Consider the following 60,415-nt stretch of genomic DNA (forward strand, 5'->3'; position numbering starts at 1 on the left):
TCGATAAATGGTACCAGCTCCCCCCCCCCCCCCCCCCCCCCCCCGCTTTGCAAGTGCCCTTTTGAACAATTTTTACCCCCCCTCCCCAATAAAAATGACCGTGCTACGCCACTGCACTTACGTTGGTCATGAACATTTCATGAACCGTTAACTTGGTCATTTACTTCATATTTGTCCATATTTTGTTTTAGAGTATTTATGTTGGAGGTTCAACACGAACAAATGATGTTGCAAATAATATAACGTCATTCGATGTAATTTACGGCTCTGTTTTGATATTCTCAACTGTGAAGGTTTTTCCCTAGGTAATCGGGGAGGCGAGCGCGGTAGACAGTAAATTATCAATAACACGCGTTTTCCATTAAGCGGACTCCCCAGAGAATTCGCTTCCAGTAATTTACCACTCACACTGCTCCGCCAGCCAATTTGACTGGATTTGTGTCAAATAATGAAGGCTTCTGATGTGGCTACAGGCTAGGAAGAATCTGTTGCATTATAAATGAAGCCTGTTTGGGCAAAAGTTGAGTCCATGCGCATTAATGTTCTCAGAGAAATAATATTTTCAAAGTTAGTTTTGCCTCTGAGAAAGTCCTTGCTAAGGACTAAATATATCGGGCCACTCTAATTTTTTGATTTGAATATTTCAGGTCAATCCAGTCAGGGGGCAGTTTGCAGCAGTTTTATTCATTTTCATATTTTAAAATTTGTTTCAGAATAGATTTGTTTAGTTACTTGAGATTTAACTCGAGATTTAATACATTAACGAAAACATTATATTATAACATTTTAAAGCCAAGTCTTATTTATTTATTTATTCGAGGTATAATTGTATCCCAAAATGTTTTTTTTTTAACCATGTTTTTAAAAATGAAACAAAGCGTAAAAATCAAAAGCAGAAGTCGGGTATATGGCGCCCTCTCTCGGGGTTGTGGACCGCGCTTCACTCGCCTTGATGTATCGGACCGTGTTGGTATTCTTCATTATAATCCGCACCATCGCCGCTACGTGACGTGTTTAATCACGCGTGCCTCGTTAAAAAAATAAAACCAAAATAGAACCATGAGTTTATCGTCCTTCTAAACGACATCATTAGCAGCAACCGTTCATGTGCCACTGGAGTTGTTGAAAGCGCCACTGTTTGCAAAATATGCGGGTTATAGATCCATAACAGTAAAACCTACGAAATAAATTTCTATAGCGAATACCCTGCTGAATCTTTTGTGAGGTGCCGAGCTGGAATACGAGTGGTCGTCAGCTGCAGGGAGTAGACTAGTTATATCAGCGAGCCAGTGGCAATTTGTTGGTTCTGGTATAACTTAATTGTTCCGTCGCGCTGCTCAGCACAACCAATATTGACTGTCTGTGGTGAGCTGCTTCCAGCCAGAATTAAGTGCTTTCCTCGCCGCTTTCAAACCAAGGTAAGCTCTCACAGTGATTAATGAGATATTGCAATAATTGTGTAGGATATCATACTTTTTGACAGGAACTGATACGTAATTCCAATATCAAGTATGTTTTAAGCACATGCTGTCCGTCTTACTGTACGTCCTGATGTGCCTGTACTACAGTACACCTTGCCCAAACCTGATGCCTGATATCTGATGCCCATTCAGTTGCGTATCACGGCGGGGACAGGACAGTCTCTACGATCAGAGTATAATTGTCACGTGGAAAAAAACACCCTTTTTTTAGTGTTGGCTGGATTTCAAGTATTTTGGTGACAAAAGAAAATGTTCCTGTACTAGAGCGGTGTAGACAGGGTTCTCACCATGAGGGGGGGGGGGGGGGGAGGGGGGATGAGTGGGCGGGGGGAGGTTACGGGGGCCCAATTTTTGAGTTTCTTTCAACCACGGTCACTTATTTAGGACTAACAACCTCCCAGGGGGAAGCGACTGCTGGGGCGTGCGCCCCCCCCCCCCCCCACGCCCCCCTCCGGCTACGTACGCAGCTGTCCGACACTGAAACTGATTTGTCCACAGTCCATCAGGCTGAGTGCTTCCCAACATCACTAAAGTTGGCCCCTAGGTATGACGCCACTGAATAGGGTCATGTAGAACAAAACTTACGTGTGAATACTGTGGACACCACATTTTGTGGATTATTTTGTGGATTATTTACATTATTTGTTGGTGTTATTTTTTGTTCCTCATTCAGTTCTCATTAATGTTAATATGGAAATAAATGTTTCAACAGTTTGTATGAATGAATGAAAGACCGAATTCATGTTAGCTTTTCCCCAGTTGTATGAGTGTCACGAGTATTGCATTAGCAGACACGTGCCTTGTAAAAGTACCCAAAATAGCATTGTTAAACTCATGTACTTTCTGCGAGTAGGTGATGACATGTTATTACTTTATCATGGTATTTTCCCGCCCTTTCGGCCATTACTCTCTCTACGAGCATAGATGTTATAGGAGCCATCTGAATTGTCGCTGTCGTGGCTCACCATTGGCAATTTGCTGTCCAAGTTGTCGCATACTTTCATTGGTATTGGCGCGCTGAATGACCCGGACGACTTTAATACATGGCCACTGTCGTGATTACTACATGAAGTATGGTCGTCCACCTTTCACGGTCATTGGCCGTCATGTGTCATCTGTCGTTATAAAACAAAGGCCATCGTGGAGTTTTCTATAAGCCACATCTGTTATTGTCAGTCATTGCCAACCTTTCATTATCGTCCAGGGTATTAGTTTGTCATGGCTTATTACTTGTCCATGGACCCAATTGCACCAATTAGTTTATGGCGACCAAGTCCTTGGCAATTTCATTTTAAATCCTCCTTAAAAAGTCACTCCAGTCACGGTAAAACTGTCTTTCGAGTTTGCAAAGCAAGCATTAATTAATGTATAATAACCCTGCAAACAAATCTGCATTCATACGAGCATCAAAAGAGTCCATTATGGCAAATGATTATACCAAGGATTAAAACGTCGTCATAAAGTAGTACTATCAATTAGTTCCGGAGGGATGGCTGGCTTGCAGCGTGCTCTGCAGTGGCGCAGTGGCGACTTATTAGGGCCGAGCTTAATGGTAATCGGGCACCTTGGCACAGTCATGATTGTCCATTTGTTTTCATTAAGAGTAAAGACGACAAGCCGAGATTACTCATACGGTATTCGCTCTAAAATTGTTTCACCCAGTAGCTTTCTGTGTTTTTTTTCCTGCAAACGCCATGTTTATCTTTTTGACACGTAGGGTATGTACAAACTTGGAATGGAGCAAATGGACTGGCGTTACATTAATGGTCTTTGTATCAAAACCACTGAACCAAATCCAACAAAAACTTCACTAACAAATGTTTGGGCTCATCAATTTTATAATTGAATTTGAAATTTTCTTCATAAATTACGATAATCTTGAACATCCTCCAGAGGGACATTTTTTGGAGCACCCGTGGCCATGTCGTCTTCAATACTCCGGTCTGTCATCCCAGACTTTTCCAAGTGTCCTTCGTCGGTTTACCCAGCATGAAAAGCGAGATACGCCCGTGTAGATTTATGGCCGTCTGACAATCATAACCAATTCGTTTTATCTATTGAAATGTATCCGTGTGCATCCACCCATTCGTCCATTCTGTCTCTTTCATTTCCTATTGAGAGCATGTGAGAAAAAAAAAGGATTCCTACCGTTGAAGGGGGGGGGGGGGTGTTTAGAATTGAAACCGAGTCGGCAATTGGACAGGTTTTGCCGCCGCGCACCCGCCGTGATATGGACAGATTATATACACCGTCTAACCATGCAACATAATAGCGTGCGGCGTAACACTTACATCCATGGGCGGTTTGTGCATCCTCGACCCCAGGGCATGTCGAACCCAGCACATGATTATAAACATGACACATGAACACAGCGCCGTGCTAGATGATATTGGGGAGTCGACAGACAAAACACGACTGCCCAGAGTGAATTGTCCTCAAGCCTAGGCGGGGGGGGGGGGGGGGGGGGGGGATTAGGTCGCTGTTCTTGCTAATTATGTGCTGTACATAGCTGTGCTATAGACCCTTCTACAGTGGTATCATATTGTGTTATTGACGATTAATTAAAATTATAATATTGGATTGGAGCCTCTCCTTTAAGTTACGGGGGTCAGGGAGAGATCAAGCCCCCCCCCCCCCCCCGGGCCGAGTGCACCACTGTCTGATGAGAGGCCAGTTCTCCGCCACCTCCTGTGATATTCAGTCCTACTTGTTTCAACAAAATAGACCAACTGATCTTACACTGCTCGGCAGCCTCAACGTGCCATTTTCCTCACCTGTTGTTCATCCAGTGGCTATAAAACAGATCGTCAATAACTTATTTGTGGCCTACAGTGTGCATAATAGAAAGAAGCCAGTTTGTTTTCAAATTAAAATTCAGCTAAAGCTCCAAAAATGTGACGCGTGTTGGCCAATTAACTCAACGCATTTGGCACACGAAACGGTTTAATGTTAAGGAGCATGTCGTGACATTGTGCACGAAAATGACCAGCAACTATGCGGATGTCTCGCCTTTAGCATTCTGTTAGCAGGTGATGCGTGAAGTGCTTGATGTATGCGCTTGAAGATGCAACACCCTTAGTGCGATGTTGTCATGGATAGAATATGTATAACGCTACATCAAAAGGAGCGCGAACATGCAGTGGTATGATGGCAAAGGTAATGCAGTTGATGCAGACAGAGCCATGATTTCAAAGTAAAAGTTGAAGATGAAAAGTCACACTTTTCGGTGTCGCACCCCAGAAAATTCTTTTAAATTGATTTTTCATCTTTGTTGATCATAGAAATTGCTTTTCGAGCTTCCCGGTGAGACGTCCTTGCACAAAGTGTTTTGTTAACGATTGCGAGATATTAGATAGTTTTCAATCTTCGTATAGATCAATCGTGAACTTATACCCGAAAATAGCGGGATATTGTTTGCACAATTTTGCGTTTTAAATGTTCAAAGCACATTGATTTTTGTGCAATCAAAATAGCTGTGGATATATGCTCATGCATTTATGGATGTGTCGTGTGTGAGTAAGTTTACACATGTTATGAAGTGATAGGCTATATCAGCATATCGGCAATAGTGATGCATTTTCCAGCGATTGTAGGTCAATATATTTCATCGGCCATATTCTTTGAAGTGTTTGGTATAATTTACTGCCTGTCAGTGCCTTTGCGCTCACCGTGTTAGGGATCACAGATGCCGGTAATCCATCTATCTGCTCAACAATTGCTCAAATTTCAATTCTTCTGGAACGTATATCTTTCTAAATGGTAACAATAACTGTTGAAATATCATGCATACTAGGCCGAGGTCAAAAGGGCGCCTTTTCAAAAAGTAACAACAGCAGGAATCCTGAAAAAAAGATTGTTAAATTGACTTTGACGGATAATAATTGTAAACTTTTTACTGCTCTTCAAAATATTGTGTTTAACATGTACTATGCTATACTAAATATTCATATATATATTTAAACAGTTGGAATTCGAAGCAAAAACGTTTAAAATCCCATGATTTTTTCATTTATACTTGCATATGTCGTTGGCATATCTTGTTTCTTTAGATGACTTTGTTTTGCATGTGTGACTCAAGATGTTAAACAGTTCAATTTTGAAATTGTAATATCTGGCAGACATTGTATGTTCTGAGGAGCAGAACTCATCCCACGGGAGCTAATGATTTTGAGGAAAACATTAAGATGAGGATGACGTGTTGACAAGGAGCTTGCCTCCGATAGTCATATGTTGCTGAACGCGCTGACAACACACTAAGAAACAGCATCCACCGCGGGTTGGAACTATTGAATTGCACGGCAAGGGGGTTCTCCGAAGTGGGGCACCACCAGATCACGTGGTGACCAGTTCGTATAACCCTTCGTGATAGGAATATCACCATCCTTTACACTGACCTGAATCTATTAGATGAAACTTCATCAGTCGAAAGTTTGTTGACCGAAGTTAATGTAAAGGGTCATTGAGTAAACCATCTCAATGAATAAATATCGACTCTTTCACGGCAAACGGTAACGGTAGATATGGGCACCGTGACGTTATGCCACGGTACAAACCTATTGAATAACGCTGCTTTCTAAGTAGACTTTGTCATAAAACATATGGTTGAGGAATACTCTTTCGCTTACTAGCACGATTTATGACGTTGAATTCTTCATAGAAAACGACTCAGGTGCTGATCGTAATTATTGCAGACTACAGCTGTTGACCGTTGGTATATTGTAGTATCATCGGTCAGTGGCCAGAGAATGGCATTTAGTTTGACCCCTTGACCTCTCGCGTTGGCATTCCAAAGACAATCTAAAACAAGGTTGCTCCGATTATCTTTAATCGATCATTTATTTACTTAGGCGTTTCTTCAATTTATTCCATTGTTAAACAAACAAATAAAAAAAATTAAAAAATAGGCTTCTCAACGCGCTGCATTTAGCAATTCATTCGAAGGCTTATCTTCATATCTTTTTATCCTTGAAAACATAATTAGAAAAAATGTATTTCTAATGGACTTATTATTTTTTTATCTATTTATATTATTTCTTTCTGATAATGAAACCAAGGATTCCTCAAAAGTGCCCTAGGCACTGTAGCCCGAAAGCCTGACGAAACCTGTAGAGAGGAGACAATGAGAAGAAATTACAGTTTTAGAGGTGGGAGGAAAAGTCCACTGAGAAGAGTATTCTGGGGAAAACCCACGGAATCAGGCAGGGATTGAAACCCAATCCACGTGTTGGCCCAGGCAGGATTCGAACCCGAGTCACAGTGGTAAAAGGCGGGGAAAGTACCGCTACGCCAACCTGACTCCCATTTCGCAATTTATGCGGTACATCTAAATGATTAGAACTAGTATTCAGAAAATAAACCCTTCAGCATCAGAAGAACAAAAAACAGGTGTTTTTACATGAAGATCAGATCATTCAGCTGTAGTGAGATATAGTGAAGGCTCAAAGATGCTCAACTAATCATCGAGCCGTTCTTGTCATCGTTTCTTCTTGTTCTTGACATTTTTGCTTGGCGTCGTTAGTCGTTTAATGCACTGATCGCTATATTCACTATAACTGAAGATGATGTGGCTTAGTTTTGTCGTAATTTATTTATGTGGTCATGTCGTTGTAGAAGAACGACAGAAAAGGAAACCTTAGTAGAGCAAGGATGATGTCTGAAAAATTAATAAAGTCCTGAAGTATCACATAGCCCTTGGAACATTACATGTCATGGTGAGTCAGTGGTAACCGCGACAGTGTACAAACACGCATGTCCATTAGGTAGGGGTTTACATCAATTCGTAAAGAGTGGCTCATTATCAGTCAGCCGAGAAAACCGCTCTATACTTCCGCCCAGGGTTGATTAATAAACACGGCCTAGACAGACAGAGTAATTTGCCCCACGCCTGGCTTAGCATCGTGAATGAGAAGAGACATCTGCATGCAACAAAATATATAAACCCCCCCAAAAAACCGAGAAGTGGATTTGAGTCATTTTCTTCTCATCAGAAGTTTGCTTGTGATATACCATCTTTGACGGGTCGCACGTGCTTTTATTAACGACTGAAAGAAAGTTATAGCGAGCAGTGTACCTTGACATTTGCCGACAGATTGTGCCGTACAACACAGCAAAATCATCTGAGACACGAACATAATAATTATGATCTTCGATTTATCATGCTGTTTGAAATAGGTATGTCTTGTGTTTAAAAGGACAATTTGACCATATCTGGGCATTGTTGGGATATTATTGAAGGGTCAATTGGTCTTTTTGTTTGTGTTGATAAACATAACCATTTAGGGGTCCATAGTTTAGATATTAATAATTGCATTCAACTCATTTCCAGATCAGTGATTCAGAATGACCAGGTTATGAGGTGTGACGCTTTTAAATTAAATGAGCAGAATTCTTCTGATTAGCGAATTTCCAATTAATATCCAAACCAAGGCTGTCAGTGCTAAGCTATCTTATGACATTCAGCACCATTTCTTATTTGATCCTAACTACAAAAAATAGCACTTAGACCTCGTTGTGTTTACTAATTTAAAATTCGTCTAGTGAGGTTGACTCGATATCTACCCAGTCCATCATTCCTTTAATACTAAGCTTAGTCTCTGCATTCTGTTAATTTGTTTCTCGCCTCACGGTAAGATACAACAATCTAGGGTAAATTTATCACACATCGACGCCCTAATGACGATGTAGTTTCACGCTGGACTTGTCACATCTAATATTACAGGTGTTTCGGAGGAGTCTGTGCAGCTCTGCTTTTTACGATGGCGCGACATCTCACCATCCGTTCCCCCGGATCGCCCTGCCTAGCGTCTGCGATACTTACTGTTATGATGTTGCTCACTGAAGCAGGTAAGGATCCCATCAATATTTGGTTGTATCAACTATTTGAAGTTATTATCTATTTGCATTGTGCTAACTTTCAATCCGTAGTTCGTCATTTACAGTGCTACCTTAATTTGTTGTTGTTTTTTTATATACAGGGTGACAACCCCAAAAAATGCAATCCTAAAACATTTACCTTAAAAAACGGGATCGGTGGATTTTTTATGTTGGGTATCAGATTAAACTGAGCTGAGGGCTTTTCTTTCAAAAACTGCAAAAATCATGAAAATAGCACTTAGGGTTGCTGAGAAAATGTCAGTTATGTAAAAGAAGTCATTTTTTTCATCCTGCACACAAACAATCACCACAGCAAGGGATTGTCACTGTACCTATTTGTGCATGTACTCATCCTTACAAACAACACGGCGCATAATATGACAAGAGTGCAAATAAATTTGACAGAAATACCTTTTATTTTCCACCTGAACAGGTATCTCATCCTTTTAAGTCTTATTTTAAACCTTTTCAGCACCATAAATATGTCAAATATTAAAGAAATTGCACAAATGAAAGACAATTGTACAGTGCGCTTACGGTAAAATGTTTCACTGTTTGAAGCACTTTTGTACAGGATGAAAAATCTCTTCTTTAACATAATTGGCATTTTCTCAGCAACCCAAAGTGCTATTTTCGTGATTTTTTTTTAATATTTGAAAGAAGAAGCTCTCAGCTTTAATCTGATAACCAAAACATAAAAATCTACCGATCACTTTTCTTTAAGGGCAAATGTTTTAGAGTTGCATTTTTTGGGTCACCCTGTATATAGGGCCTACAACAAACTCAAGGGTTCTGTTTCTCGAAAGTTGCTGTAAAATCTACACTTGCCGGTTGCCAGGTATCGTACGGCAAATAGAACAGTCTGAAGACAAAAACATACTATCACATGAATGCATTTCTACTTTTTTAATCAGCGGCATTTTATCCTGCGGAATTTGTAAGGTATCATTTGGCAGACTTAAGTTACATTCAAAGCTGGGTCGATGATAAATGCATGTTGTCATATAAATACCGTCAACTACATACCTTCACTGTGTGGCATGTATGTTATGCAAGCGAGACTAGTAGTGGACATTGTCGATTTTCAAATGCAAGGAATGAAGAAAAAGGGTTTTTACATATGTGTTATGTAAAATAATGGGAAACCTTTGCAGAGAGCGGCAATCTTGAATTTTTGGTTAAATGGGGGCTGTAGCCTAACTCAGTAACGGTGGAACAAAAACACATCCAACAGGACGACTGCCTCGTAAAGGGTGTAGAAACCATACTAAATTACTTCTAAGGATTTTAAAATATTATACCTGAAACCTTGGTCCTATGTAAAATGTAGGCTAATATATGTCGAACAGGATAAGAAAACCAAATTGACTGGCTCCAATGTAGGTGTAACTTTTTATTGGTGTTATATTAAGGTCGGTGGTGTATAGTCGTGTAGGGCTTGTGATGTAGCAAACTAGGAATTTATAGAGGCGCGAGAACAGACATTGGACAACTCAAATTCAAATACAGGAAACTTTAATAAACTTGGCTTTCTAATAGTTTAATACTGACTATACGGAACATCATGACGAAGCCAAGTGTAACGAACAATTAATACAGGCGTGCAATGGCTACACAGGTTTGAAAGGCATTACAAGAATTGTATTATAAGAGCGCCACATCTGAAATTACATCAGAGCGCCACGTCTGGTATTACATAAGAGCGCCACAACAATAGCATTTTCCACCACTGACTTCCAAACAATATTGCCATATGAAAAGTTGTGGCTCGATGGAGCGGATAATGTAAATAACAGGCAAGGAATGTGTGTGGCGGTCCCTTTGATGCCATTTGTACATTTATTCACGCAGGATTCGTTTGCTGTTGCATTGTTTTGAAAACTCGGTCTTATTTGGGAATTGGGGTTTGGAATTGAGAACCATCCACGTTTCAGTATGCTCAGGTGGTCTTTTGGAGACATCCTTTCTTGTTAACAATCGAAGCATACCTTACTCGGTGACCACAAGCAGAAGACATTACTGACAGATTGTTATATCGTGCTCGCACGCACGTAGCACGCGTTTTTAATTGAGGTGCGCGTGCGTTTTCGCAAGTTATAAACACATTTATTGGTCGAACCCAAGAAAGCAAGTGTGTGCGTAGAATGAATTTACACCTGAGGCTAGAACATGTCAGGGAAAACTTGAGTTAAAGTGGCATCTAGTATTCCTTGAGTAGGCTGTTAGTAACAGCAGGTAACACTTTTATAACAGATGTATCTTTGGATAAGATCAGCATAATTTGTGTGGTAGAAATGGAATAGGTAGAGGCTCTGCATACTGTGGTATAAATTTGAAGTTTCATAATAGGCCTAATTATGTGAGACCTGATCTTCAGAAATACAGATGATAACTGTTCCAAGCAGGATTCCCTGTTCCTATAAAGTATGAAGTACATAAAGAGCGATAATGTATACTATCAAGCAAACTAGAAAAAAGTGTAATATGTAGGCTAATATCAACAGATCGCAATGAGATTAAACGCGATGATGAATGGAAAGAACAAGTATCCTTTTAAGCTGAAATACGTCAGTGGGTTCCCTAGGGAACACAAACCCGTTACATTGATCGAATTCGAGGTAATATCCAGATCATATCAACTCCCTGAATCTCCATATAATATTCTTTCGACATTTGGAAGCAGCTTGGGCAGGTTTCTTCATAATTCCCTGAGGGTGCATTATGCTACCAGTCATAACAAACTGATGAACAAACCAGCCGGAAAATGTTGTAATAATAACGGTGTCATGTTGTAGTCGCGATTTGTAGACGTAAACGAGGTTTGATAATGACCAGATGGGATCATTTCTCAAAACACTAACAGCGTGAAATGTTCCTAAGTAGACATCTGACAAGCTGGATGCTCATTTGTGTCCAAGAAGGATAAAGGATAGTAGTAAAGCTGATCCCAGGTCAATTTGGTCTGAGGAGTCTGTAGGTAGTCATATATCAAATGTTTGCACCAAGGTGATGCTTACGCAAGTCTTCTTCACAAGAGAGTGAGTCGTTCGTTGAGTAACTGAGAGTCAAATTTGCCGTGATGGTCACAATTGGCTTCGCATACTCATGTACTCTATGTAAAACTTGTCCAACATGACCTTAGCAGTCAAAATATATTGTTATACCTGAAAATGTCCAACTTGTGTGAACAAGGCACGCAAACCTAAAACTTGGTGCGTTAAATACTTCATGACAGCAAACATCCAAGTAGTTTTGAGAAGGAAAAAACAGCCATAGGCCTACTTCAATGCATTTTTGTACCTCAAACCATCGCATTCATGACATGTGTTCCGATGTGACGAATTGCTGTATTCAGAGTGTTAAACCTATGTGTGAATATAAATGCCTCCACATTTTGACTTCCCGAGCTCCCTTGGCCGTTTAACACCTATAGGGTTTGTCAACGGCTCACTGCTTCCACTTTTTGGTGAATATTTATGGCAAGCAAAGAATCAAATTGTGAGACAGTAAATATTCCTGCTTTTGCTGAAGTGATGGAGGGATGGGGTTGATACTTATTAGGGGTGTACGCTTATTATGCTCCGATTTAAAGATGGAAAATGAATGATGTACCTTTCTTCGAAAGGTAGTGGTTTGGTCAGTAGTAAGGTGGGTTTGTATTATGTTGTGAGTTTACTGTATATCTTCTATTTTTCAATAGCCTATTGAACCAAATACGTCTAGCAGCTGTATGTCAAGACTGTTAGATCCATCAAAATTCTACGGGAAGAACAAAAATAGTTTGCTCACTTCCAAAATTCTAAAAATCAAACAAAGACTTCCCATCAGACAGTGAGAGGTTGAATTTGGATGTTCCATAACCTTATATGTTTATATTGTCCGTGACCACTAAAAATGGGACGTTGGCATGTCGTATCTTTTATAAAAATAATTTCAATTTTGAAAAAAAAAACAGCAGTAATTTATCTTCGTCTTTGATGCGTAACTCCGGTTTGATTAATAAATTAATAAGCCCGGTGTCTTGCGTAATGTTGAGTTTAGCGTCAAAATGGATGGACGACAAATGCACCCTATAATTAATCCGAAAAGACTCCAAAAAGCTGATGAATTTTACCAAGGTCACTCATCTTGTGACGTCCCCAGTAATTGACTCCAAAATAATTGATAGTGAAGAGCCACTCAGTCATTGCATGTCAATTATCCCAACGTTAAATCATGTAAAATTCAAAGGATTTTTTTTTTAACTTGCCCTTTTCGGCGAGCGTAGCCCTTACTTCCGATCCCCTTGAAACGGCGGAACTAACGGCATGAGTACAATGGCTTGTGATGAATGGGGTAGAAAGGGAAGGCTGTACATGAACAGAACATGATGTATGGAAGTAATTACAAGAACCGATGTGTATGGAGTTATATGCAAACAGATATAACTATGATGAAATATTGACTTTTGGACAAAACATGCGAAGATAACGGAAGACCAATCGAATTCTTAGGGTAAAGGTTTGAGGAATTGAGTTAAAACTGCACATCCAATTCATTTCATCTGCCACAGTTTCGTCAATTACATTTAGACTAATCTCAGCAAGATTTGCAGATTTCGGAGAACGTCAACTTAGGTTTTTGTTGAGGAAGTGGTACACCTCTTTGACTTGTGAGAGAAAACCCACACTAACTGTGAGACATTTTCTTGAATAGAACAAAGAAGTTTCACCAGGGGAAAAATGAAAAGAGATGAGCCTGATTTAAACGGCCGGGGCGCAGGGGCGCGTCCAGAACACAAGTTGTTGGGGGCCAAAACAAATTATGGTCCCCCAAAAAATTGGTCCCAAAAATTTCGGCGTGGGATTTTTAAGGGCCCCGAATTTTTTTTTGGATTTTAGATGCTCCGTGGTACGATCTGAAGTAATTTCTGACCACTTTACCAAATTTTTGTTGAGGGAAAGATGGTGGTGTACGCAGTGCCTGCCTATATTGCGACGTCACTTAAAACAAAAATATTCGTGTACACAAGATTGTGTACATCCGAGGCGTCCATAAATCCTGTCTCACTATAGTAATACCTTGCTCCTATTGCATCTTCACACCTTAAAGCCAACTGGCTCGGCTGGTGACACAGAATGGCTGCCAACTGTATCGGGTCGTGCATTGTATGGAACATTTACAAACGTACACTCTAAAAACACATTAGTCAGATTTGACTGGAAACCAGTCAAATTTGACTAGCCATTCAGGGTCAGCTGGGTGCAACTAAAAATCAGTCAATCTGACTAGATTTTTCCAGTCAGTATTAAAAAATAATTATGTAAATAACTAAAATTGGAGTCAAATCCAACTCCTTTTTTTAGTCATATTATGAATGTTTGCATGTTTAACTAAATTCCTAGTCAATTTTCAATAACTAGGGAAACCAGTCAATATTTTGACTAAGTTGTTTTTAGAGTGTATAAGATCATTTGCATTGATCCCCAAGTAACTCTGTGAATTGTTATCAATATGCTTACTAGATTAAAGATCGTACTGGTACTAAACACGATCATGAAATTATTCCGTCTGGCTTGCTGTCATTAATTTTTAGAAGAAATCAAGAAATGTAGGTGATTTCCAAAGATCAGATTGACTGATTGTTTTTAAAAAATAAAGAGTGCATATAATACATCAATCGTGTTTTGTGATCTAAGGTTGTTCATGGTGTTTCACTGTTTTCATGAAAATGTAATATCCACTGAGCTGAAACTTCAATAGGTGGGGTTTTTAAATAATTATTATTGGAGACGCACAAAATGCACGAAAAAGCAAATGATATGCCTGTATGGCTATGCAAGATCGGGACGGTTTGCATTACAAAGACAGAAAGCACGCGGAGAGTTAGAAGAATGTCTCTCTTTTTGAGTCGTGCGTTAAATTTGTGCTGATGAGAATTGCACTTCTCACAATCGGACAACTCAAACCATTTTCCAATCTCCTGTTCAAAACTCTTTATAAGTACCAATTGTCAGCAATGTTCTTTCACATTAATGTCTCAAGGGCCTTCAAAGTTAGCATTTTGATTGATGAGGCATGTCTCCTGATTGACAGCGGAGGCGAAACTGAGAGGCGATAATTATGAGTTGTGTGGGGTAAAGACGAATAGTGGTTTCAGCCAAGACTTTCCCTAAATATTGGCGGGCTGGTTTTTTTTTTTTTTTTTTTTTTTTTTTATCGCAGCGGCCTCTGATTGTGTCGCTTGGAGTGTTTCCTGCCGGTAACTGAGCCAAACCTCATTGGTCTTCTCATGTGGTTACCATGGAGACCCTGCCTCGCCACTCTCCCAGGGGTACAACGAATGAGTTAATGATTGTGAGGGCGACCATCGATCAGTCGGCCATTTTGCATGCGAATATTAAAGCGTAGGTGTGAAGTGTGCCAATATAGACGGTTCCGGTGAACAAAAAAATAATAATTAGTAGGATTTATTGGTCCACTGATCTTTATAATACTGACACGACTGCTAGCGTGTGTCGCACGCGTTCTTGGCGCGCGTGTACTCAAGCAGAAAGTCTGGTTCCAAGACCAAAATACTATTTTTGACGAATCTGAGGTCAGGAATTCCTCCCGTTTCAGAAAATGTCCCAAGTTTACCGAATGCATTTCTTCGTACACTCTCAGATGGCGCCCGCTCGGGTATTTCCGGATATAAAATAGTTTGTATTTACCTGTCATGCTTATAAAAAAAATCAGTGAGTTCATGTATTTATTGCTGTCATTTAAAAAAAACCTTTGAAATTCAAGTACAACTTTGCGCCTCACGTATGCACTCGGATCGTACGATCGATGGCGAGCTTTGCTGCGTCATGTACTATTTTGAATCCGACGACGGTTACCAAGGCGAAGTAAAAAAAAAAAAAACATGTTTAGCGTCCCCGCCCGCTTCCTTTTTAGAGGCCGCCTCCTTTTTTCTTTTTTTTTAAAGACAAAAATTGATAAATTTTAACGATCTCTGACGAAAGAAATCGTATTTTTAGACTTTTATACCGTGTATAAAGCTGCGGCCATTTTGAAAAAAGCTGGTAACCATCTTGAAAAATAGCCCGGCCGCGTTGTCTTGAAAAATGTGTCAAGCGGCCATTTTGAAAAGAAAAAAAAAAAAAGGGCCTCCTCCTTCCTTTTTGTCAAAGAGGCAGGACGCTAAACATGTTTTTTATTTTTTTTTTGCCCAACACTCGTCGTCGTCTCCATTTCGGCTTTGCCTGCTATTGGGTCCCTAATTTTGGAGATTGAAGCTCAACATCAGTCATTTTTTTCTTACAGAAATATCTAACTGTATGATATGAAGAAAGTGATTTTTTTGTTTTTATTTCGATCGTAACATTACAAGTTTTAGTGATAAAGCCAAACTGGAACCAAAGCCGAGCTTTGGAAAAAAGGGCCATAATGTTTTATTTGTAGCCGTAACGGCTTTCTGACCCAAGATTCGTCAGAAATAGTCCGAATCGTTTGGTCTGGGACCCAGACTACGGCAATCGGTAAATCCCATTGGTAAACCCTTTTGGTTGAAGGCACCTGGGCGCTTCAATTTTGGCTTATAATTATGGTAATTAAATCAAAGGTTCCCAAAACGTGCACAGGTACTATTTCGAAAGGCTGCAGAAAAACAACAACAAAAAACCAAACAATGAAAACGGGTTTCACTTTGAAGATTGGAAGAAACCCGAAACTGCTTTCTCCCGGAAATTCAACGTAATTAGACAGAGACTGAAAACCCAAACCCTGCTTTGGCTTAATTGAAAGACGGAGAAAGTGCAACTCTGTCAAGATGTGTCTTCATACGTTAACCTTTAAATAAAACGAAGGCTATAAATTGCACTTCCTTCTTGTCTCCTGAATATCCGGTCAGGTCTTAAATAAAAAGAAAGTTCATTATTTTTATAATGAAATCGGAAGAGCTTCCGCCATCGTGGCAAAACTCGTTATCAACTGAGGGGGTATTACATCATATTAGGCCTTCGGCAAACACCAAATAAATTAGATTTGAGACTTTTTTTGCTCGATAATAAATTAGCCTGAAGAGAAATAATTTATAGAAGGTTGGGTCGTTCTCTTACCTAATTTACTCACTGATGCGGCGGAAGGACATTAGCCGGATTGAATGACTTCACAAGACGGAACTGGATGCAAGAGGTTCTTCATTTGTGAGCGTTTTAATTGGAGTTGTGGTTGCGAATTTGATTCAGTTAGCTCATGGTCCGGCTTATCAATTATACACAAAAGCGTTAAAGAATACAACTATGATTTATATTTTTTCCATCTTTATAGGAAACACGTAGATGTATTTGGCAACACATTCAATTTGTTTTAATTCTGAGCTGAAAAAAATACACATTTTGATCCAGTTTTTGATATTTCAAATCCCAATGTTTTTCGATCATGGTTCAGTTATAGACCAGTTGACTTAAATCAACAAAATCTCCATTTGAGATCTGTGTACGGGTAACTATAAGCCCAACTTGTGCCCAGGTGCTTCGCCATATGACATTGTTCACACTATCGCCAAACGCGCCAACCGGCGATTGAATCAACACGGGTCTACGGTAAGCGGAACCGTGCCCAATCGACCACGGGTAGGCAAAGTGTACCCGGCCGTCACACCTGCAATGGTGTTCACGCGGGTCGGCTGTAGATTTTGCATTTTCTACTGACCCGGGTAAACTCTTTGCACCGTATCCAGTATGATAATCCTTGGGAGCTACATGTACGTTATGGAAAAAAGAAGAAACCTGTTAATTCCGGTCCGAAACCAGGGTTGAATTTTACCCGTGTGTAACGTTCCGGACCCGTGTATAGAAGTTGTATTGTTGGATCCTTGCTAGTGTGAAATGGGTTCCTGATATCTCCATGTTGGACCCGAGTCCAGCACAGATATTTGGGATAGTTTGAAAGGCTCATGTTATATTCTAACGTTACAGGTTCATCATTGGCCAAAAATACGCTTTTGTCCCTATAAACTCATAAGTGAAAACGTCGCCCTGGTAACGCATCATAAACACATAAGAAGATAACAATTAATTTCTTAGCACGCGATGCACATTCCCTAGCGAGACATTAAAAGCTAAGGAGATTAGTTGCCACAGAAACCATCGGCAATATAATGATGATGAATGTTTCATGCCCATTGAGGTTTTACTTAGTCACGAGCCATTACCAACCAATATGCAATCTCAATTAAATTTTAGCTACACCTATCCAATATTTGCCATTCTCCCCTTCAATGGCTTTCTTAGCCACGTGTCATTTCACTGCCTTTCTATAAGAAGTACTTGTAGGCCTGCCCAGACCTCCCACGCTTTCAAAGACAATTAAAAAGCATGCAAGCGAGGTATTGAAAGTGTCCTTTAAACGCATGGAAAATACTTTGTAAAAAAATATTTGGTGATGCAAAGAATGTATAGAAATGACATTTTTAATTTTAATTCGATTACGTCACAATAATTGCACATTATAATTAAATGCAAATCTATATAGACAATAGGCTAGTATATATAAACTGGGTCCGTGTACATACCGTCCAATCAGTTACCGTTTGAAAATTGTCAAAAGAAAAATGAAAAACGAACCCTTTACCGTTTACCCTATTACAATCTTGGTACAGAAACAGAAAAAGGACATCGTTTACCAGTTTCCGTTTATGCGTCTAAAAAACGAAAACAGAAAATAAAAGTGTTTTACCTTTTACCATTTTTGAAATTGTAAACAGAAAAATGAAAAAGCAAACCCTTTTCCAATTTTTGGTTGGGAATTTTTGAACAGAAAAATGAAAAAGCAAACCCTTTTCCAATTTTTGGTTTGGGATTTTTGAACGGAAAAATGAAAAAGCAAACCCTTTTCCAATGTTTGGTTTGGATTTTTTGAACAGAAAAATGAAAAAGCAAACCCTTTTCCAATTTTTGGTTTTGGATTTTTGAACCAAAAGAGGAAAAGCAAACCCTTTACCCTTTTTTGCTTTTGAATTTGTGGAAAGAAAAACGAAAAAGGAAACCCTTTACCAGTCAACGTTTTTGAACTTTTCAAAAGAAAAAGGAGAAAGCAAACCCTTTACCCGTGTTTGTTTTGAAATTTTTGAATCAAAAAAAGGAAAAGCAAACCCTTTGTCCGTTTTTGCTTTTGAATTTTTGAAAAGAAAAAAGGAAAAGAAAACCCTTTACCAGTTACCGTTTTTGATTTTTTAAAAAGAAAAAAGAAGAAGCAAACCCTTTACCAGTTACCGTTTTTAAATTTTAAAAAGAAAAAAAGGAAAAGCAAACCCTGTACTGTACACCGTTTTGGAGTCTGTGTTCAGAAAAAGAGACAACGCATCGAGTTACAGCATTCCGCTTTTGATGGTATAAAACAAAATCATCAATCGTTTTCCTTTGTATACAGTTAACAATATGTAAATAAACGCAGCACACTCATATCTGTTAAATTTTGTTTCACTGAAACAAAAACAACTAAAAACTAAGACAACATTTTCTTTGCCAAAACAAAAACGAAAAAAGGGTAACCGGAAAAGGAAAAACGAAACCTGTTACCTAAGCCCAACGAAACCCGAGTGCGGCCGAGTTCGTCAGAAAGTGTCTCACGGCTGTTTCCTGTGAAAAAAACCTGTCCACGGGGCATGGTGGGAACTGATGCGCGACCATGGATTATGACGGGCATGCACATGTTTACTGTACTTGCTGTAATTGCTCTCTTTAGGCCCCTACTTTGTCTTATTATAGTCACTTTTGTGCTGTTTTTGTGTGTATGTGAAGAATTGTTTGGAATTGACAATTTTGCGCAGATTTATATATTTATTTATTTTTCATGAATTGCTATTGTAAACAAAATCACGACAGAGCTGTGGGTAGGGGTGACCTCTAATTCCCCCTCTGGATCCGCGCCTGGGAAGGGAGGGGGCCTTAAAGGTTCTTCTTTATACACATGTATATTATTATTATTTTAATCAATGCCAGAAAAGGTGAACCCCAAATTTATAGGCATCATGGAAAATAAAATCCTCCAGCGGCTTAGGAAGTTTTTTTTCAGTGGGGAGGGGGATGGGGAGGCTAGGGTGGAGGGCAGGGAGAACAAGCATTTTATGAAGGGACACATAAGACGCCTCCTTTTTTGTTGGGGGCGGACACCTGGTGGTGCTGGAAGTTTATGAGGGGCATAAACCAGGCCCCCAGGCTATATCACTGCTGTCCCCTTTCACTTGAAATGGTATATTTAACATGCGAAAAAAAATTATTGTGTTATTATTAGGCCTAGGTAAAACCAAACAAATTATTTTGTTATTATTAGGCCTAGGTAACCGCATTAGAAAATATGCAAGGGCGCTTTTGTTTTGGAGACCGTATAGTCTGAATAGGAAATTGTCATTAAAATTTGGATTTTTGTTTTGTCCACATTGATACTGCTCAATTTATGTTCAAATATCACAATTTTTGAAATCATAATTGCCAGATGCCTTGATTGAAATAATGACAAATGAAAAAGATTTTGACAAATGTGACTTGACAGCATTTTAATCATATCAGTTCTGCCCTTTTTGGGGTATGTAAAAATAATCACACTTAGATTAAAGCGAATACATTTCACTCACAGTCTAAAAAAAATGCATACATTTTTATTTGGTTTGCCGATTCCAACAGACTCTACATAAAAACTATTAAATCATTTGTTGTAGTTTTTTTCTACAAAACCAAATCAAAATCAAGTGTAGGAAACATATTCGAAAATAATATTGAGGCTCCATAGCAGAGATTATTGTTCATAATTTTAGTACTAGGGCCTAGGCCTGGGCTCGGTGTAGTACTGCTTTGTTATATAAAAAATATATATATTATAGACTGTCCTTCTTGTTTTAATTAATAAAATAGAAGAAAGAGATGATAATTAAAACAAGCTTTGCTTAAAGTTGGCAAAAAAATACAGATGTTAAGAAAAAGGTACAGAACTTAATTCTTCTACGGGTGGGGGTTACGTCACACGCCCTCATCCCGGCATCATCGCCATCCCCCTCCCATACAGCAGACTGCTCACTTAAGGCCAAAGCCATATAACGTTGCAGCTGCGCTGTTTAAAATTTTACTGAAAAAACTACAAGTAGGCCTAAAACAAATACGTACCTGAAAAATACGGCTAATCTCATGTTTTCCTCTCTTAAAGAAAGGCATTTAGTCCCTCTGCACAAACAAAGTTGTCAATTCCAAACAATATTCTTCACACACACAAAAACAGCACAAAAGTGGCTATAATAAGACAAAGTAGGGGCCTAAAGAGAGCAATTACAGCAAGTACAGTAAACATGTGCATGCCCGTCATAATCCATGGTCGCGCATCAGTTCCCACCATGCCCCGTGGACAGGTTTTTTTTTCACAGGAAACAGCCGTGAGACACTTTCTGACGAACTCGGCCGCACTCGGGTTTCGTTGGGCTTAGGTAACAGGTTTCGTTTTTCCTTTTCCGGTTACCCTTTTTTCGTTTTTGTTTTGGCAAAGAAAATGTTGTCTTAGTTTTTAGTTGTTTTTGTTTCAGTGAAACAAAATTTAACAGATATGAGTGTGCTGCGTTTATTTACATATTGTTAACTGTATACAAAGGAAAACAATTGATGATTTTGTTTTATACCATCAAAAGCGGAATGCTGTAACTCGATGCGTTGTCTCTTTTTCTGAACACAGACTCCAAAACGGTGTACAGTACAGGGTTTGCTTTTCCTTTTTTTCTTTTTAAAATTTAAAAACGGTAACTGGTAAAGGGTTTGCTTCTTCTTTTTTCTTTTAAAAAAATCAAAAACGGTAACTGGTAAAGGGCTTTCTTTTCCTTTTTTCTTTTCAAAAATTCAAAAGCAAAAACTGACAAAGGGTTTGCTTTTCCTTTTTTTGATTCAAAAATTTCAAAACAAATACGGGTAAAGGGTTTGCTTTCTCCTTTTTCTTTTGAAAAATTCAAAAACGTTGACTGGTAAAGGGTTTCCTTTTTCTTTTTTCTTTCCACAAATTCAAAAGCAAAAAAGGGTAAAGGGTTTGCTTTTCCTCTTTTGGTTCAAAAATCCAAAACCAAAAATTGGAAAAGGGTTTGCTTTTTCATTTTTCTGTCCAGAATTTCCAAACCAAACATTGGAAAAGGGTTTGCTTTTTCATTCTTCCGTTTAAAAATCCCAAACCAAAAATTGGAAAAGGGTTTGCTTTTTCATTTTTCCGTCCAAAAATTCCAAACCAAACATTGTAAAAGGGTTTGCTTTTTCATTTTTCTGTCCAAAAATTCCAAACCAAACATTGGAAAATTTTAAAACAAAAACTGGTAAAGGGGTTCCTTTTTCTTTTTTCTTTTCAAAAATTCAAAAACGGAAATTAGTAAAGGGTTGGCTTTTCTTTTTTCTTTTCAAAAATTCAAAAACAAAAACTGGTTAAGGGTTTGTTTTCTGATATCAAAATGCAGCGTGGAGAGGCAATTAATGGTTGTGTCTCTTTTGTTGATGTTCATAAAATATGCAAAACGTCTGCTCGTCTATTTCCTGTCCACACCTGAAGAGGTACATAGAAGGATGATTAATGATGTCATTTGAGTTGTTTTCAATGAAAAGGTATTGTTGCTTTGATTACCAACGGAGACGCTGTTAAAAACAAAGCTTGACGAACAGGCAGCGCGTGATTGTATAGTTTTTGAAATTTGAAAGGTCAAATGTTCTTTTCCGAACAAAGTTTAAAGGAATATAATGTCCTGTAACAAATAAATTGTATGCGTGTTTAAAGAAACCATTTTTATAGCTGTCCATGGAGTGCCATGCATTGGAAGCTATAATTCAGCTTAGTGAGAATTACAGATTACACAACATTCAAATGAGATTTTAATCATTGAAATCAAGACCATTATTTTTACTGTCAGATTTTGTGGTTTGAATATGAGGAATAAGTCAACTCTTTCTTTCTGAAATATGGGTGGCGATATAACACATGTTTTCCATTGCAAGTTCTCGTTCATTCATTGAGGTGAGATAATCAGTTATATAGTAGAATTGTAAATGATCAGTGGTGGACAGCCGACTTTTGTGATCTTTTTATTGAAATAGACATAACTGGGAATACAGTATGCAAATTTACGTGAAATGTTCACAGTTAAAAGTCAATAAGATGTACTTTATCCCTATGTGTGTTATTTTTTTATACTGAAATGGAGCAAGCCAAATATTTTAAAATATTTTCAAATTTGATCATTTTCTTTTTAACTTACCCTGTATGGAGAAGCCGATATAAAGCCTTGTGAATCGGTATCGGCTGAGCAGCGCATGCATGGTTGTATACACGGTAGCGTCATCAGTAACCGCTGCTTCGAACCGATTACTCGCATGACGGTTTGCATCATGTCCAATTAGCCAATATATTCGGCTTTTCCAAAAAGAGAGACTGACAACAAAATTCCAAAGGAAAAACGTTCCTTTTGCGCAACTCCCCTGCAGGCAGATGCGATAAAAATATAATCTTGTCGAGTTAGCCCGGTTATTCTGTAAAATATGGCCACCGTTTGAACCTCATGGTGATAAATGAAGGATATTAAAAAAGTATGGAATAAACATGTTGACATATATATTTCATTTTCAAGGCCTTTTTTTACGTCTGGTCTTCCGTTCTTAAAAAAAGAAGAAGAAGGTATCACACACCGTCAGTGGCGTAATGGGGGGGGGGGGGGTACGGGGGCACCCCTGGCCCCCAACGAATGTCCGTGCCCCCCCCCCCCTCCGGCGCTCCTCAATTAAAATCTTTAAATGAACTGTCATTATGCCTTCAGTGCCCCATTGAATTAGGTTTAACCCTAGTCACGCCAGTTACTGTTAATACCAAGTAAACAAAATAATTACTCTCTTTTCAACGTCTTATTTTTGTTCGGTTTCTATCGTCGAGGAGGAATGTATCTTTAACTTAATAATGGGGACACTGTTAAGGTTCTTGGGAAGTTGCATTAATGTTTGAGAAAATGTATTTCATTCTTCCCGAGGGATTTTCTCAGCATTAACGATATAGGTCGATTTGGGATCTAAAATCGCTTGTAAATTCATACTTGATGACATCAGAATAACGTCACAGTGATGTTGAAACCGATGTCTCATCCAAAAGTGAATACGTTTTATATTGCTAGGAAAAGATCAACTGAAAAGCAAATTTAGTTTTCGAGGTGAAACTCAAAAGAATTCATCTCGGCAAGTTGTCATCTCGATTTCCGTGAGTCAACTTGGCGAGATATCACTTTTTCACAAGTTGTCGTGTCAACTTCGGGAAGTTGACTTGGCGACATGATTTGTCTGGACAAGCCGACATCTTAATGGAGGAAGTCGATTTAGCGAGAACATTCATCTCGACAAGTCGTCATCTAGAATTCGTTAAGTCCACTTGGCGAGATGATTTATCCCGGCAAGTCGTCATCTCGACTTCTGGAAGTCGACTTGGCCGGATAATTCATCTTGACAAGTCGTCATATCGAAATTTGAATGTCGACTTGGCTAGATGATTCATCTTGACAAGTCGTCATATCGACTTCTGGAAGTCGACTTGGCTAGATAATTTATCTTGACAAGTCGTCATCTCGACTTCGGGAAGTCGACTTGACGAGATAATTTATGTGATTAAGTCGCCTTGCTCTCCGCTATTTGTCAACATGGCGTGATAAATTATCTCAGTATATAAATAAGTGGATGGCACTCATGGAGCGCCGTACACTTGTTTACTGTACTTGCTGTAATTGCTCTCTTTAGTACGGCGCTCCATGAGTGCCATCCACTTCTATATTTACTCGGATAATTTATCACGTCATGTTGACATATCGCCGAGAGTAAGGCGACTTAATCACATAATTGTATCGCTAAGTCGACTTACCGAAGTCGACTTGACGACTTGTCCAGATGCATTATCTCTCAAAGTCGACTTCCATAAGTAGACATGACGACTTGTCCAGATGTATTATCTCGTCAAGTCGACTTTCAGAAGTCGAGATGACGACTTGCCCAGATGAAATATCTCGCTAAGTCGACTTCCTGAAGTCGAGATGACAACTTGTCGAGATAAATTATCTTGCCAAGTCGACTTACGATGTGGAGATGACGACATGCAAAAATCTCGTTCTGCATGGATATCCCGTTTTTGAAGCACTGTCGTGGATTCTTTCTTGTTCGTCGGTGCATTTGAGGTTTTCCCCACCCGTTCTTATATGAACAATAAACTGGCAGAGGAACAAGAGATAAACTGTAGGGTATTGATTTGATCTGGGTCGAAGTTAATTTGTGTTTTTTTATTTTCATCTTATTTTAAATTACTCCCCAAGCTTCTGCCTTGTTTTCTCCTATTTATCCCGTTGAAAAGTAATTCACTTCACGTTAAACATTAACAATCAAACTGACTTGATATATCTAAATTATTGAATAGCATTGCTGGAAACTAATACCCGACTCCGAGTCTGAAAATGATATCAAAATGCAGCGTGGAGAGGCAATTAATGGTTGTGTCTCTTTGTTGATGTTCATAAAACATGCAAAACGTCTGCTCGTCTATTTCCTTTCCACACATAAAGCGGCACAAAGACGGATGATTAATGATGTCGTTAGAGTTGTTTTCAATGAAAAGGTATTGTTGCTTTGATGCAAAGCGTTTGGGTATTATCATCTATGGAGAAGCTCTTAAGCTTGACGAACATGCAACGCATGATTGTATAGTTATGGGAATTTGAAAGGTTATTGTTCGTATAATTATATACGTGCTTTTTCAAAACTTCGATTTTTCTTTTCCGAACGAAATGTAAAAGAATATAATGTCCTGCAACAAATGCTCCCCCCCCCCCCCCCGGCGCTCCCCATTTAAAATCTTGAAATTAATACAAATTTGTCTTTGTCTTCAGTGCCCCAGATTTAATGTTGGCAATAAGAGCTTTTATCAAATCATTTCTCGTAATATATCAGACAAGAGTTCAGACAAGAGTTTTGCTAATTTTCCGATATTCCAATTTAAGCCGTGATTTTGTTTTATACGCATCAAAAGCGGAATGCTGTAACTCGATGCGTTGTCCCTTTTTCTGAACACAGACTCCAAAACGGTGTACAGTACAGGGTTTGCTTTTCCTTTTTTTTAATTAAAAAAACAGTAACTGGTAAAGGGTTTGCTTCTTCTTTCTTCTTTTTAAAATCAAAAAAATGGTAACTGGTAAATGGTTTTCTTTTTGTTTTTTCTTTTCAAAATTTCACAAGCAAAAACGGGTAAAGGGTTTGCTTTTTCTTTTTTGGTTCAAAAATTTCAAAACAAATACAGGTAAAGGGTTTGCTTTTTTCTTTTTCTTTTGAAAAAATCAAAAACGGTGACTTGTAAAGGGTTCCCTTTTCCTTTTTTCTTTCCACAAATTCAAAAGCGAAAAAGGGTAAAGGGTTTGTTTTTCCTCTCTTTGGTTTAAAAATTTTAAAACAAAAACTGGTAAAGGGGTTCCTTTTTCTTTTTTCTTTTCAAAAATTCAAAAACGGAAATTAGTTAAGGGTTGGCTTTTCTTTTTTCTTTTCAAAAATTCAAAAACAAAAACTGGTTAAGGGTTTGCTTTTTCATTTTTCCGTTCAAAAATTCCCAACCAAAAATTGGAAAAGGGTTTGCTTTTTCATTTTTCCGTTCAAAAATTCCAAAACAAAAATTGGAAAAGGGTTTGCTTTTTCATTTTTCTGTTCAAAAATTCCCAACCAAAAATTGGAAAAGGGTTTGCTTTTTCATTTTTCCGTTCAAAAATTCCCAACCAAAAATTGGAAAAGGGTTTGCTTTTTCATTTTTCTGTTTACAATTTCAAAAATGGTAAAAGGTAAAACACTTTTATTTTCTGTTTTCGTTTTTTAGACGCATAAACGGAAACTGGTAAACGATGTCCTTTTTCTGTTTCTGTACCAAGATTGTAATAGGGTAAACGGTAAAGGGTTCGTTTTTCATTTTTCTTTTGACAATTTTCAAACGGTAACTGATTGGACGGTATGTACACGGACCAAACTGCCGCCGTTCATGTATTGTTAGTTACTGTGTCGCGTATAGGTATGTCAGCAAGGATATTGCTTACATTACTTTGCATATGGTTTATCAATTTAATTAAATTTACACCGGTTCATCTAACAAGATAATATCAACAATGAGGTCTTCAGTTGTTTTAATTAATGCCTTGACTGGGTTCTGTTAAACCGTGAAGAAGACACGACTGCAGTTACTGAGGCATTAGAAGGTGATTAAGTCTGACAGTGCGCATACAAACAACGCAACAAGGCTGTTGAATCACTATGTTGCGATGAGTGAATGTAGCATTCCATAACCAAATGCCGCATATGTGCTGCGTTTTAATTAGCCATTCTAAGAAAGATAATGGAGCTTCAAAATCGATACCCTCAAACAAAATAGATCAATAGAATTAAAATTGGGATGCGGCTTAAGCTAGTGCTGACATGTCATTCATAAACTATTGTCTTCTGTTGCTTTTGAACCTGAGAGTTCGATTTTTGTAAAACAAAATCCTGTCAAGGTTCAATGAATTCAGATCATTGTCTTCTAATTCTGCCTAATTCTCCAGCTTGAAGAGTCGTCTGTTCTCAATATACGTGTATAGTTTTCATTCACGTCGTTACCTTCCACTCGAATACAAATTATCGAACGGTTATCCCATAATACTAGTAAGTTGATCATTTAGGCCCCCCAAAAAAGTCTCCGGTTTCTGGTATGGAGCTTGCCCAAAAAGTGGTGCGGCGACGCGGCTTTTTTTTTTTACCTGATTTGTTTGCTTCAAATGTCGGCTGATGACTGCAAATGGTGCCCGACTAAACTTAGTGCAATATATGGGAGTCCAAAGGGGACACATGAAGCTTATTCTCGACCATAACTCAATCTAAAAACACGTTAAAATTGTGCAGCAGCAGGATTCCAGTCAAACCAGTGAGTTTGGCGGTTTTGAGACATCATCTTTCATTGAAAAAAAAACTCGCATGGCTACGGCGACGTGCGCGCATACCAGAAACCGGAGACTTTTTTTTGCCTTATGGCAACTTTTTTTTTCGAACCTGATAGAAATAACCGAGATTAGTCTTTAACAATAGGCTATAGGATTATATTGAGTCAAAACACCTTGATTCTCAAAAGAAAAAAATCTTAAAGCCAATTCTTTTCAGAGAATCATTCAGACTTGGTGCCAAATTATTTTGGCGTGAAATGTGTGAATTTGTACAACAGATGAGCATAAGAAAAGTATAGGGAAAGGCTAAGGCCAACAAAAAAGTCTCCGGTTTCTGGTATGGAGCTTGCCCAAAAAGTGGTGCGGCGACGCGGCTTTTTTTTTTTTACCTGATTTTTTTGCGCTTCATATGTCGGCTGATGACTGCAAATGGTGCCCGACTAAACTTAGTGCAAAATGTACGGGAGTCCAGAAAGTCCACATAAAGCTTATTCTCGATCATACTCCAATCTAAAAACACGTTAAAATCGTGCTGCAGCAGGATTCCAGTCAAACCAGTGAGTTTGGCGGTTTTGGGACATCATCTTTTATTGAAAAAAAAAAACTTTTTCATTTTGCCGACGCGCATGGCTACGGCGACGCGCGCGCATACCAGAAACCGGAGACTTTTTTTTTTTGGCCTAACCAACCTTTTATCAATATTATTTTGAAATCACCTTGACATTCTTTGAGAACTCAACCAAGCGTCAAATTAGCATTTTACGTCAGCGAGAATGCAAACTTCAACAAGTGCACACTAAATGTTTCAGACTGTATCACCTCGCCGGGCAATTGATATGAAGTGCTGGTTGGAATAATTCATGGACGCTAATGTGCGTGGGTGGGAAGCGCAAATTATCAGTCCAGTGATGTGGTTGTACTGAGGCTTAGTGAGATCATTCTAACAGCACAGGCTTGGCAGCTTACATCGCCTCAAAAGCTCAAATTTATTGATAGGAATTACACCACAAAGTACTTGGAATAGATCCCTTTGTATCGCCCAGACGTATACCTTACAATTATGTAAAAGTGACACGCACGTGAACCTTTGAACTTTATTTCACAGAACTAAAATGTTAAGAATTCTCACATTTCAAGACGTTTCCTGGGTCTGCCAATTGCTATTAAACTATACCGCTATTAACCATTATTTGTCCTTACAGTTTTAACAAGTTGATGTTTAATGTTTAGGCTGGGGAGAATCAATAAACCCGTTTTAGAGGAAAAGGTTGTGATATCTTGATTTTTAACAGAACAAGGATTATGTGTGTTCTTTATCAGATGTCCTGTTTTGATCCTTTATATCAAAGCCAATTTCCAAGTGGGAGTTTGAATAGTCATCTGTTGAGTGCATTCTACCGCGCCGTGTGACTGGATTCCCTTGTGATCTGACTCTTTCTATTATTGTGGCAGGATGATGGATTTGTGCATCATCCTGTCTAAAATCCCAGAGGAACAAGTGAAACTGACCTGATGTCGGATATGATCATTCTAAGAAACGGCAATAAACCTTGTTTTTGCTGGCGAAGATCCCATAAATTCATATCATCCAAAGGGAATGGAAGTCGTCAGTTCGGCCTCAATTTCATCAAATTAGGTTTCGCAATTAGCGTTCAGATGATCGTCCCATAAATCATAATAATAATTATAACGTAGGCATATATAATAATAGAAAATATAGTAATGCTTGTACACTCTAAAAAAAAACCACACACACAAAACAGTAGCCAGAATTGACTAGAAACCAGTTAAATTTGACTAGCCATTCAGGGTCAGCTGGGTGCAACTGAAAATCAGCGCTTTCCATCTGTACAATTATTCCCCATTTATCAGGCCACGAGACCACAAGGCAGCCGACATCATCGCACAATCGGTCCTCGACCCTCACAGGTACAATTGAAGTTAAGTGTCTTGCCCAAGGGCACAAACCGCCTGTCAGGGTTCGAACCCATATTCTATCGCACATGATTCAAACACCGTAACCACTGGACAATGGCATTATAAGTAATGGGTTTGAAGTCTCTTTTGAAAATCAAATCCGTAACTTTATCCTTACTGGGTTTAGGGGATTTTCCCCAATGTAAATCTGTTTTATGTGTGTTTGTTTGAATGTTTTGTGTGAAGTTTTTCACGTATTCCTTCAGGTCATACCGGGGTTCACTTGTCAAATTTACGATGATAATCAAAACAAGGTTCTTGAACAGTGCAAGGCTCACATGATGCCCAATAAAATTATTAAAGTTTACTGGCAAACTGTTTTATCTGAATAATATGGCTTGTTTTACTCTATAATTTGTTGTTTACAACTTTGGCTGGGTTTTGCCTATCCATGTAATATCTAGCATGATTTATGAACATTATTGTTCCAAAAAAAATCAAATGTCTTTTATTGTTTCTGTGTGTTTTCTGACATTCTGAAATTTCCGTTTTTGTCATGTAGGTGCCTTATTGGAAAAGCCGCCCGCCTCGCGTCTGCTTGCGTCACTGACTGAGAACTATGGACCAATCACAGTGCGACCTATCTACAACGAGAGCCAACCAACCAAAGTCGCAATACGAATCTTCGTCACACAGATCATTGAACTGGTAAGGATTGCAATTTGATTGGTCAATCACATCGCAGTATGTTTGCTTGTTGACCAGCCACATTGTAGATTTGATCTCTTATTGACCCTTTGCTGAACTGTGCGTGAAAGTGTTTGGCCCTTCCTACAGATAGTAAATAGTAGTTCAGACATTTCACCTTCAAAAATATTAACCAATTAAATTTCAGCCTGAAACTCTGTAGTTATATGCTATAGATTCAATTGTAATTTGGCTAAGATATAATATCCTACAGTTGGTCAAATTGCTATTTCATATCTTCTTTTCTTTCAGAATGAGCGGGAGCAGTTCGTTCAAATCAGTGGGCTGATGAGGCTGGTAAAGTTCTTAAATATTTTTCGCTCTTTAGAAAGTGAAGTTTCTTTCCACATTTCTTTCATCATGTCAAAAGGTCCATGATCACAAATACTAACGTGTAACTGTGTGCGGTTTTTGTATCCGAGGCTCTTTGAAGTTGCACAGGAGGGTACAGCTTTTACTTTCAAAATGGCGGTCTTAAATTATCACCAAGTTCTATCAACGTTGACCCAAACGCATGAAACAGTTCCATACAATACAAATTCGAATACGTAGCCAACCCGGGGCACGTCGTGTTAAGCCATTCAAATATGACATTGGAGACCTGTCCTTATCATATCCTTTATTGCTAGGCTGTACGCAAGAGCAATTCATGCTGCATGTGCTGATTTGAAATTGCAGTTTAAAAAAGTGCAGTTTGTCACTTAGGGTGTGGAATTTTCACAGCTAACATGCAAGAAACTGGTTTTAAAGAGGTTGTGGAATGCTCGAAGACATTTCCGTCATTTTTTGGGTATATGTAGCCTAAGGTGTGCTGAAATAAAAACGACTATTGTGTCTGTCATGAAATGAGTACAGAAGGTACTTTAGAGAGCTGTTTTTCAGGTCCTGTTTCGAGCCGAACGTGCAATTTGTGTAAAAGTCGTCGTTGGGGGCAGCAAACAAAACAAAGTAAATCATGACGTAATAAACAGGACTCCCGATGCAGCGTAGTATAAACGAGTCCTGTTTATCACGTCGTGATTTTTCTGATTTTACGAAGAACCCAACGACTGTTGATTTCAATTATGCGCTCGCCGACCAACAAATTACTCGATGAATTTCAGTTTTATAAACATATAAACGCACATTTCAAAAGAATGGGACTTTGTCATAAAGATATATATGGGTCTACTCTACAATAAAAAAAATATATAAAAACAAAACAACTTTCAGCATGTCACAACTTCTTTAAAAGATGTTGTGATCCAGGGAAGTGCCGATACCCGTTAACCCGTTAACCGATACCCGTTAGCTTCTGTGCCGTGTGATGAATGTGTCTCGATGCGGATGTCAAACGCTTATTATCACGATAATGAATTGCTTCTGCGTAGGCCAGTTCATATTTGACCCGAATGCAAATTCGAAGCGAAAATCTGCCGGAGTTGAAATATATTCAACTTGAAATTGGATACACATGCTGCAAACTGCTTTGTGACCGGATTGAACAAATTAAGGCAGCCCGATCTTCCGATCTTAAGATCTTAAGAAGATCTTCTACAGAGGCAAAAGAAGAATATCTTGTTAAGAAGAAGCACATCTTGTTAAGATCGGAACGTCAGGCCGCCGTCATTTTTTGACAGCTTTTTGCGAATTCGCAGCATGAATATTTGCCGTATTGACGTGGCGTCACAAATTCTCGTTCGCGTTGGCTTTCGCGCCAAGTAAGGGCTTGTCTTTCGCTCATAAGCTCTTTAAAGACCGTGGCCTCTAAAGAGTTTATGAACGAAAGACAAATCACCCAAAATCTGCAAAAAAGGCATCTTGTATCTCACAGTAAAGCGCAATTTTCTTTTTCTTCTGTTGGCGGCAGCTAACGCTCTGCGATAACTAGAAAGCACTCAGAGAGCGCAAACCTCCGCCAAGGCTAAACAATTCCCCGCCATATTATCAGTATATCTAAAAGAAATACTTGCATATGGAGGAGAATCGTTAAATAAACAATCGTGACCCAGATCCGGATCATTTCCAAAATCTGATCTATTTGTACCAAGGACCCCCCCCCCCCCGAGAAAATTGTAATGCAAATCCGTTCACAACTTGTTGAGTTATCTTGTTAACAGACAACCCAACAAACAAACTAACCAAATCCGATGAAAATTTAACCTCCTTGGCGGAGGTATTTATAATTACATATTTTGTATTTCATACTTCTTTCTAAACAACTTTATTTCCAGACAAAAGGCGGCATCAGCACAACCTAGCAAAATAAGAATTTATCGTTTGTTACAAAAGATACTTTCTGAACACCTGCAGACGTGCAACCTCTCGCGGTAGTGCATAATATATCAATACTGCTATTAGATACCAATTCATATACCATTAATGTATGAACATAAGAGTGGAAGTGAAGATGTGATTTCAAGACCTGTTTTAAAACGTTGATTTTTTTAGAAGTGGCATGACGCCTTCCTAGCCTGGAATACATCCGATTACCCTGGTGTCGAGAAATTATACATCTCCATCAGAGACATCTGGACGCCTGATATCACCATGTATACCAAGTAAGAGTACATTCTCTTTCTTGTCTTGCTTCCATGCTACCTAACTCATGACGTCATAGCCTACCTTAACCCTCTCCTTAACCCCCGCTTATTGTGGTCATTTTGTTCGTTTTGTGCATAGTGCGGCCAGGAATAACGGGTATGGACATGATTGCTCTGTTCCGTACGATTTGATTCTGATTCGGGCTGTATGTACTCACTGAACTAATGATTTGGTGTTTTTCGTTTTGTCTTCATCGTGTGAACACACAAGGAAAAGAAGTTACGGCCTATGGCATTGTGTTTCTGCAGGTTTTGTTTTTATTCTTACTAACCTTTTTATCATAAGGGTTCAAACAGCAAACATGTTTGTGTGAACAAAATGGGTTAGGAGCAGACTGGAAAGTGCCCCCCAAATGGGGAAAATATTCCAAGTGGGCCTTGAAGGCTGGGACTCTGAGAAACAAAAGCATATAAGGTGACATTTGTACGTATTAGATGAGTTTCAACTTCATCTTGGGTAGAAATTGTGACGTACTAAGTTTTAAAAGAATTTCGGTCTGAGATTTGACGACGATTGTAGCACCATTTGCGAAGTTCATTTTTAAGTGATTCTCCGTGGCTCCATAAAAGTGCAGGCACATGATGGAGTAATTTGTGATGAACCTAGTTTTCAGATAGCACTTGATTGAATTTCATGTGTACTGTTGGCTCTAAGTGGTAACATCGTGCAGTTAATTACTGGTGTTTTGTTTTTGTTTTGAGAATCATACCAAACAACACGCCACATGGAATCAGTAATGGCACATGAGTTTATCATTCATTATCATTATTTCATAGATTTTTTTCATGATATTTGTCCAGTCAACTTGAAATGGACTATGAAGTCATTCACTCAATCAAGTTTAATTCTTGGTAGTAACACGCATGCGCACGTCCTCCACATTAATAAAAGGATTCTGTACTTTTCTTTGTTGATAGTTTGTCTGGTGCAGATTTTGTGGGTGTTACCTTTCTTCGTGGCTTTTGCACAATTGTGCTTCGTACTTGCAGCATAACACTAGCTTAGAAGATAGACTTCAGAAAATGGCTTTTACGTATACATGCTTTGCATGCTGTTGCTGTGTTACAGGATTTTGTTCTTGGTCGTGACGAAGGCTGTTGGTATTTTCCTGTGCACATATCTGAAATAGGAAATGCACCTCCCTGCAGCGGTAAACGTGGGACATGTTCACATTAACTGACCCGCGGGATTTTATGATAGCTTATCAATACGCTCCAACTGATAAGCGCTGAAGGAGACACCAATTCAAGCCAAGAGAATGTTCCGCTTACAATTTTACTACACATCACAGGTAGCAGTATCAATAAAAGTTTCAATACCAAAGCTAACACAGAAAAACATAAACAATTGCAGGCTAGTTTTGTTTTATTGACATCGTGTAAAAATATGGCTTTGGGCAACTAGCTAATCATCACTAGCTATATTGCACGCACGACACAAAAGCTACCCGGTCCAAGGTCCTGTCAGAAATAACATGACCAGTGAAGTAGTAAGCAAATAAAAGTACAGAATCTTCTCAAATTCATTTTGAAAAAACAGCGACGCTTCAAATAATGGTTTTAGAAAACGCCGCGCAAACGCGGAACAGAGAATAAAAAAGCGCAACTCGGCCAACCAAAATGGCAAGCAGCAACATTTGGACAATGTGAATATGTCCCGCATTGCGTCGGTTGCCAGACCGACGCAGATCGTGTCATCAGGCCTTCTAATGTTGCCCAGTCTCTCCCCGGGCCCCAGCGTTGATGAGTTCTTTGAGCGGACCAAGGACATACCGACCATCGTCACGCCAGACGGTATGGTGTCCTGGAACTTCCCCGCCATTCTCAAGTCCTCGTGTCAGATCGACAGTCTTCTCTTTCCGTTTGACGTTCAGCGGTGCGATCTCATCTTCGCTTCCTGGGTCTACACTATCGTGGATATCGACCTGCTCAAAGATGTGGAGACTGAACAGAATCTGAGCGCCTACTTTGTACCCAATGGAGTCTGGGAACTGACGCAGGTATGGCTATTCGGGTATAGATGTTGTCTGTACAAAATAAAAAGAAAAAAAGGAAGTCATGATTGTAGCGAAATGGGATACCAACGGCAATGCACAAGATGCTTCTCATAATCCCTTGCTTCTCATAATCCCAACACGAAAATCCGCCACGGCTAATCAAAACATCACAACAAAAACGAGGCTTTACTTACAAACTGATGCTCCGTGTCGGTACTTATGTAGATTGCGTTAGAATACCTAAACATCCAAATACGGTGACCGAAGCTTACCAGTGCAGCCTCTCTGCTTCTTTGTCATCTTAAGTCTAAGTGTTTAAAAAATCTACATTAAACGTTATGTGGTCTTTTAAGGAACCCACCCTATCAATGTATACTAACTAAGCGGTGAGAACAGTTTTATCGCGGATAGCCTTACAGAAGCAAAAGAAACGAAAGGTGTATTCGGGCGGATATGAATGCGCGCGATCGTGAAACGACAGGCTGATTGTCTTCTCTTTGTGGTCGCCATATTCGCTGTTACCCTTCAAAGTTGTGTAGCTTTGTTTCCCTTCCATTGGTACCCACAGGTTTTAGTAACACGTGAAGAGGTCATCTACCCGTGCTGTCCTGATGCATTCCCCATGATCACCTTCTCTCTCTATCTCGCACGGCGACCTCTCCACTACATCATCAGCATCCTACTCCCTGCGGTCCTCCTTGCAATCATAAGTCTCTCCATCTACGTCTTACCCCCTGACTCAGGGGAGAAGATCTCACTGGGTGTGACCACTCTTCTGGCGCTGTTGCTGTTCCAGGAGTTGATCGGTGGGTCTCTGCCGCCCTCTTCCGACGCAACGCCTATTATTGGTAAGCACGCAAGGCAATATCCATGTTAAGTAGAGTGAGACAAACTTTGCTGAGCGAAATGTGCTGAGGTTTTGCTGTACAAAGATAGTTTCGTCCTAATGACGAGAAGGGAACAGTGATCCAAAACGTCAAGTTAATCACTTAACCTCAGAAACACACAACCCACAAAGGAGACATATACTGGGCACGTGCTCAAATCTAAAGGTTTTCGGCCAAAGAGTATTTGTGTATGTCTGTTGTAATTGCTGTACTTATTTGAACTGGTTCTCGCTGATGAAAGACTTGATTATCAAAACATAACCTTTTGTCAAGAAACGTTTTGTACTTCGCGGATCCATTGGGCCTACATGTGATGAGAATAGTTGCTTGTGTTTGTTTTTTGAGGGGGAATTTAGAAGATGACATCATCAAAAATCTGAAATCGCTTTCTTTGTAGGTTATTTCTTCACACCAATGGTAGTCATCGGCTGTACATCAGTCCTCTGTAGCGTCTTAATTCTCAATCTACATCACCGCGTCATCCATAGACCCGTACCCCATTGGCTACGGTACATCATCTTCAGAATCCTGGCTCCATCTCTATGCTACAGCCGCGGTCCTGAGACACTCTATACCTTTGAGAGGTCCGGGCCGACCAGATCGGCCACCATCATCGAATCCTGGCCACGCACGTCATCTAACAATATCCGGGAGTCCTCCGTAGATAGGACGGGGTCCGCAATCGGGCACAGCAGCGCAGAGAACGGCAACAGCGATCGGGCCCTGCACAGCGAATCGGACATCCCGATGAATAACTTCTGCGAGTCTGACGTCACGAAGCGATGCTGCCATCACAGCTGCTGTAAAGAAATGCTCAAGGCCGTGGAGAGAATACAGGATGCCCAAGCGGAGGGGAATCACAGTGATCCGCCAATTCGCGAATGGCAAGAGGTGGCTCTTGTTCTGGACCGGTTCATGCTGCTGGTGTCTGCACTGACAATGGTTGCTTCGATTACAGTCACCATTTTGATGTTTATTATACATAGTCAGCCATCCACCTTACGAGTTTGAATGTTATGTGCCCTGTAGTTGGGCCGGCCCAGGCCTATCCGAACTCTAGCCAATCTCATCAAGCACACCCCTCGGTTGTAACCAACCATGCACCAACGTATACTTGTACTTACACTTCCTTGGGTATTTCTGATTATCTGTGTCCGGGCCAAATCACAATTCAAATCAGACTTGAGGAGTTCTCAAGAGGATAGCCACCAAGAACACGAGGCAACTTACAAGCACAATTGTAAAGGTAACCTCTCAGTCTACTATAAAGAAATGACAAATGACATGCACAGTTTGCTACAACCTCGTCCCAAGGGATTACTTTATTTTCAACGTGGTTTCCAATAGTTACCCCTGGATTTGAAACTTTTTTCCTGTATCCTGATTCGATACAGAAATAGCAAGTAATTGATTTATATTGTGTACTTGGTGTTTTTTTTTTAAATTTCTAACGTGTATGACGTATTCTAAAGCTATAGCTGTGAATTATTACGTCCATACGCCACCTAAAAAACAATGCCCCTTTTCCATTTTGCTAAAAATAATAATTGTGTAATGCGACACTGCATAATTGGTTGGATAAGATTGTAACATATTAACTTTGGAAAAGTCTTGTTTTCGGATCTCACGCCGCGATGAAATGATTCTGTTTTTACCTCAGACAGATACCGCATACAAAAACAAACGCTGATTTGAAGCACAGCCGTGCACCAGACTACTCCTAATTTGCATTCGTGTGCAAGATTACCGAGCATGGAAATGATCCAATACCAGTGTGAGAGAGCAGGTAGTGTTGGGAGCGTAATGCCCGACACCATGGAAACGATATTGCAGTTTGCTAATAATGATGTGAGGAACTTTTCCATTAACTCCTGCAAAAACAAATCGTACTTTCTTCCAGTGCAGTTGGTTGCCTCCAAGTTGCCTGTGAAAAATGCCTCATGTGACTTGGCCTTTTGTTCCTCCATCATTTTTTTTTTTTGGGGGGGGGGGGGTTTAAACTCTAACACCATTAATTATCACACCCAAACCATGACCGTGTCTTGAGGGGCATGGTCGAGGCAATGTAGACAATAAAGTGACCATCACAAAACTATTATTGTTGCCGAAATAGCTAGTAAAATGGTCAAACAGATAAGTAACTTAAAAACTAAACATCCATAGTTTGGAATAGTATTTCATCGTGAAATAATATCACCGAGTGTGTATTGTCTATCAGTATTCAGAGGAGGATACCATACGCCCAACGGGGAGTTTAATATACTGTTTATTTATTTCGATGTACCTTTAAAAATCTCCCTTTATTTTCAGTTTATGTTGAAGATTATGAAGTGTGCAACCGCTACGTACCGGGACTGTCCATGTTCTTCAACAAAGTCATTTTTTCTCTCCTTACGAATTGTTAAATCGTAGGATTTATTCAAACAAAAACGGTAATTGTCTTTTTTTTTTCGTCTACAACCTCCGAAAAAGCTCCCCTTTCGGGTTGCTTTTGTGCAAAAGCACATCCGGCCAGCGAGTGTCATGGTTCCCGGTCTTAACATTATGGATTCTGAAAAGGGCGGGAATAAGATTACCGTGTAAAAATTGGATTGTTGAGTCGCACATAATTCAATATTTGTAAAGTGATTATTCCATAAATAAGTGTTGGCCGATTTTTTTTTTCATTCTATATCTCATTCAAAAGTTAGTTTTGTAGAAAAAAAAGAAGATTAATAAAAGGCAACATCGCGCAGCGTGAGTAATGTTTTTATCTTCAAATAGCCACGCGAAATTGATTCAGGTGTTATTTCTCTTATTTCTTCGTAAAAAAAGAAAGAAAAACTGTTTACTAGTGTCTTTTAAATGGTAGTGCATCATGTGTTTATATGTTTGCTAAAATGTACATTTTCCAACGTAATTTTAAAAGATGAAGTGAAGTTTTATCGTAATATTTCTGTAATTCATGTTTCGTTTTACATGATTTATGTAATTTAATTTTTAACCGTGTTAATATTTACTAGAGGATTTTCCAGCCAAATTCAACAAGAATTATTTCATTTTCATTGTGCTTTCACATCCACGTAGATTAATTCAAATCAGTAGAGTTTCGTTTGAGATATTGCATTCAATTTTATGTGCACACATTATTTCGTTCTTGCTATTTTTTTAGTTCGTTTTGTCATTCTACTCCGTTTATGGAATTTCAATATTGTATTTGAATCATTCCTAAGTTGAATTTGTACCATATATTTGCAACTGATGCAGTCAAATTGACACTCATCTAAATCTTTTGTTTCTTCTTCGTCAGTTAGCTGCAATCAATTTCAACTTTAAATTGTTCAATTTAAATTAAAAAATTGTAACTTTTTGTTTGTATGATAAGTTGGTCCTGTATTAAGCATTTTCAAACTTGCTCATATGATTTTGTTTGTCTCAATTGGAATTCATCCTTTTACATGTTTATCTCATGACTAGTTTTTCAAATTAGATGGCAGTCCTTTTGTGCTTGTAGAGAGACTTGTTTATCATTAGAATGTGTGCATACCTATGTTCTCCAATACCTATGTTTCCCCACCCTAACCCTAACCCTAACCCTAACCCTAAGGATTTTGGGGAACATGAGTATAGGGGAACATCGGGTAGAACCCCTTAGAACCATAAAGTATGAATTCTCCATGAAAAAAATGTAATTACATATACACTGAACAAAAATATGAATCTGAGCGCACACATGTCCATACGGTTACGGAATTGAATTCACACATGTGGAAAATGTTTGCCATGCAATAACATTAAATTCTAAATCAAGCTGTTGCTACTGGCTTCATCGAAATTAAATGAACCTTTCAACCATTTGAATTCGATTGAACTCATTCGTCAAAAGAATGGCAACAATAATGAAATGGAAGGACTTCTTTGACGATGAATGCGTATGCTAGGAAGCATTCAGTTTCCAATTAATTGAATGGGCCGGACATAAATTGAATGACTTCTTGTCGAAATTGGCCGGGGAAACCTATACATGTAGTAGATTGCTGTAACTGCATCGTCGTGTGCTTCAGAAGACATTTTCAATTTGCAGCGTTCAAACAAACGAGGTACTGAGATGTGTGATGGTAAATACATGTTTCACACGCGATCGCATGAGGCCTGTTTGTGTGCGTACAACATGCAATTAACATTTAATCCTGAAATAAAGACATCTCTATTTTAAAAGTGATGTTTCTATTTCTAGATGGCCCATGTTAACATTTAACCCCGACCTATTATCTATTCAGGGGCGGATCTAGCTTTCAGGGGAAAAAAGGGTGATGGGGGCGCGTGAAGGCGTGGGTTAGTGGTTGAGAGAAGGCGTGCTGAAGGGCTCCCCCCCCCCCCCCGAAATATACAACGCTTTCTCTTGCAGTCTAAGGTAATTACAGGGTATGTTTAGTAACTTTAGCTTTCCATTTATTATTTTTGGCCCCATTTGACAAGTATCATAACATTAGTCAGCGGCTATAGGGGGGGGGGGGTACTGCTATTTCAAATAGGCACATGTATCTAATTGATAGAGATATCTCTATATCGTTTATATTGGGATTAAACGTTGACTTCGCACGTCATGAAAAAGAGATATCTAGTCTATATTAAAGAAAGACCTAACTCCATATATATATATATTAAAAACACAAAATTATGTCTCTTTCAGGATAAAACTTTAAAATTACACGCCATACTAACACATTGGTGTCAAACATTGCTTCTTGTGAAAATATTATACCGGCAGCCATGTGCAAAGAGCTATTGCGCCATGGCTACCGTGTGACTAACGTGCAAGCTAGTGAGGCCACCACTGTGACTACTATGGCTACCATATTACTGAACAAAGTTGTTAACATCACCAAAGACTCGCCACTTACAACTGTTTTGCTTCCAAATATCAGCTTACAACGTAGATAATGCAGCTGTAACTAAGTTATAAATTAAGTTTACATTAATTGTGTAGCGCCCTCTACTGGTTTGAATGACAAAGTGAAGGTCTCAAGAATACTAGTGTAGACAAGTTGAATTGTTCGCTTCTTTCCATTTTAAGCCGCTTTCGAGCGTGCTTGTAAGGTATAACGGGATTCCGTGAAATAAGGAACACAATACAATGAATTGATAACATGAGTATTCTGCGGACACACTGAAAACCATCCACACAAACGTTATTCAAGAACCAAAATAACATTATCAAATAATAGTTACGACTTTTCAATAATTGTTTCCCTTTGTAAAACATAGATAAGAAGACTTAAAAAAAAATTAAAAAAACTAAAACTAAAAAATATAATAGTAAGAAAGGATTCGCAGCTGCATGGTCAGGTGCGATCATACGTGTACAAACAGTATGCATTGTATTTTTGTTTTAATACGGGAAATTCTTTTTAAAGTTATTTTTTTATAAAGATCATTCCATAATAATATGTTCACAATTAAAAAGGGGACCCGCTAGATATTGACACATGTTTGTCTTTATCGAAAACAGTTTGAGGTTTTTTTTGACGTATTAAAAAGAAAATGTGCAAAAGAGTTTATCTTTTGACCGATTGGTCAATCAGGGTAGGCCTATATTTAGTTGAAGATCCTCGTTGATGTTACGAAATTGAATTTCATTCGCTTGCTGAACAAAAATGCTACATTTTGAGAATTTATACCCTGCATCAAAACTTCAAAATCGGAATTGACAAAGAAGCCAAACGAGGTTCTGCAACGATAGTACATATCTATCCTTAGAATTTACATTAGGCCTATACAAAATTAGTGTTAAAGTAGCTGGGGAAAACCTTTATTTACAGAGAGAAAGAAAGAAGGAGAAAAGAGCGCCCCCCTGATGTCTATTGAGGTGCATCCCGAGTCCGTTTAAGCTTATGCTAGGGTCATACGTTCCCGAATTATTGCCACGAATACCCCGAAGTATCCCAAATAAAACTTCTTGATGGCATCGGGAGAAATTAGCCCCGATTCGCTGTTTGTAAGAATAAATTAAAATGAGACAAAAATAATCGAGAACTAGGTACGAATTGGAACCGAATCAGACCGAACCAAGCCGAAAGATTGTGGTTTAGTGCAGTATGAAACCAAATTGTAGCGATTTTGTCAAGAATAAAATACGAATAACTCAAAAATCATCCAGAATGACCCAGACTTATCGATCTTTAACGATCTTTCACTGAACAAACAGAATCATTCCGAGGCAGCCAAGAACCATTCCCCGATATACTCAAGAATTTCTATTCGCGGCGATTCGGCTTATGAATCTGGAATGTGTGAACCTAGCATTACCAATGCATTCCCTGGCATTTCCAATGGGTAAATCGTGTTAAACGTTCCTTTGAAATCACAATATGATTAATTTAATTGAATTGACAAGGCAAGCATGCGTTCGTGTATGTTACATGTCTGTGCAGACGTTAAGATAAATTAACGTATGGGCACACATTTGCTACAAGTATGCTATATACTGTCATAATTATGTAGTTATGTCACAGGTGTTTTTTGAAAATAAATCTGCAATTAAAAGCGACCTTTATTATTTTTGTCACTGTATTGCAATTATTTTTGTGCCGTGATAGATAGAACAGGTCAGTCTTGAGAGCAAATATGCTGCATGTCAGCAACTGCTGCCATTCATTTTTGTTTATTGATCCAATTGGGAGAGACAGGTGCGACAAGTGAAAGGCAAGTTATTACTTGCTATTTTTGGCACGTCTGTGATTGATTATTTTTTTAAAATATGACCCTGGAATGTGGCTTTACAGTCCGGGTACCGGACCGCGGACTATGTCATCAGTTTTTAAAAATTAAAAACCAATTGTATTCTCTTTGGCATTGCACTGTTCGTCAGTACCCCCACCCCAATAATCTAGAACACTTTTATCATGGTAAAATACTTACTTCTTGCAAGATTGGAATTAAAATATCTCGTCCTTTGAATAAATTATCAATTCGGATTTTAAAAATTATGTGGACTATACGATTTTCGACAGTCCAACTCACGCGTCACAGTTTTCAAATTTATTCCAACAATGAATGCCTGAAAACATTTGCAATCAATTCGCACAATTTGACACATTGTAGAAAACGTGTGTGCAACCTTGAATTTTTATGAATACGTAAAAATAAATTTACTTGGCCCTTTTTTTCACACGAGGCAGCGTTGTATGCTTTTTGATGGCTTGCTTTATGAAATAAAATATTAAATTTGTGTGGATCTCTCAAAATTTTTGAGCTTAAAGGCTTCGCTGCCTCGTGAAAACCCAGCATAATTGTATAGCCAAGACGCAGGTGATGCAATCAACCAAGGTCTTCAAGTGCGGTAGACCATAGTCTACTCATAATTATTAAAAGGTTGGGATATTATATTTATATTCCTTATTTACTTTTTGTCTGATGACTAACAGTCTATTTGCTGCCTTTGTTTTAATTAGATATTAAAAACGATGTGCAAAGACAAACAAAAGTCAAGCCAATTAATTATTAGGCTATTTCATGTTTTCTTCTTTTAAATAATTTTGAACTCTCAACCGGCCCCTGCACTGTCGGGCGGTGTTTATGATAAGCCTCTGCAAAATGGTACCAAAAATGTAGCTACACGCATCTTTAAATTAAGGAGTTTGAAAACTGAAAATGTAGAAGATAAAGGTAAACATCTTGTATGTGGAACAGTTGAAAAGTGTTTTTGATGATGCAACGGTATTTTAGAAAAGGGGAATGTCAACTGCTGATCAATTTAATCGAGTGAATTTATGAATTGGAACCATCAATCCTTTTATTTTTTTTGGACCCATGGGATAAATTAGCGCTTTTATATTTCTTTTAAATACTTGATAGGCATTATGGTGTTACAAAGCCATCAGGTTATTTAGACTCAGTTGAAATAGACCTTTTGAGTGAGTTTTCCTAGTTCCGGATTTTTGCTAGTTCCGGAATCCGGATAGCTTCAAATAAAAACCTACCTCTTTTGGATAAGTCTCCAATAATTTTTTTTCGGACGATGTGCATTTTTAAAAAAGGAAAATGTAAGCTACTACAAAGATTTTTCCGATAAAATCCTTAGAAGAGGAATTTTGGCCAGATTTCCGACTCGCACTTCGACATGTTTGGACGGTTAGTAGAAAATCGCGGGAGCTGCGAATCGACGATAAATTTTGTCCTCGGTATATCACTTGTACCGTGTGATTTCGAATATTTTGTTCATGCACTACAGTCTTATAAACTCTTCCATCGAATGCTTGTTGAATCAAAATAAGTTGTAAAGTCTGTAATTTTTTTTAATTCGCCAACAAATGACCGTATGTTTTTGCCTAGTTCCGGATAGCGTGCACTTACGACCCAACTACACGCGATTTTGTGTGACGTATTCTGTGCTGGGTCAAAGATTTTCGGTCCGTGCGTGAGTTCGAGCCGTTGCGCTGCAGACAAAAGTTTCAAAATCATTTACTTTTTTTCTCTTTTTAAAATTTGATAGAATTCTCTTGAATGAACTATTTTTGGAAAATGAAATAATACTTTATCAGAAAATATGCTTGAATCGGTTGCTTCTGGCTGAAAAAACATTTCTCGCGTGATTTTTTTTCGCGTGAAGCAGTTTTAATCGATTCGGAACTAGGAAAAGTGACATCGGTACTTTTTACGTCGTAAAATCAAAATAAAAAGAGCTTAAATTTTGAAAATTATTTTGTGGTCTCCCCATCACTCAATGTAAACTTTTTAATCAATGTCATTATTATTATTATTATTATTTATTCGGCCAATTTACAAGGTACAACAAGCAATCCACAAAAGTAAACAAAACTAAACAAAAACAATCCAATCCAAGCTGGCCAGGATTGACAAAAGTATAATAAGACACTGTGACTCGAAAGCCTGTCAATCCTAACTTGAATGGTACATGTAACTACAAAATATATTTAAAAATAGGTACAAAATTCAATGAAAAATAAGAAAAATAAGACCGCCTTAAAAATAATACTTAAAAAGATAATTAGATTCAAAAGATTAACAGTTACAACCCTGACCACAGTTTTCTCAAAGGCAAGAATAGCTGGCGTAAAAACCTAACAACTGCAGATTAAACAAGACTGGGGAAAAACAGACAAACAAAAAAAAAACAAACAAAACACCCCAACAAACACCCCAACAAAACCCTAACAAACGAAGAAACAAGACAAGTCAAGACAAGACAAGACAAGACAAGACAAGACAAGACAAGACAAGACAAGACAAGACAAGACAAGACAAGACAAGACAAGACAAGACAAGACAAGACAAGACAAGACAAGAGACAAGACAAGAGACCAGACCAGACCAGACCAGACCAGACCAGACCAGACCAGACAACACAACAAAGACAAGACGAAACAAACAAATACAAACAAACAAGACAAAACAAAACAAAAAAGACAACAACATAAAAACACGGAACGAAAGATTGATACAGTAAACAAAATAATTTTAAATGAAATAAAAATAAATAATAAGTAATAAAAACCTGATAGACAAAATTAAAAAATACTTAATCGCAGTTGACATGCGAGAAAAGCAACAACAAAAGCAGCAATAACAAAATAAATACAAGTAAAAATAAATGATAAGCAACCGGAAAAGTAGGACTAAAAACCAACATTATTTCAGACATAAATAAATGAATAAATAAACTTAACCACAATAGAGGAAAATAAAATAAAATAAAATAACAATGAAATAAAAGAATGATGGCAGTTTGCAGTGCGAAAAAATACACTTTAAAAAGATTAAAGGAGATCAAAAGAGATAAACACTTGGGGGGGGGGGTGCTATTTCCAGCTCCAGGTTTTAACACTCATAATAATGAGCGGATAATCTGGTGTTAAACAGTGTAAATGAATCAATTAATAGAGAGTCCCTTACTACAGATTCGGGGGAAGACATGACTAGGTGTGTTTTTCAGGGTTTGGGTTCTAGCATAGTGGTGACTAAATGTGAGACAATCCTGGTGACGAGTGTTCACTACTGTGTTGGCCTTCACTGATTGGCAGTCAACTAAGCTAAACAGGACTTTAACTGTGAAGGAAACTATGTGCTTCTGTCTACGTGTATCCAGAGTTATCCAATTCAAAGCATGCAATCTGTCTTCATATGACATTGCACCTTTGGGCTGTTTGAGACACATTCTACTTGCTCTTCTCTGTACTCTCTCAAGTTTGGCTGCATTGGATGCTGTGTATGGGACCAAGCTGGCAACCCGTATTCTAGTACGGGCAAGACAAGTGAACGATAGAGGGATGTCAAAGCCTTGGTCGAAGCACCACCCGCAATATGCCAGATAAAGCCTAATGTCTTATTGGCCTTTGAGACAGTGGCATCGACGTGATCGTTCCAGTTCAGTGAGTCGTTGATGATTACCCCAAGATATTTGAATGTAGGTGTAACATTGAGCGATTGACCATGAAGAATGTAACTTGGAAGAACTGCTGGTTTCCGGGATCTGGAAATGTGCATGACCTTGGTTTTCTTGATATTCACCTGCATACCATTGAGATTGCTCTATTGTTCAAGTGCAGTCAGGTCCGACTGGAGGGTGAGTTCATCTTGTGGTGAGTGGATTGGCTGATAGAGGAGTGTATCATCCGCAAAGAGTGCACAGTTTGTGGATAAGTCATGAGAAATGTCATTAACAAACAGATTAAACAGGAGGGGGCGAAGGACACTGCACTGAGGATCACCTGAAGTTACTGGTGCCCACTCAGAGAAGCATCCCCGTCACTTGAATTCGTGGAGTAGGTGGGCCGAAAGCAGCCTGAATGATGTTTGCTATCCGGAACTAGGAAAACGACTGTAGATCTATAGGACACATCGTTTTATTTTCTTGATTAATTTCTGTATTTGCTGGTACGTACATTCCACACAATTGTGCACTTTCGCGCGTAATTGACTACCGGTGTAGCATGAATTTAGGTTTTCTGAAATACAGACTCATTGGTGGTACTGCGCAGGCTCATGCATAGCTAATAAGAAGAGGGACCGGTCACGTGAGAGGGTTTAACCAATAAAAGTGAAAAAGAGTCCGATTTTCATACGAGTCTGATTTTCATATGACACCGGTACCCAATAATCGTGTTAAAATGAACTATCGAGTTCAAAGGACTCAACCCTGAGATCTTCATTAATTGTACGATGTGTTCTATTGATAACCACTTTATAAGGACACTAAATTCAGGGCCATTTTTACAAACAATTTGTATCGAATCGGACTGCAGTTCTATTGTCGGCAAAACTTGATTATTTTCTGATGATTGTGATTCAATTCGATCTTAAATATATTTACAAACAGCCAACCATTTTAACAGACCTGTCCAGAATCTAACCAATTGTTCCTGCCAAAGATGTTAAAAAAAACTGATAATAATAACGAGTAAAAAAAACACAGGAAATTTAGCTCAAAACAAGAATTAATTTGTATAAATAACTAATGTGATGTAAAATTGTACGTGTTTTATTGGTATGAGAGAACACCTGTTGAAAAAAAGGACTTTCACTTGTTTGCAATTAAGCAAGAGTTAGTTGTTTATATTTTCATTAGAGCCAATTAAGTGATAACAAATAAATACAAATACAATGTAATAAATGTAACCACCGAGTCCGTTTAATTCGTCAACATATAAATAATAAGAATAACATGCTTATTCTATGGTTTTATAGAAAATCTTTTAAAACAGCCCAAAATCTTTAATCTGAAATTATCGTGACACTGATCTTATCTTGGCAGGCATTTTTTTGTTTAGCAAAATGCATATGATAAAGCGCCCTCCACGTTTTGGTCACTCTTGGTGTCGGTGTTGATATTTTGAAGCAACCGCGCGACCGTGGCACGTCTATAAAATTGCAGCCGCATGAGGGCGCGCTTTACCAAAACAATAAAAAATAAAAATGGTTGTTGAAATCGAGAAATTTGTTGGTTGTTATTTGCTGCTGAATTTGAATCCGGAATTCAAAGGAAGGATCTAGGACTTACATCGGTTTCACAGTGGACCCAAGAAGAAAAATTAACCAACATAACAAGGGAAGCAAGTATGGTGGGGCTAAACGCACGAGTGGAAAGGGTCCTTGGTGAGTTATCATTGAAATTTGAAGTAAAACAATGTTTCGAGTCAACTCGGTCCCATACCGACTCGGTCCGAGTCGACTATGTCCGAGTCAACTAGGGGGAAGATTCCCATATCTGACCATCACTAATTTTCCCTTCAGTGACATTTCAGCCATCAGAAAGTGATAATATGTCCTATAAAGTCAAATTTACTATAGGGAAAATATTGATGTTCTTATTCACTGAAAAAAAAAACACTTAGAAATTTTCAGACCAGTCTCACATAGAGTCTGTGCACAGGGTGATGGCCAGATATGGGAATCTTTCCCAACTCGGTCCCAAGTCAACTCGGTCCCAAGTCAACATTAGCTGGAGTTACCTCAGCCCTATATTGTATCATTGGGTTGTCATATTGGGCTGGAGTAAGTTATTAGCTTGGACTAGCAGGTACAAAAATGAATTCGAAAACTTGTGGGTTAGGGTTCGAAAATGTGCCATTTTGTCCCCGTAACCAGAGTTGTAATGACTCGAGTCAATGACTCGACTCGAGTCCGACTCGAGTCACAATTTTTGGTGACTCGACTCGACTCGAGTCCCTGAAGGTAAATGACTCGACTCGACACGAGTCACTGCGAGCAAATGAATCGACTCGACTCGAGTCCCTCATCAGAAGACTCGACTTGACTTGAGCAAAGGCTAATAAGACTCGAGTCCCAAAAATAAAAGCACAACTTTGCGAAAAGTATTTGCAATGACTTACGGTGCAAAATTTATGCTCACTTCGCTTTGCGAATTAGTCATGTATAAATATACAACGTGTCACAGACTCCCACCTCATGGTTCTAGAACGCACAAAATACTATCCAGGAACCAGATTTTTAAACACATTTTCTAATTCGCTGTTTCATCATTGGCTTTAGGCGATTTCTTATAAAGCTCCTAGATTCGAACGCTGGCTAAACTTATGGCCTACTTCTATAAATTTTGGTATATAGTGTTCAAATATTCGTGACTCGAATTGACTCGAGCTAAATATTTGACTCGACTCGACTTGACTCGACCTTTGGACCTAATGACTCGACTCGACTCGAGTCACTTCTTTAAAATGACTCGACTCGGCTCGAGTCACTTCTTTAAAATGACTCGACTCGACTCGAGTCACAAAAATCAGTGACTCGTTACAACTCTACCCGTAACAAACTAAATTCCACCTGGGACTCACCCAAACCTTGCCTGGCATAATTATTACACAGGTTCTTGAAAAAATAATGATCCAAGATGAAGATTCGGCCTACAATTTGCAGTGAAAAAAAAGGAGGCATTACCGACAGCCGATCAAGTTATGCGGCCATGATGAGTTCCGCGGCGTAGATTTGTGCACAAAGGAATGGCAGGGCGCTGTCGATTACATGTACCATGCGCTTACAGCACTCGCACTGTCAGTCACATGCACTTGCCAACTGCACGGCGCGGCGCGGCGCGGCATGGCGCTGAAGCGCACACCTAACTTCTGCACTTGAAGCCTTCAATATGAGGTGCCAACGGCGCATTCTTAGTGTCTGGTGGTCCGACTCTGTCACCAACACCACTATCATGGAGACAACCGGTCTCGAGGATACCCGTGCTACCATCTTACGGAGGCGTCATTCCCTCTTTGGTCACGTCCGACGGCTACCGGATGACACGCCCGCCCATGCCGCTCTTAAGCTGAGCGTCGACGTACTAGGAAAACTCCAGCCTGACACTGCTTGGAAGAGACCCAGGGGCCGACCTCGCAACACCTGGGTGCGCCAGCTAGAAGTTGACCACAAGACACGTGCACATCAGCTGTGGCAGTCTGCATCTGATCGCTTGGTCTGGGCGGCTCAATGTCCCCCATGATGGATATGGAGAATGATGATGATGATGATGATTTATTTCGGATTTGTGTCTCAGGATGAGCTTTCAGCGCGGGATAGCAGCTCAACAAGTCATCATGTCTCTCCGTTAGTTTGTTTTGTAGGTAACAAACGTTACCCCATCTTCTTGTTATAGCTCGGGAACGCTGCCGATTGACATGAAATTTCGTGTTGAGTCAATACAGTACCCAAACAAATTATGTGGGATGTTCATGCTTGTCCTAAGTTTTGTTAATTTGATTTATACAACACCTGAATAAATCCCCGTTATCTGATTGGTGAATTGTAGATCACATGACATATTATTATTCGGTATAATGCACGGTGCGACAATGCATTATACCCATGCGTTATACCGTTTCACTTTGCGCTTGTTCCATGACGCGGTATTTGCGTGCAAAATGCATGATGGTGTGCGCGTTCAGCGTAGCGCGTATTGTTCCAAAGAGCCAGCGCTACAGCGTTGGGTTCAAACATTTTCGTGAAGGGGTAGTTCAACATCTTTAAAATCAAAATAAATTGTAGTTTATAATTTACCAATCAAATGACGAGAATTTATTCTGGTGTTGTATAAAACAAATAACGAATGTTTTACGTTCGTGCAATGGAAAGAATAATTTCATTCGGTGACAGATTGAATGTTCTATTCCACTCGGCTTCGCCTCGTGGAATAGAACATTCAATCTGTCACCTCATGAAATTATTCTTACCATCGCACTCACAAACATTCGTTATTTGTATAATAACACATGGAAAAGTGCATTTTGAGACACACGAGTCAGACACAACCAATCATTGTAGACTAGCATTCGTAGTCACGTGACCTTTTCAACCCATTTTTTTTCCTTTTTTGAGTACCTTTGTCACTTTTTGCATGAAAATGCGACGCTTGTATGGGTGCACACCGGTAAATAGGCCTAAATCCATCCGCCGAGCTCATGAATAAAAGTTATACCCTCAAAATATTCTATATTAGAGAGTTCTGAGCGCCGTAAAATTGGGAAATTGAAGAGATATGGTAATGCACCTCTGGCCCGGACTTGGGGCTTCCAGTTCTGAGCATTTTGGATGCTATTGGGTTCGAAAGTGGCGCTATTTTGCCATGTTGTGGAAGGATCGTTTTTCAAGATGGCTACTTTTCCGCTTTGGGGAAAACAGGGGTCGTCTTCTTTGGGTGAGAAAATCTCTAAAAGTCAATGGTCAACCCACCAAAAAATGAAAAGAAAACGAAAGATGACATGTTGATCATCATTTTTCTGTGCAGCTTGAATACCTGTGAGAGTTCTGAGTATATTTAAAAGAATTTTGAAGTATGGGCATTTAGCACTAGTGTCTATGGAAATTTATTTGCAAGGTTGCATCCGTATTCAGTCTTCATTTGTGAGTATAGCGCCCTCAAACAACCACATAGAACTATTTAGCTTCGCTCGTACACTGCCCGCCCTGCAAACGGAACGAAGTGCTGATCTCTTCGAGCTCGCATTGGATAGATTTTGCGTGACCTGCGACGTAAGCATGCAGCGCCGCTGCTCTTGATCATACGTAGCGGGTTGCAGACCAGTAAATTGGTCAAAAATTGCATACGCCGGCTAAATTATTCGGTATCGGAGCATTTTGTGGGCCACGAGCTTGAGGTTGTGTAAAAAAAGAAGGGTGGAGGCCGTGCACAGGACTGTAAGCTTGTATTTTGGTGAAATTTGAATGAAATTGAGCCCTTAAAGCGCTCTATTTCGCAATGGAGCATCGACATCGTTTTTCCAAATGGCGATGGGCATCAGGACTAATTTTAGGGGTGATCATCTTCGGATGGACATTTCAAATATCTCCCAAAGATCATTTGATTACCCCCAAAAAATTCAACAGAAAATGAAAGATGATGAAATAAGATTTAACTTGATGCGTGTCTTGAGCATCTCAGAGATGATCGAGTTGTGAGTATTTTTAATAACTTGGGAAAGTGTGCGTAAATACCACTAATTCTATGGCAGTGTATTAATACTGGTCTGCACGCAGCGCGCGCTATCTGCATGCTAAGGTCATGGCAATGAAGTTACCCTTAATGCCATCCGTACGAGCGAACTATTTAGCTCTCTAACTGTTTAGGAAATAGATAACATCTTATAGCAATACCCTTGCAATTTTCTTTCCCGATCCGAGCTTTCCTGACTTTTTTAGCCTCTAGTTTGCGCACCTTTTGATACCAAAAACATAAAACTCCGACCATGTATTGCCGCACAGCAAATTTTTTTTCAGAGCTGCGCTATGATGCCAAACAAACTGCACGTAGAATTTCCAATGATTTTGAAGTCACGTATGTTTCGTTCACAAAGGTTGCTGGAGCCTACATTTGTATGCTTCGTAATCTGATGGTTAATTGAACAGTAAGGTGTTGGGTACTGAGCTGGTTTTGGATGTAAATATCCCCCCCCCCCCAGTGTTGTACAATGATCACATTGAAAACCTTACTGTACTCTTGCACGAAAAATGCCCACAAATTTCTGTTGTTTTCACAGCAGGATTGGTTATCGTATAGCTACCACTAGAAGAATCAATTTCGAAATTTGTCCCATTTCCCCCGACGTCACACAGAACAAACTTTCGGTTGACGTGAAGCATGCAAGGATGGAAACGAAAGACATATTTGACATGGGTACAACTGTTGATAAGACATAATTACCGTTGTGTTAGCCATAGGCACATGACACCAGATAAAGGCTGTGATGGTGGGACCATGCTCAAGTGGTTTTATAAATTGATAACAAAAATCTTGCAGCGTCAACTCCCCTTGTATGACATGTTGGTTGTTAGATAAAAATGTAAGCTCTAGCAAATACAGGCCTTGTAATTTACAAGTCCATGATTCACTCCTTCAAACAGAATTGAGTCAAAATATAAATAGCAATTTTGTTTCAACCTAAATGTCTCCGTGTTCTGTTTTGTTGCTCAAATGGTGTGTGTGCAGACTCTTGCGGGGTCACATAAAACCCTGCTTTCATCAGCCAGTCTTCTTTTTGAGGAATAAACAAAGCTGTTGACCTACTTTCTTGATTACATATTATATTATTTTCTGTACTTATCTGAGCACGGGACACCACTCCAGGCATTTATATCAATGGGCACACTTGACTTTAGTACTCCAGCCATAATCTCAGTATTATCACCGACCTATACACGCCAGGGTTAAATAAATACTTCTCTGCAAATGCATCGATAGGCCTATACTTTTCGTTGCAGCCTGGCTAAATGTTAGTTTGAGATTTGCGGATCAACTGTCGGTACAACTACTTGCAAGTTAACAGAGGTAAAATGGCCACCAAATCTGTGCTGATTCTGCTGCTGGTTGTCGTAGCAACGACTTTTGCTCAGAAGAAATGCTGCTATCCCAGCCAATTTGAGGGCAGTTTCGGTGAGTACTGCACGCAACTTCGCATAATAGGTTTAATGCAAAACTAGGATGTTGAAACTATGTTGAAGTACTCGACAAATGCATTTGGTGCATAGTACCTATGTTCCCCAAGTTCCAGGATACCTATGTTCCCCAACCCTAACCCTAACCCTAACCCAAACCCTAACCATAAGGATTTGGGGGAACATAGGTTTTGGGGAACATTGGGGAACATAGACCCCAATGCAGTTGACTTTAGACATTTTTAAATGTAGTCTCTCACTGTACCGTTTGCAGTGTGTAAGAAAATGTGTTCTCCTGCAAGCACTGTCAATGATACAGCCCTCCAAAGAGGAGTATCCTGAGCGCATATTCGTTTTTTTTATCAATGGTAAGTTATGGTAAAGTTTTCCACAATTACTTGCACCGTCTTCCTCTGAATCTTCTTAAATCATGAAAGTGTAACCAAGGCTGATACCTTTACTGCGAGAAAATTCTAGGAAAGTGCTAGGTTTCCTGCCACTAATAACCGATGCAATGGACCAATTGCCCATGCATATACAGGGTGAACCCTAAAAATGCCACCCTAAAAGACAAAAAATCGCGTTTAAGAAAAAAAGGATTGATGGATTTGTATTTGTTTGTATCATATTACATCTAAAAGATTTTCTTTCAAATTCTGAAACAAAATGAAAATAGCACTTTTGGGATGCTCAGAAAATGTCAATTATGTAAAAGTAGTTGGCTTTGCCCTTCACCTGCGAATTTTTCTAAACACTGTATACGCAGATTCGATGCCTGTCTGTACGTTACATAAACGTTTGTTTTTGTATGGCGTTTGTTTTTGTATGCGATGTCTGGTGGTACAAACACCCCATTCGTGCGCCGTGAGTTACTAAAACACAATCTGTTTTCGAAGTTAAAATGTCACCATGTTATCCCGCCAATTCGTAGTTTGACATTTCTTATTAATATGAGCAAATTGGAAAGGAAAGGAGTAATTTCTGAGAAGGCGTGGACGCTTTTATTACTTTTACGCTTTTAATGATCGTGAAAACACATACTGCACGTTGTAAATTACATCACCAAATACAATATATAAATCCATTACTATAGCCTTTTGCGGTATCGAATCAGGATATAGGAAGAAAGTTTCCTGTCTAGATCTGACTATTGGAAACGAAGTTGAGAATAAAGTAATCACTGGGGACGAGCTTGGATCGCAATACCCTCACACATGTCCGATTCTGTCCTTTTAATCTGTCACATGATAATCAGTCACATGATGACCCGTCACAAGATGAATTGTCACATGATGACAGCCACGTGGTTTACGTCCTGAATCTGATTGGTTTACAAAAATATTGCGTCCAGTGAAATTGGATCCGGCGAAATCGGATGCGAAAATCCAAATCAAACGTGTGTGATTTGAGTGATTTCATGGTCAGATCGTTCCAAATTTTCAGCGCACACCTCTGCACATTATTTTGCAGCTATACAAAAAGTTACAGACGAAATTATTGTTGAAACGCATACTCGGTTTAAAGGTAGTAATTTGACTAAATTCCCTGTGATATCATTCTTTCTGGCAAGCTGTCATTTTGAAGAAAAAAAACAATGACAGAAGGTCATTCCAACGATGTGTCTAAATTGGCGCACTGTGGAAATTTCTATTAGTAGTTTGTTTTAATTCGGTGATGCTCGCGTAATATTGTTAATATCAGAAAATACGTCATTCACCATGAGCTAAAACTTTATCAGGTTAGTTGTTTAGCACCCTTTTGTAGAATTCGACGCAAAATTCCTTCTTCCGTATATATCCCGTTAGCTGGGTGGTCGGGTGGTCGCGTGGTAAGACGTCTGCACTAGAAAGCAGGAGGTCGTGGGTTCGAGTTCCACTCGTCGCTGAAGGGCAAAACCTAGTTTGATTGGGCACTTTTGTTGCTTCAAACGAACATAGTTTACAAATGATGGACTGTACCTTTTAGCCCGGCGCACACCGTTCAGATTTTCGCCTTTTCCCGGATCATCGGGCCAACGACTTGCGTCGGTCGCTTATCCTAACTTTGTCAGGGGGAGGGAGAGGGTTCGGGTGTGCGCAGAATCACTAAACCTCTCCAGATGTTTGCCATGTCTAGCTGTAAAGAGAACGGGGGGTTGGCGATCACAACTGGATGCGCCTTGCTAAATAGCTATACATGTGCCCCATTTTGATTTCTAGGCAGCCTTGTCGCCACTGTTACAGGAGGGCAAGGAATGACCCAGAGTGAGGGCTGGCAGTACGCTTACGACTACACTAATGGTCGTATGGCAACGATCAACTACAGAGAAAGCCAGGGACAAATGATCAAATACCAAGATATCTATCTGTACAGCAAGGTAAGGATTGTACATATCTCTAGGAAACATTTGGCCGAGCTAATTGATTCAATAATACCACTGATCTCTCGTCACTTCGGCCGCAACTGATTTGTTCCGCGTTAACAATTTGAGGCTTATCTCTTACTACTGGCTCACACCTTAAACGGCTAATGAGATTCATAAAAGAATGGTCTTTGAAAAATAAGGTGACATCTGGAACAATTTGTAATATTTTTTTGAGAAACTTCTTATATTAAAAATTCATATTACTCTGCCAAATTATTCATATCTCACTGATTTAATGATTTGTTATTCCACCTCCAGGGAGTTGCATACATCGTTGAAATCGGGCCTGGGTTTACAATTTGCCAACAAATATCTATCAACGGAACCCTTCCACACTGTATCCCAAGTAAGCAGTCAAACTTGTCCTCTCTGCATGTTGCAGTTATGCCCGACCCTGAAGGGAATGCAGTAAGATCTGTGATTCATGTGACGACCGACCGACCGACCGACCGACCGACCAACCAACCGACCAACCAGTCGGGCTGGGTGTCACTCGTACTGGCCTGGTTGTGATAGCCTCAGTGGGGTAGTCAAATGCGTCACCTCACGTCCTAGTTAAAGGTGGCCATCTGAATAAAACATTTATTAAGTTGAATATCTACTCTACCAAAATAAACATAATTATTCTAGGTTCTTGCCTTATCAATCAATAACAAAATATGACACCCGTACGTCGCATTATTCATAATAATTTATGATAAATCAAACGATAGACTTTCTCTACCAAGGGAAATGTAGTCTTGGCTCAAGATGTTACTGATCGATATGCTTTTAGTTATTGTTGAAGAACGCCCTCGTACGCCCCCGCACAATTGATTTTTTTTCGTCCAAGACTAAGGGATATGTAGCTAACTTTCACTTTCTCAAATATCAAGAAAGGGGAAAATGAGCTCAAAAATCATCCCTAAAAGCACATACTTTACGACAAGTCTGGATAGTTCGTTATGTTAAATATGAAAACACATATTCCTTCAAGGTACATAGCTATCTAAAACTCTCAATCTTTCTTCAATCTGATTTTAAGTTATTTCAAAAACACATGTCATTCTATGGGGAAAAAAGAACATTAATTATTGAATACATGACCTTTAAATTAGAAAATAACTCAATACTCACAGTCACAAGAGACTCTTTTCTTCTCTGGAAAACCTGAACGGCTCAATCCATGTGCCCCTCACAAGCAAAAATATATACAGGAGAGCCGAGATCACTCAAAATTACACAAATTTGAAATCGAAGCTGAAATTGCACCATCCAAGCAGAAATCGAATCGCTGCGGGGCAATAAATTGCTAGTCTGGCCGCCGGCACTGATCGAGCTGTCAAGCTTTTTGCCGCACCTTAAAAATTAAAAGCCTAGCAACGCCACAATGCTCCCAGAAGTCCCCAGGACCAAGACAACCTATTTAAAGTTTCCTGCGATGAAAGTACCTTTAACCTTTCTTTGTGAGCAACACCACTCAACCTTGGACTGACAACAGACGTGAATATGACCAACGACGCTCACAGACCTAGACATGTACAAGTCATCTAACCACTGAAAACGTCACATCAAAATTACTCCTTAAAACCAAGAACTGTGTGACAAACTGACTGACTGACCGACCAACCGACCGACCGACTGACTGACTGATTGACTCCCCCAGAAATCTCCCTTACTGACTGACTGACTGACACATTCCACTAATCATTCATCGACTCTCTTGTGAATTAGTAGACATGCTAAAGTCTCAGCTTGGCCTATGACAGATTGAAATGTAATTACCCTGTAACATCAGTAAATGGGTTGAGGTTTGTTTTGCTCAAACATTTTAGTGCTTAAGCTGAGACGAGTCTTAAACTTATTAAATCTAAGCTACTTTTGGAATTCTAGCATGCTTTTGCCAGCACATTTTCTGTAATCAACTAATTTCCGTACCCAGTAATTCCTGAATCTTGCCGACATAACCATGATTATTGCGCGTAAAAATCGTGAAGGTTTAATTGCTGTAGGTTCCTATATTGTTTTGTTGTTTCTCTGATATTTCATTTCAAGTTTCCAAATGGTCACTTTTTAAGGTAGCGCCACCTATCTGGGTTCATCCTACTACGGCGATCACAAGTTAAACGTCGACTTCTTCAAGTTCTTCGAATCGATGAGCTCATCCACCTACGCTAACATAACCATGACTGTATCGCAGGGAGACTGTATTCCATTCTCTGTTGTCGAGGAGGGAATGTTTGATGGTGGTAGGTATAACTAATGAACGAATGCGTGATTTCAACGTCAGAGGGCGCTATAGCTAATTAGCACCTAGAACGGAGATGGCCGGTGTTATATAACATTTTGACTCCATGTGAGATTGCTGGTCTCTTTTACCTATTACGGACTTCAACCCTAACACGCGACTTGTCAATGTTCTACATGTGTCCATTGCAGGGGGCTGCGCAATACAACCAATGAGTCCCTTTTTCGTAGAGTCCAAATTTCACATTTCACAGGTTCCCGGTCCCTATATCAGCGTTTGAAACTTTTAAACCGAGTGTACACATTTTGCAGGCTCCTCAATGGATGATTATTTTCCTTGACTTTCAGTTCCGAAGCTTCGCATTCGTGGCTACGTAAACTACACCAGCGGCATCAGTGATCCCTCCAAGTACTTCACCGTGCCCAGCGGTTGCCCACCGGTGAGACAGGCTGTGTTTGCAGACCAAAATAATGCAGACAAATATAAACACATTAAGTTTATTTACAAAAAAAGGTCATTTTTTACAATCCGTGTTAATTCGAGGGAATATGACTTAGGATTAAAATGGCATATAAAAAAAAAATACCAATCAGTATCCTATGGGCTCCGTGCACGTTCACATGCACGTACACCAGGTTTTTTTTTTTTGACTTTGTACACGCAGTGGCCGCACTTCGCGGCAATATATTGCAGTCAGGCAAGATGGCGTCAATCGCCCCCCCCCCTTGTACTTTCTTTGCCGGTGAGGGGGTACTTGTGAACGGAGCGGATATCATGTTGGAATCATTAATATAGGTTTTCCCGGCCAATTTCCTGAAAATGTTCATTTACTTCTGAAAATCGGTCATTCATTTTCGTCTGAATTTTATAATCGCTCTAAACAAGAGTTTCTTTTTTGCTACTAGAACATTCGATTCCATTTCAGTTCAATCAATTTAGTGATTTTCAGAAGTGAATGAACATTTTAGGAATTTTGCCGGGAAAACCTTTATCATCAAAGGGAATACATTGAATGCAGTAAACAAGCACTGGTCTTATTAAGACCCTAACACTTGACCAGACATTAAGTTTAGGCTTGATGAATATACATTATGCCCTGTCTAGTGTCTTACTCATTCGAACATTACTTTTATTTCAAAAGGGTGTTGTATATACTTTGTTTTCTAATTCATTCACAGTCAAACCGCGAGACACTAAATATGCGGAAATCTCCCTTTGACAAGATACTACCGTAGATTCCGAAGCTACTGGAGACACGTCGGCTAGCATCTCTTCGAGCTAGCTGTGAAGATTGGTTGAAGAGGCAATGATTTTGCTCATTTAATCTTTAAAACTGAATACAACCATCACGTCAGAAATCAATTTACAGAATGTCAAATTTGATCCGAGTTTTTAATGGAGAAATTTCGAAAAGCTTTGTGATCTACAAGCAGAAATTGTTTGCAGGAATATAGAAATTGAACTGAAACAGAGTAATTGTACAGGTTGAGTAAAAAAAAAACCCACGAAACCCAAATATCGGGACCATTGGTTTAGTGAAGTTTTGCCTGTAGCACTTTTAAAATAAAGGATAGGAAAGCCCAATTCATAAAATTTCTTTTAGTACAAGAATCGTTCAAATTACCGATGTACTTTTCAAGTTACGGAGTTTTAAACGCAACCACCGTTTTAAAGTTCTGTCCACCGCTACATGCAGAACTTCACTGAAACAATGGTCCCGACATTTGGGTTTCGGTTTTTTTTTACTCGCCCTGTAAATAATATCGCTTCAGGATAGAGGAGTTTTTCGTTCTTGCAATTCACTTTATTATCATAGCAGTAGGAACTATTTTTTTGTAATGGATTTGATCGTGTATAATGACGATGATCTATAGGCGCCTAATTGAATGCTGACGTATGTACGTATCGTTAAATATTCATTGCAAAAGTAGACTATTTAGACCCGAAAGATTATTAATGATCGATTGAAATGGGGATTTACTGTATACATTTTGTCGTCATTAAAAAGCAAATGATTTGTGTGTAGTTTCCAAACCCATTGATGGCCGATCATGACCACCGTAGTTCAGAACTACGGGGCGATATCTGTGATATTTCAATGGATGTTTTTTTTCTCTATAACAAAATGTCAATCACATGTCAATCACATGTCAATCACAAGTCAATCACATGTAGTGAATCAAGAAAAAAATACTGTAATAAATATGCGGATTAAAATCTAAATGAAGGCGTTGATTTGATTTGGCAGATAGTGGGATACTTGTGCGGAAATGGGTGATAATGAGAAACAAAATCATTGTGCGGATGTTGGAACCGGACGTGTTTGTGGTCCATTCTCTTTTCCTTTTTCTAGATTATTTATTATTTCCTAATAGGCTGTTTTCCAATAGGCTGTTTCCGTGCTTATTATCGTTGTGATTTTGTATTCAAAGGGCGGGAATCAGAACTAGGCTAGTCCTGCATATAATTTGCATACGTTAGTAGGAAATCCTCCAAATATATTCCCAACTCACTCCAGCACACGGGGGGAGGGGGGGGGGGAGGTCAAAACCCCCAGCTCTCTCCAAATCTTTTTTGTTTCCATAGAAATTCCTGAAAAAAATTACACCCCCCCCCCCCCTGCTTCGACACCCAATTTTTCGGCTAGTAATAATAATGACTTGCACAAAATATTACAGAGCCAGCTTTGTTAGGGGGTATATGTACATAATTATGTGATTTAGTGGTAATAATCGTCGGATATGAACACCGCCCCCATTGAAAGTTGAAAGTGTGGTACGAATCCCCTCCACCCCCCCCCCCCCCTTGTTTTTGATTTTACGGAGGCAAGTGTCCGCGGAGAAAAAAAAATGTGTACATTTCAGGTTATTTTGCCGATAAAAACCCCACCCTGCGAACATTCCTGGATCCGCCCCTGACCATTCCCTGCATTCGAATTCCAAAGGACAAGGGAGGGACCGGGAACCACACGAGGGACG

General features: G+C 39.2%; 2 protein-coding genes across 4 annotated transcripts; both read left to right on the plus strand.

The window, feature by feature from the left end:
• The first annotated feature begins 978 nt into the window (after positions 1-978).
• On the plus strand, positions 979-41,965 carry LOC119730478 (neuronal acetylcholine receptor subunit alpha-10-like). Of its 2 annotated transcripts, none has more exons than XM_038203408.1 (8): positions 979-1,418; positions 8,200-8,324; positions 29,780-29,925; positions 30,217-30,261; positions 32,395-32,504; positions 34,267-34,546; positions 35,112-35,391; positions 35,828-41,965. In XM_038203408.1, exons 2-8 carry the CDS (start codon positions 8,237-8,239, stop codon positions 36,439-36,441), a joined length of 1,563 nt encoding a protein of 520 aa, XP_038059336.1. In that variant the 5' UTR covers positions 979-1,418; positions 8,200-8,236; the 3' UTR covers positions 36,442-41,965. The 2 variants fall into 2 exon arrangements, with proteins under 2 accessions (XP_038059336.1, XP_038059337.1); XM_038203409.1 differs by having other exon boundaries at positions 34,285-34,546.
• Positions 41,966-47,278: 5,313 nt separating this feature from the next.
• On the plus strand, positions 47,279-58,987 carry LOC119730982. Of its 2 annotated transcripts, XM_038204062.1 has the most exons (7): positions 47,279-47,523; positions 52,633-52,804; positions 55,005-55,162; positions 55,469-55,556; positions 57,268-57,438; positions 57,785-57,876; positions 58,616-58,987. In XM_038204062.1, the coding sequence occupies exons 2-7, from the start codon at positions 52,705-52,707 to the stop codon at positions 58,670-58,672; spliced, it is 666 nt and encodes a 221-aa protein (XP_038059990.1). In that variant the 5' UTR covers positions 47,279-47,523; positions 52,633-52,704; the 3' UTR covers positions 58,673-58,987. The 2 variants fall into 2 exon arrangements, with proteins under 2 accessions (XP_038059990.1, XP_038059991.1); XM_038204063.1 differs by lacking the exon at positions 52,633-52,804 and having other exon boundaries at positions 47,287-47,523.
• Positions 58,988-60,415: the final 1,428 nt, after the last annotated feature.

This window comes from Patiria miniata, unplaced genomic scaffold, assembly GCF_015706575.1.
Source record: "Patiria miniata isolate m_02_andy unplaced genomic scaffold, ASM1570657v1 HiC_scaffold_22, whole genome shotgun sequence".
NCBI lineage: Eukaryota > Metazoa > Echinodermata > Asteroidea > Valvatida > Asterinidae > Patiria > Patiria miniata.

Coding starts and splice junctions, on each gene's coding strand:
- LOC119730982 (XM_038204062.1), top strand. CDS start 52,705: ATGGCCACCAAATCTGTGCTGATTCTGCTGCTGGTTGTCGTAGCAACG. Junction 55,163..55,468: donor ATATCTATCTGTACAGCAAG/GTAAGGATTGTA, acceptor TTCCACCTCCAG/GGAGTTGCATACATCGTTGA. Junction 57,877..58,615: donor TGCCCAGCGGTTGCCCACCG/GTGAGACAGGCT, acceptor ATTCATTCACAG/TCAAACCGCGAGACACTAAA.
- LOC119730478 (XM_038203408.1), top strand. CDS start 8,237: ATGGCGCGACATCTCACCATCCGTTCCCCCGGATCGCCCTGCCTAGCG. Junction 29,926..30,216: donor TCACACAGATCATTGAACTG/GTAAGGATTGCA, acceptor CTTTTCTTTCAG/AATGAGCGGGAGCAGTTCGT. Junction 34,547..35,111: donor GAGTCTGGGAACTGACGCAG/GTATGGCTATTC, acceptor TGGTACCCACAG/GTTTTAGTAACACGTGAAGA.